At 32.9% G+C, this 72,089-nt stretch overlaps 4 protein-coding genes, 1 long non-coding RNA gene and 1 pseudogene across 7 annotated transcripts; 5 read left to right on the top strand and 1 right to left on the bottom strand.

Annotated features, from left to right (window-relative positions):
- The first annotated feature begins 7,639 nt into the window (after positions 1-7,639).
- Positions 7,640-17,186, top strand: LOC132799437 (disease resistance protein RPM1-like). The gene is made up of 5 exons (XM_060811263.1): positions 7,640-7,852; positions 10,807-11,042; positions 11,460-12,074; positions 13,222-16,004; positions 16,932-17,186. Exons 3-4 carry the CDS (start codon positions 11,993-11,995, stop codon positions 14,994-14,996), a joined length of 1,857 nt encoding a protein of 618 aa, XP_060667246.1. The 5' UTR covers positions 7,640-7,852; positions 10,807-11,042; positions 11,460-11,992; the 3' UTR covers positions 14,997-16,004; positions 16,932-17,186.
- A 2,161-nt stretch (positions 17,187-19,347) lies between these two features.
- On the top strand, positions 19,348-22,976 carry LOC125418585 (uncharacterized). Its single transcript, XR_009638196.1, has 2 exons — positions 19,348-20,170; positions 22,616-22,976. It is a non-coding gene; the product is annotated as an uncharacterized LOC125418585 (long non-coding RNA).
- Positions 22,977-24,552: 1,576 nt separating this feature from the next.
- Positions 24,553-29,942, bottom strand: LOC125418252 (protein IQ-DOMAIN 11-like; annotated as a pseudogene).
- A 706-nt stretch (positions 29,943-30,648) lies between these two features.
- Positions 30,649-33,913, top strand: LOC107416818 (disease resistance protein RPM1-like). The gene has a single exon (XM_016025358.4). The coding sequence runs from the start codon at positions 31,010-31,012 to the stop codon at positions 33,809-33,811; it is 2,802 nt and encodes a 933-aa protein (XP_015880844.4). The 5' UTR covers positions 30,649-31,009; the 3' UTR covers positions 33,812-33,913.
- Positions 33,914-56,793: 22,880 nt separating this feature from the next.
- LOC125420285 (disease resistance protein RPM1-like) lies at positions 56,794-62,758 on the top strand. Its single transcript, XM_048466829.2, has 2 exons — positions 56,794-59,829; positions 60,779-62,758. Exon 1 carries the CDS (start codon positions 56,953-56,955, stop codon positions 58,627-58,629), a length of 1,677 nt encoding a protein of 558 aa, XP_048322786.2. The 5' UTR covers positions 56,794-56,952; the 3' UTR covers positions 58,630-59,829; positions 60,779-62,758.
- Positions 62,759-64,164: 1,406 nt separating this feature from the next.
- On the top strand, positions 64,165-71,288 carry LOC132799443 (disease resistance protein RPM1-like). Of its 3 annotated transcripts, none has more exons than XM_060811274.1 (4): positions 64,165-64,326; positions 66,142-66,381; positions 66,845-70,121; positions 70,966-71,288. In XM_060811274.1, the coding sequence occupies exon 3, from the start codon at positions 67,954-67,956 to the stop codon at positions 69,709-69,711; it is 1,758 nt and encodes a 585-aa protein (XP_060667257.1). In that variant the 5' UTR covers positions 64,165-64,326; positions 66,142-66,381; positions 66,845-67,953; the 3' UTR covers positions 69,712-70,121; positions 70,966-71,288. The 3 variants fall into 3 exon arrangements, with proteins under 3 accessions (XP_060667257.1, XP_060667252.1, XP_060667261.1); XM_060811269.1 differs by having other exon boundaries at positions 66,822-70,121; XM_060811278.1 differs by lacking the exon at positions 64,165-64,326 and adding an exon at positions 65,917-66,016 and having other exon boundaries at positions 66,822-70,121.
- Positions 71,289-72,089: the final 801 nt, after the last annotated feature.

The following is a 72,089-nucleotide window of genomic DNA, read 5'->3' as shown; positions in this document are numbered from 1 at the left end:
AATGATTCATCCAAAATCTGAGAGCCAGATCTACGAGCCGGTCAATATTTTCATCCAAAATCTCCATCGATGTCAGGACCTGTCCAAGATTCCTCACTGGAATCCTAGACAAGCCCCGATCCCAAGGAGAACCCTATCGGACCCTCCAATGGAAAATCTGGCAAAACCACCCCTAAGGATTGAACTTACCACAAATTCCCTACACGGAAAACACACTTCTATATACAGCACCTTATTCCTCCCACCTTACTAGAATTCATTTCCACAATAATCAGCACTTCAATAAATTAAACAGGGAACTAATGCAGTATTTGATAAAATATATCCAATATAGTATACAGAGCATTATAGGATATGATAAAGTATGAAAGTTATACAATATAGGATAGAAAGAAATATTACAAATAGAAATAAATAGAAAGAAAGAAAACTCGTCGAAACACGACAGCAACAAAGGTCAAGCTCGCTCCGAACGAACATCTACCAATCCTTGTACCTAGGAGAACGGATTCAAAAATATGAGATGCTAGCCATCTCAGTGAGTGACCCCATCTATTATATGATGAATTAATAATAATAATAAAATATAACCAAATTGTTTAATCAATATTAAATAAGTATAAATATAATTAATAGTAATAATTCAAAATAATTTTCTCTCAAAAGCCTCACACTTCACTCCGTTGGAAAGGTTCTCCTTTTTAAAACATTTTCACAAAACTCAATATTGTAACCCCAAAATCGAGAAATAAATAATCAAGTAATTAAGTAATTGAAATACAAATAAAATACAAATAAATAAATTTAAAATACTTGCAATAGAGGAATGTAACATAAAAGTAAAATTCAATATGTAATTCAGAAAATTCAATATAAACAGTGTCAAAAGAGTAATTTAATAAATTACAAACAACCATGTAAAATAAGTGGTCAAAATGTTATAAAATTCATTTTGAAATATTAAATCAATCTATAGAATAAAAATATGGCAAGATGCATTTTAGAAACATCGATTTAAAATAATTGACATAAAATATGAATAAACACATTTTAGAAAATACTAATTGGAAATAGGTGATAAAATAAATTAAATACATTTAATTTACATACGACTTTATAACTTTAAAATTTGAAATTTATATCTGAAAAATACTTGACGCACCACACTATACCAGTAATGCCCTACGATACCCAGCGTCCCGAGCACCATCTGGCGGGAGGTTAAAGAGAGAAACTTGCATACGGTCACTTCGGTATCCCAACAAAGCCGCTGCTTAAACCGTCATCCTGGCCATGGAGGGGGGAAGCTTATGTGCACTATATAAAACTTGCATGCTCTCAGGCCCATAGCAACTCATGGGAGACATTACAACCTGTATGCTTATCCACATATATAATATAGAACACCAATACTGTATAAGTGCATCTAAAAATTAATTACTAAATTAATTATTAAAATACCAAATTTTTCAAAATTCATCGTGGGAATTATACTATTTTTCAAATCCATATTCTCTTAAATCCTCATCATAAATCCATCGATAAAATTATACAATTTTTCCAATACCATAAAATCAATCAATTAATAATTTAAGTGCATACATATATATATATATATATATATATATATCTTGGAAGCACCAACTTAAACAAATATTTTTCTTGAAATCATTAAAACTACTATGTCAAAAATAATATTAAAACCACATGGAATTCATATATTCTAAAAATCATGTAAATGCATTTATTATGCATCATAAAATCAACATTAAACTCAACAATAATTTATTAAAAACCTTAAACCATAATTCCTTTAAAATCCCAAATATATTTTTGGCAACAACACATACATTAAAACCATCATAAATTGGCATTGTAAAATTAAATAGCAATTCCATCAAATATTAAACATATATTAAAATTCACCTCAAAACATTTCTAATTACACAATATTCCAACAATAAAATTTAACAATTATTAACAAAATCTCATATCCATAAAATTCTTGAAATCAAAATATTTCTTAATGCACAAGTAATTATAATTCATTCAATTTTGACATTAAAATTCCAAATATAAATTTACTAAATATTTAGCACATGAAATATAATTCCCAAATACATAATCAACACAAAATATATATAATTTATCAACCCAAAATAATTTTGAAGATGGGTCACTCACCTCGAACAAGAAATTCAATCAAGATCCTCAATAGGATCGATTCTACAATCCTCATGTGCTCCTAAAATATCAACAATACTCAAACCGATTAAATTAATATTTTAATCGGATAAATTATACACGGTTACTCAGAGGATTTAACACAAACTTTAACCAAAATTCACAAATAATATATCAAAACGAAGCTTACAACATGAGGATTAAGGAACCTTACCTTCCGGAGATCGGACCTGTGGTGGTCGAAATCTCATCGGAAAGCTCTTGGATTTTAGGCCCTTGATTTTCGCAATCTTTTAAGAATTGGGGAAAAAGGATACCGGATTTGAGTTCAGGAGGTTGGAATTAGTGGGAGAAGATGGATGATGCGACTGGGAACTCACCAGAAATTGGTTTTCCGACGAGTCACTGTAGTCACCGGAAACTGTCAATATCGGCGGCGCGTCCGATGGCCACTGGCTGTGATTTTTGGTGGAAAGGTAAATCGGGGAACGGGTAACTCAATGAAACCGGCGATGAGACAAACAGATGTTTGGTTCGGGAGAAATTGACCAGAGAAAGATTTAGCACTGCCGTCGAAAATCACCTCGATCCGGGTGCATCGGCAATCGGTTGGCCTTGACTTTTGCTGGCCGGTCGGTTTTCAGGTGGGCCTCAAGGTGGGGTGGTGCATGTATGGAAAGGGTGGCCGGAAAATGGCAAATCGGCAATGGCCGGTGGTGGTGGTCAATCCTCCCCTCTTTCTCTCTCTTCCCCCCCGGCCCACATGTGTTTTGGCCAAAATAAAAGCCACTTGTGGGTGACACTGTTCACTCACAGGATTGGCTAAGAACACGACACGTGGCATATACTGTTCACTCAATTAAAAAATATTTAAAATATTACATTTGGAAACCTTTGCATGTCTATAACTTTTCAAGGAAATGTCCAAATTAAGCATGCCGCTAGTCTATGAACTCGTATTGATAAGTACTTTACAACCATGCATGAGTCAAAACTTAATTTTACAAAAATAAAAAGTCAACTCGGGCACCTTTGGACACTTTGGACCTCAACTTGTTTTGCTCATAACCTTCAAAATGTAGCTCTGTTTTCGATGTGCTATTAGTCTACGGACTTGGGTCAATGTGTACTCCACAAGGTGCCTTAGCCAATGCAAAATTCCATCATGAACAAAAAGTCAAAATTTTGACCCATTCGATCAACAGTCAATCTCGGTTAACGTGTAAAATTCTGATGTACTTTGGGATGGGGTGTTACAATCGACAACCGGCTTTTCCTCTGTGTTTCCACCGTTTTCCGCCACAACTCTAAACTCTCACAGATTTTGGCAATTCCGACGATATTTGTCGACTTCGGCGATATGTCTCTGCCAAGGGATTAGTGATTTTATTTTTTTACGTTTTAATTGTCTTTTAAATATTTAATGACATAAATAAAATAGCGTAAATTGAATTCTATGTCTTCGATAGGCTCTATTCATTGATAATATATATATATATATATATATAGATATATACTTGCTATATATTTTATATAAGATGAATTCATTAAAATTTCATAATTACAAATTAATAATTGATTATATAAGAATGAAAAATAGCAACGTAAAATAATAAAATGGAAATACAATATTATATAGAATTGGTATTGATAGTATTTAAATTAATTACATTAAGCAAATAAAAATAAGAAAATAAATTACACTAAACATTAAGGACAATTATATTTAATAGAGTTGACATATTAATAATAATATGAAAAATTATTAAAGAAATACAATTTTTAATAAATACGTTTTACATTTCACATCTCGAAATGAAAACGGAAAAGACATAAATAATTTTCAATTACCTAAGAGTTTTATGAGTATTGAGATAATATTTATGAAATATCAAGTAATTGTAATGATTATTTTGTCCTAATTAATAAACAATTTTATCAAATATATATATTTTTTGTATATTTTTATCAATAATAGTTTATTTATGATTGTTACTGGTTACTATAAATTAAATTGATTAAGAAAAATATAATATCTATTTAATATTTTTATAATTTTTATAATCAATTTGATAATTAATTATTTAAATAAATTAATACTAAAATTTCAACAAAAATTTTTATTTTTTAAAAATAAATGTTTATTATTTTTTATGAATTTTTATCGATATTTAATATTTTTTATTAATTTTATAAAAAAATTTATATTTTAAATTTTCAATATTTTCATCAATGCTGCAATTTTAAACGTTGATTTGTCATCGACAAATGAAGTATCCACTCACTTAATACTTCAAGACTAGTAGAATTTTTTCCCTATGGGTGGATGGAGTAGAAAGTCTCAACAAAGCAGTCGATTCTAAACCATTGAATTACAAAACAAATTTAAATGAGTGGGGTCTTTAATTCAGTATTAAAATTACCACAATACCATAAGTGGGGAAAAATATCTGAAGTAGATGTTGACAGTCGACGAATACCAAACTGGCCTGTATTTCTCCCCCGTTACAAGCCTTTCATTCACATGGCCTTGTGGTTACAAATTGCAATGACAGAGTCATCAGATCATGACCGATCGTAACGTCGTTATCCAACCACCCAAATTAAAGTATCATGTCCTGCTGCGGGACCAGCTAATACTTATCAATGGAAACATCCAAAATATTAGGTGTTTAGGTTCATCACATAATTCAATAAAGAAAAACAGCAAACGAAATAGGATCAAATATTTAATGAGCTTGATCATGTGCCATATAGTATAGAGAATTTCTTCATGATTATTTTTTTGAAAATAATTCTTCTTTGATTATTTGTTATTGCTATCTTTCAAATTAAAATTAAAAACTTATAATAATTTTTTTTTTTTTTTGAAAATAAATATGATTGATAGAAACTGACTAATATAATAACTTTTCATTAATTTGCGCACATTGGGATGAAATTAGCCTAGCTAACATCAGATTTCTGTATCTTTTCCTGTTTGGCTTACTCTGTTACCTCTGCCAGTAGTATGGTCGCTGCTTCCTTCTTTTTGTAGTCTATAAATGACCTGCCAATAGAGTTCTACTTAAATTTGTTTGTTTAGCTTTAGAAACTAATGCATGAGAAATCAATTCTTAGTTTTCAATTGTTATTGTTATTTGTTTGTATTTTTTCTTTTATTTGTTTGTTTTTCCATTTCAACATAAAGCCCCATGACTTGCATCTTACATATAAGTGAATTTCTTATTTAATGCTTGGAATTATTCTCACAAAGTCAATGAATCTTTTGAGTAAAAAAACAAAAAAAAAAAAAAATGTCTACATAAGAGGTTAGAATAGGCAACCCAAGTTCAAAAAGAAAAAGAAAAAGAAAAAAAAAGAGTCAAGAACATGCATTTTATCACACATTTTTAATGGTTAAGAAAAGCAGTTCAAACCTCTGTTCTGAAATGTTGACCAAAAAAATAAAGGAACCTCTGTTTTACTTCATCTCCTTTTTCCTTCCGGCGAAGACGAAATAGACAAATAAAACCAAAGGGCATCAAATTTCAATTATGTACAAGCTTCAGTGAATTATACACTAAAAGAGCCCGCATTGATATTGATTACAAATTAAATATTCTTATTATAATGTATATATGGTCATAATCTTATTTTATATTTTTAACTTTCTAATGGTGGAAAAGTAGCCATTAACTGTTATTTTATTTTATTTTATTTATTTATTTATTTATTTTTCATCTTTCTGTAGGACTCCAAAAATCATTGGCAAAAACTCATCGGCACGTTCAAAGTGCAATTTATTTATTTATTTATTTATTTATTTTTTGGGGTCAGGATTGCAATTGCCAGAGGAAAAAGAAGATTACAGAGAAAATAAGTTGCCAGAGAAATACAGAGAAGTTACAGACAGAGAGAAATAAAAGTGTCGAGTTGTGTATATTAGGCGCTGTGGAAACAGTAACGTAAAAACTAATTTGTGATGCTAACACTTCTCAACCAAAGAAGAAAGGAAAGTGTGAACGCACTAAAAACTAATTTGTATATATAAAGACTAGGTAAAACGTCTTTATAGTATAATGAAGTAATGAAGTTTTTTTCCTCACTTTAACTAACTCTTTATAAATATATAGAGTCAAATAGATTCTAAAATTTTGAATTTTTTTATTTATGAGTTTTATAAGGAAAGAAATTGTTTTTTTTTTTTTTTTTGGTTAAGTCAAATCTCATATTCATTATAGAAGATTCATAAGCAATGATAAAAATGTAATTAATGATCTAAAAAATTCTCTTTTGTTCTTCATTTTAAAAATTCCTTGATAATTTTGTCAAAAAGTCCATAATTTTCATTCCAAATTTCCATGAACTTTTTCAAAATTTATGTTGAAATTTTTTTAAATTTAATTTTTAAATTTTTGTACCAAAAAAAATTAATAAATATTATTGATGTTTGACTGCCTAAATATCCATTATTTTTTTTAACATGATAAATTTAATATTTCTATAAATATAAAGTACAAATATGAGTATGAAATAAATGATAAATATTATATTATAAATTTTATAAAGTAGATAAATATTCTACAACAATATATTCTCTGCAAATGTAGCTAAATAAATTAATAAAATATTTATGAAATATTATCAAGTAATAATTCGTGGATATCATATTAAATTTAAGTATTAGAGGATAACAATTTTGCATATAATCAACCGATATCATATAACAATTATCAATAAGGATAGTCATATTTAATACAACATTCATATCATAGACATATTAATAATTACATACAAAATTATCAAAGAGATACAATTTTTAATAATTACATTTTATATTTCACATCTCAAAATGAAAATGAAAAAATGATTAATAATTTTCAACCACTCAAAAATTTTATATAGTATTGAGATAATATTTTATGATATATAATATAATTGTGATTTTTTTTATATATCTTAATTAAAAAATATTTTTATCAAATACATACTTTTTTGTATTTTTTTTATTGATAATAATATATTTATGATCATTAACGTTTAATTGACTAAAATAAATATAAAATTATTTCAACATTTTTACAATTTTTATAGTCAACTTAACAACTAATTGATTAAATAAGCTAATCCTAAAATTTCATTAAAAATTTTAATCAATTTTCGTTATTGTTATGTGTTTCTATCAATATTCGATAATTTTGAATATTTATACAGATATTTTTAAATTTTAAATTTTTTTTGTTTTTATCAGTATCAATATTTTGAATCTTACTCTAAATTAAACATGAAAAGTAAGTGAATTTTTTGAAGTGTTAAATAAAACTAAGTAAAAATCAATTTTGTGTAACTTTTCTCGCATCAAATTGGTAAATAACTCATATCCATGACATTACTGACACGGAAAGAATCAATAAATGAGCCAAGAAAAAAGAACAAAGCAAAGTAGCATATAAAGCGAGATTGCTGGCACGAGACGACATAAGGCATCTCTATTTAGGAAAGAGTAAAACATGGAGACAAGAAAAGAATAAGCCAAAGTATGCAAAGTCGGAATAAAAATCCATATAGTTATTCGACCAATATACCTAACTCTCTCATTTCAATAATTTGCAACCCCAGTCTATTTCTCGTATCCTTGCTAATTTTGAATCTTCGCAAACATTGGAGAGGTGATCATACTGCTCAGGTAATCAATCTCATCGATCTTGGAGAAAGTTTTTTCTTTTATGTTTTTTTTTTTTTTTCCCGAAAATATTGGAGAAAGTTTTGCTTCTTTAATGAGTACTTTCGAATTACTTTGATTGTTTACACTTGCAATTGTTTCTTTTCCCGGCTGCACGTGGTATACATATTGCTGGTTAATTATTAATTATGAATTCCTTGGATTGTTTAGACTTGCAACAGTAAGTAAGAGGGGGGTAAATCTGTGCAATTAATGCAATATGCTACACATGTTGAAAGTTTAACAGCCTTGTACTATTGAAATGCCTATTTCCTAATTAAAAATTCTAATTAGATTCCATTCTCCCATATTTTCCTACAAGATAAGCTCAAACAAACGTGAAATTAATGATTTATAAAATAAGAAACCCAAATCTAAACAATCATATGCATGACAAAAAGAAACAAAAATAAAAATTTATTCTCAGGGTTAATTTGTAATAATTATAATGAAATGTCACTTTCATTTACTGGTTTTTTTATTATTATTATTATTTTTTTACCATTGGATGATTAAAACCCAAAGCATTATATATGAAAAAGTGTAAACATTGTCGCTATGCTGTCCTGCCAAATTCTATCAATTGTTCATCACTGCTATTTGGTACCAACAATTCTATCAATATGCCATGCAAAATTCATCAAAAATAAAATAATACACATACCATGTAAAGGAAGCTCAAAATTACATATGATCTGGTATTGTACTGTACAAAAATTGAGTCCAAACTAAAATTGAAATATTTTTATATTGAAACTCTTCTTCAACTTTGTTGTTTTTTGGGGCTAAAATTCAAATTCTTTATTTTGACCAAAACTTTAGTTCAAGCACTATATATATTAATTTGTTTTTACCAGAAAAACACCTTGTATCAATTTGAAATTAGAAAATTAACCCGCAAATACTCAGACGATAATCACAAAAGCCCATTGTTAATTGGGTTGTCCCAGTTGTCATAAGTTGAAGGCCCTTTTATTTATTTGGCATAAACACAACAGCCTCTAGTGATACGAACCTAGGACGACCTGCTCCTAAACCCGTATTATATTAGCCTGGATCTTAATTAAGTTCAAGTTCTAATGGAATGGACCTCAACCCCTAACCAACCTGTGGTTAGAAACCTTGGTATAATGAAGACGCCACAATAGGGGATGGAAAACCTATTGATAAGTCAAGCTAAAACAACCAATTCTCTAATGGTGTTTTAGGTGTTCTCAAATAACAAAGAGATAATTAATCTCACAAGTATTTTCTCAATCAAATCAAAGTTGTATTCTTATTGAAAAATAAGCCTTTAAATAGGCTACAAAGCCACGAAATAAAACCCTAAAAATAAAGAAAAACCAGCCATCACACATAAAGAAACCTAATTGGCTGAAACTATACTTCCTTTCCTAATCTAAGTTTGATTAATTAATTTCTTTATATTAAATTAGGAATTAATTAATTTACAATGGAAAGAATAAAATAAAAACCTTTCTAAAGTTATTTTTCCAGAAAATAAATAAATAAAAGCCAAAAAGTAATGGTAGTTTCCTAAAACAAAAAGTAAAAACAAATTAGGAAACTAAAAATGCTAGCCTTTTTGATCAAGTTGACTTTGATCAATCTTTGACCTCTTTGAGCTTCAAATCAGCTTCTAGATTCTTTTTAGGATGCCAAATAATCTGAATATGAAGTCCCACACGTTGCCCATGCTTGGAAAAATAAGAAAAGGCTAATACAGTAAAATACAGTAAAGCCAGCAAGCAATACAGCAAATTCGGCCAAATTGTTGATGCTGTCCGTACAAGCCCTTTTTTATTGCATTTGAGGCTTCTTTAACTTGATTCCATGACCTCTTAGGCATATTTATTGAACCCATAAAGCATTGGAACCATTTCATGCTTCCCGGACTCCAAAAATGTACCAAAACCGTCACCCGGGTCCGTATCAGCTTCCACCACTTGGATGCTTCGAATAGGCTTTGTATCTTCAAGTATGGACAAGCTCTGTTGAGATTGATTACCCTCTGTATAAATACTCCCAGGTTGCCCTTAAATCTCTTAATTTGAGCTCTTGTGATTGGCCTAGTCTTCATCCGTGTCGAGTCAGCACCCCGGCGGGTTATCGGTGGAGCGGGCTCGGGCGGAATCACATCATCTAGGCTCTAAACCGTCTAGACCGTCTTGGTACAAAGAACTGAACCTCGTGATGATTAAACCATGTAGTGTTTAATATTTAACTCTTTTTTTTATTTTCTTTTTCTTTTTCTTTACCTTTTTCTTTTTCCTTTCCTTTCCTTTCTTTTCCTTTTCTTTTTTTTTATTTTCATTTTTCTTTTTCCTTTCTTTTCCATCTTTTTCTTCTATTTTTTCCCTTTAAATTCCATTTTTATATTAAAGTGTAAGTTCATAGCTTATTATTGTTTTTTTTTTTCATAAAAGGATTTTATTTGTGACTATTAAGGACAAACATTAATAAAAATTCATATGATATATGGTAGCTTAATTGGCTGCCCAAAAATGTGTTTGTTTTTGGCATAATATAGCAGCTCCAATGAAATCATAGATTTATTTATGTGGCAAAATCTATTTAATACACGATCAATTCAAAAATATGTATTGGATGAGATTGACCCATCAGTATATACATAGTACAGATACCATGAGGTCAAGCCATTGCACCCGTCTAAATATTTGAAAAAAAATAAAAATAAAAACTAAAAAGTAAATAAAAGTCAGTTGGAGAAGTTTACAGTTTTGGTGATATTCAATAAAAGCATGAATTGGTTTAATCAATTTTATTTTCTGGGTGAGCTCTGTTTCCTTATTTTTATTTATTTGTCTTTTCTTGATTCTGTTCGTGCTAAGTCATCTTCTGCTCTGCTTAACTCGGCTAAATAACAAACAAATGATGAAAATTGTGTATCATTTCAGTGTGGAAAACTAGCCAGGGGGGGAAGATCCACTTCCGGCCACTTCCATATAACACCGAGGGAATTGTGGGTCGCACACGTTTGTTAATTTGCATGGAACAAAAATATAATCCGAAGATTTAATTGGAAGAGGGAGGACAGTGGTATGAGGTCTTCAAAATCTCTCAGGTAGATTCCATTTTCATCAATGATAAAATGCTCCTAAAAGATTTGGAATCCCGTAGATTTGAATCTTTGGTAAGTTCCTAACTTATTAATGTTTTTTTTTTTTCTTATAAAAATATTTTATTTGTCATTATTAATGTCATTAATAAAATTCATATAATATATGGTAGTTTAATTGGCTGCCTAAAATGTGTTTATTTTGTCATATTATAGCATTTCCAATGAAATCATAGATGTCAATTCAAAAATATGTATTAGATGAGATTGTCCCATTAGTGTGTACATAGCGCAGATATCATGAGGTCAAGCGTTTGCACCCGTCTAAATATTTGAAAAAAATAAAAATAAAAAAGTAAATAAAAGTCATTGGAGAAGTTTACAGTTTCGGTGATATTCAATAAAAGCAAAAGTTAGTTTAATCAATTTTATTTTCTGGATGAGCTCTGTTTCCTTATTTTTTTATTTTTTCTTGATTGTGTTCATTCTCAGTCATCTTCTGCTGCTTAACTCAGCTGAAGAACAAACAAATGATCAAAACTGAGTATCATTTCAGTGTGGAAAACTAGCTAGGGGAGATCCACTTGCGGCCACTTCCCTATATCACCGAGAGAGAGCCTCCCCATTGTGGATTGCACACGGTTGTTAATTTGCACGGAACAAAAATATAATCCGAAGATTTAATTGGAAGAGGGAGGACACTACTATGAGGAGTTCAACATCTCTCAGGCAGATTCCATTTTCATCAATGATCAAATGGTCCTGAAAGTTTTGGAATCCCGTAGATTTGAATCTTCGGAAAGTTTTGGTCTTCCTTCATGCCCGACTGGTTCTCTTATGTGTCTTCACCAAAAATAATGAGCCTCTTCAAATGCAAATGCAGCAATCTTCACATTAGCATCAAATTCTCATAGCACAAGCTGCGGAGATTACAATCTCTACTATTCTACTCCTGGTTCTCATCGACTGTTAGGTAGCAGTAGCTTTCCAAATCTCCTACAAGACAGGCGAAGAGAGAGGTTATAATGGCGGAGGCTGCAGTGGGCTTTGTTATTAACTACCTCACCCCATTGCTGAGAGAAGAGGTAAGGTTGCTTAGAAATGTTCTGATACGAACCTAGGACGACCTGCTCCTAAACCCGTATTATATTAGCCCGGATCTTTAATTAAGTTCAAGTTCTAATGGAATGGACCTCAACCCCTAACCAACCTGTGGTTAGAAACCTTGGTATAATGTAGACGCCACAATAGGGGATGGAAAACCTATTGGTAAGTCAAGCTAAAACAACCAATTCTCTAATGGTGTTTTAGGTGTTCTCAAAGAACAAAGAGATAATTAATCTCACAAGTATTTTCTCAATCAAATCAAAGTTTCAAAGTCGTATTATTAATGAAAAATAAGCCTTTAAATAGGCTTTGAAAGAAACAAAATAAACCCTAAAAACCCTAGGAAAAACCGGCCACTCAATGAAGAATTCTACCTTGGCCGAAACTTTCCTTTTCCTAATCTAATTTGGATTAATTAATTCCTTTATTTTGAATTAGGAATTAATTAATTTACAATGAAAATAATAAAATAATAACTTTCCTAATCTTATTTGTCCAGAAAATAAATAAATAGAAACTAAAAATAATGGTAGTTTCCTAAAACAAAAAGTAGAATAAAATTAGGAAACTAAAATACTAGCTTTTTTGACTACATTGACTTTGACCAATTCTTTGACCCAAGTGAGCTCCAAATCAGCTTCAAGATGCTTTGTAGGATGCCAAATAAGCTTATTGTGAAGTTCCTCACGTTGCCCTTGCTTGGAAGTAAGAGAAAAGGCTAATACAGTAAAATACAGTAAAGCCCGCGAAGAATACAGCAAATCCGGCCTTTCCTTCTCCTTGTGCGCAAACCTCCTTGTTGGTCGGCTTTGAAGCTGCTTTGGCTGGTTTCTATGACTCATCCTCCATATAAATTAAACCCATAAAGATGGGGTTCCAATTCATACAACCCGGCCTCTTTATTGTCACCAAAAACGTCACCCGACCCCGTTTTGGCTTCTATTGCTTGTATGAGTAAAACAGGCCTTTGTTCTTTAGATATGGCCAACCCCTCTTGACTATGACTTATTCCTTGTATGAAGACAGCAAGATTGTCCTTGAACTTCTTGGCTTGGGCCCTAGTGATCGGCCCCACCTTCATTTGTAATGGGTCAGCACCCCAGCGGGTTGTTGGTCGAGCTGTCTCGGGTGGATTCACATCATGTTCACTCTGAAGTTTTGGACATAAAAAATGAGCTACAGAGCATCAAATATTTCCTCAAGGGTGCAGACATGAAGGCCGAAACTGAAGATGACACTGTCAGAGAAGCTGTTAGAGCATGGGTGAAACAGCTAACCCAAGTTTCGTTTCGTATAGAAGATGTGATTGATGATTACATATTTCACTTGCCACGACATCCTCGCCGCGGTGGCTTCATTGCCTCCCTCTATAAGTTTGCTGGCTGCATCATCACACTAAAAGTACGTCATCGGATTGCATCTCATATACAACACATCAAAGTAGAAGTTCGTCAAATCAAAGATAGAAGAGAAAGTTGTGGCATTGATTCCATTGAGGAAGGATCTACAACTACTTCAGCTGCTTCATGGAACAACCCTCGACAACGGGCCCTTTATCTTGAGGAAGATGAACTTGTGGGTATTGAATCTCCACGGGCTAAATTGATTGATTGGTTGGGAGATAAACAAGTAACTCAACGAACTGTGATTTCAGTGGTCGGGATGGGGGGTTTGGGCAAGAGTACTCTTGCTAAAAAGGTCTATGATTCAGTCAAAAAAGAGTTTGAATGCCATGCTTGGGTAACAGTGTCTCAGCCATGCCAGAAGAAGCAGCTATTAAAGAACAGCATCAAGAAATTCTACGAGGAAAAGAAAGAACCTACTCCTCAGGGAATTGATGAAATGGATGAGCAGACGCTGACTACAAAATTAAGAGATTACTTGCTGAAGAAAAGGTATGTTGTGATATTCGATGATGTTTGGAAAGTAGATTTCTGGGGGGATATAGAATATGCTTTGCCTGATGATGAAAATGGAAGTAGAGCAGTGATCACAACACGAAATATGGACGTTGCAAACTTCTGCAAAATTTCACCATCTTTTCGTGTCCATGAATTACAGCATTTGCGTGATGATAACCCTTGGAAACTTTTTTGCAAAAAGGTTTTTCAGCTTGATTGTGGTGGACAATGTCCACCCCATTTAGAGCAGCTGTCTCGTAAAATTGTTGATAAATGCGAAGGGCTGCCACTTGCTATTGTAGCCATAGCTGGTCTTCTCAAAACAAAATACAAGACAACAGTTGAATGGCAAAAATTGCATGATAGCCTTAGTTCAGAGATGGATAGTAATCTTCATCTTACAAGCATAGGAAAAATCCTTTCTCTTAGTTATTTTGATCTACCTTACCATCTTAAATCTTGCTTCTTGTACTTTGGCATGTATCCGGAGGCCTATTTCATTAGATGTTCAAGGTTAATTCGACAATGGATTGCTGGAGGATTTGTGAACCAGAAAAAGGATAAAACATTAGAAGAAGTTGCACTTGAGTATTTGACAGAACTAATACATAGAAATCTGGTTCAAGTGTCCTGGGTAGACTGTAAAGGAAGAATCAGAATTTGTCGCATCCATGATCTCTTGCGTGACGTTGCTCTCAAAAAGATGGAATCAAGTTTTTTTTGTCATGTTGTGGATCGAAATGAGTCCGCTTTGAAAGGAGATATAGTAACTCGACGCCTATCAATTGTCAACAATTCATGCACTAATGTTCTTCAAGATGCATATCAAGTTTCTCAAGTTCGCATTATTTTGAATTTCAACATTGATCAGAGTCAGACACTGCTAAACTATATTTTTAATCCAGGTACATTGGCAAAGAATTTCAAGCTTCTAAAACTTTTAGATTTTGAAGATGCTCCAATAGATTCAATTCATGAAGATATTGGGAACTTATTTCATTTAAGATATTTGAGTCTTTGAAACACCAAAGTAAGGAGGCTACCAAGGTCCATAGGGAAATTGGTAAATCTTGAGACTCTGGATCTAAAGCAATCATTTGTGTCTGAGATACCTACTGAGATCAGAAGGCTTCACAAGCTGCGACATCTCTTAGGATACAATCTTGACTTTACCATGCGTTTTTGCATAGCTGGAACGAAAGGAATAAAACTAAAAGAAGGATTTGGGAGCTTAGAATCCCTTCAAAAGTTACGTGAGTTGGATGTACATGAGATGGGAGCTGAGGTAATTGAAGAGCTGGGAAAGTTGACGCAGTTGAGGAGGTTGGGCATCCGTAATCTCAGAAGTGAACATGGAAGGATTTTGGGAGGGTGTATTGAGAAGATGAGCCACCTGGAATCTTTGGAAGTAACTGCAACGAGTGAAGATGATATGATCGATTTAGAAAGCATGTCTTCTCCACCTCAATTTCTCCAATGTCTCTGCCTAAGTGGGCGTTTAATGAAGTTGCCAGAATGGATCAAGGAACTTCAAAATCTGACAGCAATATACTTTATTTGGTCAAAATTAGAAGATGATCCGATTCAGAATTTGAAAAATCTGCGAAACCTATTGGTACTCTGTATTCAGCATGATGCATATGTTGGTGATGAATTGCAGTTTGAGAAGGGGATGTTCCCAAAACTGAAGGCGCTCGATCTCAGGTATTTGAGTGGACTGGAAAGGGTGGTAATAGACGAAGGATCACTTGTGAATCTTGAAAGCCTCGACATTGGACCCATTCCACAAATGAAGGAGGTCCCCTCCGGTATCCAACATTTGAAAAACCTTCAATATCTTTGCTTTTATGATATGTCGGAGGAGTTCGAGGATAGTATGCTTCCAGAAGGAGGACAACACTATGAGATCGTTCAACATGTACCTAATGTTGGCATCACTTATACGCGCGATGGAGGAAAATTTGAAACTTTCCGTTTGTTCTGATTTTGTCAATTGGAAGAAATAAATTAAGTCCTACGTACTTGTCAGGTAATTGTGCTAATATTTAAATTCTTGAATTCTACGATAAATTACTTAAATTAGAACCATTGAAATTTTATTTAGTTTCATGTAATTAAACACTGAATATGCATCCATATGCGACCGACAATCAAACTAGTTATGTTGGATGCAGATCCGAACACATGCGTTTTCATGTTTAATTCATTTATGCATTCAATATTAAAAATAAAAATAAAAAAAAAAAAAAACTGTGCATTTTATTTAGTTTTCTGGTAATTAAACATTGAATGGGCATTCATGCGACCAACAACCAAACTAGCTGTTTTGGATGCAGATCCAAACATATATGCATTTTCATGTTTAATTCATTTATGCATTCAATATCAAAAAATTAAAATAAAATAAAAAAAAATTTGTGCATTGTTGTATTGCCTTAATTTATAGCTAGAACAGGACAGGACCCCTATTTTTCTATAAAAAAAAAAATAATAAAAATAAAAGATATTTTCTTGCTTTTTTCTTTTTTCAGCAAATATTTTCTTGCTAGTTGGAGTGGCCTTACTAGAACATGTGTCTACTATTTCCCTTAATTGAAAATGTATATTTCTGTTTTCGAAGACAATGCAAAAGGATAAGTAACGTGGCTGTTCTGAATTTGGGTTTTATATTAATTCTTCTCCCCCAAGCTTACACAAACAATATATTCTTATTCACAATATATATATTCTTATTAGGCCCTAAACCCTTAATCGTTTCTAGGAATTTTGTTTTTATTAAAAATTTATTCGAGCAGCCTTGAGGCAAATAAGTTGGCATTGCTGACCATATGTAACATGTTCTTAGATACTTGTATTGTTATTTTCAAGGCATATATTTGGTTACAATTTCTGCCGGTTGATCACCATACTGGTTCGGTCTGATTAGTTGCTTAATTATGACATGATTTTGTGATAGGTAAAATAATTGAGAGCTTTCAACTCTATATGTACAAGTGGCCTGGCAGTACCGCTACTACCTTGCTGCTTGGTGGATATCGTCTCACTTCTCCAAGCTCGTTTAATTGTTTTGCTGTGCTCAGTAATAATACAATTTCCAATATATATGTCAACTCCAAGTGTTGCCCTCCCCTTGCCCTTTAAGTTTGAAGTGATGTTTATTGACTTATGTTTAACCTTACTTTCAAACAATTTGCTATCTTTCAGTGCCTAATTTCATTCTCAGCTTAAATTGGTTGTTGTTAAATTATTCCAGATTTCTTGCTATAGTCTGTGTTATGTGATACCTAATAAAGAAAATCAGCGAACAAAATGGTACCAAAGATTTAATAAGCTTGATGTGCCCTGTAGTATAAAGATTTGAGCTTCACATCTATGATATTTGGTGCAAATCCTTCTACATGAGATATAAAATTTTAAGAGAATTTCTTCATGATTTTTTTATATAGATATATATATATATATATTTCTACTATGATTATTTGTTATTGTTTCTTTTCAAATTAAAATTAAAAACTTAACAATAATTTTTCTTGTTCTTATTTTTAAAAGAAAATTTATCGATAGTAATTAATGTATTAATTTATCAGTTATTTGATCGCATGCGGATGGAATTAGCCTAGCTAACATCAGATATCAGTTTCTTATCCTGTTTGGCCTACTCTGTTGCCTCTGCCTGTAGCATGTTCGATGCTTCCTTCTTTTTGTAGTCTATAAATGACCTGCTTGATACTTTATAACTTTGTTTGTTTAGCTCTAGAAACTAATGCATGAGAATTAAATTCTTAGTTTACAATTATTCTTTTTATTTGTTTGTTTTTCCATTTCAAAATAAAGCCCCATGACTTGTATCTTGTATATAAATTAATTTCTCACAAAGACGATAAATCTTTTGACTTTAAAAAAAAAAAAATGTTTGCATAACAGGTCAGAATAGGCAACCAAAGCTCAAAAAGAAAAAGGAAAAAAAAGGTTAAGAACATACATTTTATCACACATTTATAGTGGTTAAGAAAAGCAGTTCAAACCTCTGTTTTCCTTCTTGAAATGTTGACCAAAAAAAAGCTCTGTTTTCCTTCATCTCTCTTTTTCCTTCTTGTAAAGTAGACAAAATAGACAAATAAACCCAGATAGAATCAATTTTCATTTATGTACAATCGTTAGTGAATTGTACACTAACAAGACCGCATTGATATTGATTACAAATTATATATTCTTATTATAATGTATATATGCGCATTATCATTATTTTATACTTTTTAACTTTCTGGCAGAAAGTTCTTTTATCGGGCTTTCATGTTTAATCACATAAACTTGCACATGGTTTGATTGGTATAATTAATAATACCTCATAATCTAAACCATTCATTGGACTGACACTCCACCATATGTTACACCATTTGATTACAAGTTCAAAAAAGGAGAGCCACTTCTTCTGGGTCTTTCTCAAACAGTAGAGAAATTTCAAAAGCAGAAAAACATTCAAACCAAAACATTTCAATTTCCCAACTTTAACTCCCACCGACACCACCTTTTCCCAATACCAAAAACAAGCACATTGGTCCCACTGCCCCTCAATCAAAAGCTTCTTTTCTACTCTTTACTTAATCTAATCAACTTCCTAATTTATTTAAAAGCAAATACCATCTTCATCTTCCTTCTTCATTCATCCATTCTTTCATTTTTTTTTCTGTGGTTTTTTGTGCTTTAGCACTTCTTAAAGATGCTTCCTCTTCCACCTGCACCTCCACAAACACCTCCTTTTTCAACCCCACCACAAAGGCATGCCACGCCAGTATCTCTGAATCAGATTATCATATCAAAACCGGCAATGAATCGAGCTTACATGTTTGGTAACATAAACTAGCAACATGGTATGATTAGTATGATTAAAAATACCACACAATCTCTAACCCATTTATTGGACTGACAATTACATCATATGTTCACCATTTCATTACAGGGTCAAAGAAAAGTAGGGCCACTCCTTTTAGGTCTTTCTCAAACGGTGGATAAATTTCAAAAGCAGAAAAACATTCAAAACCAAAACATTTGCATTTTCCCTACTTCGGGTCTCACCTACACCTGCTTTTCCCAATACCAAAAACAAACAAATTGGACCTACTGCCCCTCAGTTAAAAGCTTCATTTTGTTGAAAAAATATATTGATATAATATATGTATATACATGTGGAATCATTAATAAAATAAAATACAGGAAATAAATTATATAAACTAGAAATAGAACCTGTGTGCTTTAGATTTAATGCTTTTTAGTTGAACGATCTGCTCAAGACTTGTGTGATATCACAGTGTCCTTAAGACTATTTCTGTTTCACCGGTGTAGATGTTTTCAGACGATCGTCTCCCAAAATATAACAGATTGCTTAAGTCTTGGTATCGACACCACCAAGAACTTTCTCTCAAACCTTCAGTATACTTTTGCTTACCACACTACTATGAAAATACAGAAAAAACTTTTCCACTAATTTTCAAAGAATACTCATGGTAGGGAATTGTTTTCTCTTTTTTCCTTTCAAAAACCCTTTTTTTTTCCCCTAAAAACAAAAGGTAAGGAACGAAAACCCACAAAAGAAGCCCTAACATTTTAAGATCCATTAATGCCATAAAGGCCCAATTACTCAATCATTCAAAGGGGAATTTGGGTGAATGCCCCTATCGGAAGGCCATTGAGGATACATACCCACCCATTTCTGAAACTTTTTTATTTTACCCTCTCATTTTTTGATAATCCTAAAATACCCTTCGAAATATCAAAAACAAAATTTTTTTTTCTTTCTTTCACTTCTCACCAGCTCATCTCTTCTTCTTCCTCACCTTTTCCCCTAAAAACCCTAGATTTGAGTTTTCGAGCTTCCCTCTCATCAGAGCAGAAACTTTGCTTTCTGCTTGTAGTTTCAAATTTCACAGATAGACAGAACAAAAAAAATGGCCAAGTGGTGGTGCTCCGGTGCCCACCGAATATATCTGGAAAGCCCTGGTTTACAGTCATGGGTTTGGCCACCACGGCTATTGTCCCCCAGCCGCTTTGTAGCGAAAGATCCAAGCCATCTCGAAGCAGAGTATCGGTAAAAGATAGGGCCCAGGGGAGAATCCCTGCCGTAGTGTTCAGCCAAAGCCTCCTGGACAAAAAACCTAGCAACCGATCAAGGGGTGTGAAAGTGTGATAATGGGAAAGGTAAGAGAAATCTTTCTAATTCAGTATCAGAATAATTTAGCAAGTCTTTTTCCTTTTTAATATCTTAATAAATGCATTTAGTACTTTTTAGTGATCTGTCTAGTTGTAATTTTCTTATGGTTTGTTATTTCTGGTATTACTTTTTATATCAGTTTTATGTTTCTATGGGCTTGATAAATTCTCTAATCCTAGTTCTTGATTGATTTCAAAATAGACTCGTCCAGCTGTTTTAAGTACTTTCAAAATGGTAGATTTAATTGGAAATGGTGGCATTGTTTTTGAAGTTTCTCCTGGGTTTTTCCTACAGATTTATCTATTTTATTTTGAATTTTTCAACTTTCAATTTGTTTCTTGTTATCTTGAGGTTTAATGTTTAAAATATTGATCTTATTCTCTTAACAAATACTATTGCATGTGCTATTCAGGTCTTTTATTTTTTTTATTTTTATTTCTTAAAATCGGGATTACTATAAGTTCTATTTTAAGGGCAAGGAGGAGGTGACTCAAATCCATGACATTAAAGGTGTGGGTGTGAGGCAACCTCACTTGTCAGACCTTTTATCTTTCTAAAATGGCATATTTGTAAGATGTAGATAACTTCCTCATCTTGTCTTTACTTGAAAATATTTTCTACCAAATTTTATATGTAACATTTGTCCTTTGGAAGATGTGTTAGGCAGATAGAAGAGGACTATGAAATCCACTTTTATCCAATATATTCTCTTATACTATGCATAGTGAAATACTATACTTTCTATGGAGTGAATTATAGACTGTGTTCTTAAATTGAAGTATGTCAATCCTAGTTTTAAAAGAAATTTTCACTACTTATTATCTTTTCTCTACTTGATTTCAAGGGTTGCTTGGTAATGGTAGACAAGGTCAGGAAATTAACAGAATGAATTTGGATCTAAATATCTGTAGAGAGGTAACACTCATCATATTTTATTATTCACCTGGTCTCATTGATTCATTTAACGACATGAGATTCTTGTGACTAAAGTATAGGCAATGACCTAAATTTGTTGGAGTCTGTATGTAAGCAACTTCCTTGTAATAGGGGCATTCACCCAAATTCCCCTTTTGTTAAGTTTCTATAGCTTTATTATGAGACCACACTACTATAAATCTAGATTGGCATAATGATTTATATGTTAGAGAGAGAGAGAGGGAGAGAGACAGAGAGAAAGCTTAATGATATTTGCCCCTTCATTTGCTATCATTTTTTTTCTACCGTTCTAGTTTTTGTTAATCCCAAGATACCCTTATATTCAAATTAAATATTTTTACTTTTTTTTTCTGTTATTTCTTTCTTTTCTTCACCCGTTCTCTCCTCCTTCATCATCTTTATTCAAGAAGACCCCATTATTGATAAGCTTAGAACCCATCTCCTTCATTGAATCGAAACACTGTCAGACTGTTCGTCTTCTTCTTCTTTCTCAGGGCTGCGTTTGATAAGCGTTGGGCTTCCAGGAAGAAGAAGAACAAATCAGGGGTTGATGAAAACCGTCGTGAAGCTTGGCCACAGGTGCCCACGAGCTTTTCATTATTTTTGGAAAAGAATTTGTAGAGGAAAGAGTCGATGGAATGGGTGAATATGGTGTTGGGGAAGTTGTGGAAAGTGTATAGAGGTGGGATTGAGAATTGGATAATTGGGTTGCTTCAGCCCGTCATTGAAAATTTAAAGAAGCTTGATTATGTTGAGAGGGTCGAAATTAAGCAATTCTCTTTGGGGGATGAGGCGTTATCTATTAGAAATGTTTGAGAGACAGACTTCTCATCGTGCAAATGACCTGCAATAAGTTTTAAGTTTTTGCAGCTTGAATTCAAATCCAGTCGCAATTTCTGTTTTCATTTTTTAGCTATTATTTGTTTTCCATCGCCTCTATTATGTTTTCTTTTTAAGAAATTGCTGATTATTAGACCCCTAACTATGTATTTTTCTCTTTGGTGTCTATGTTGGGGAAGTGTGGGACCTAAGAGTTAAGTAGTATGCATAGTTTGGAGACAGTAGTCTTTTATGATATACGAGTGAAACCTAGAGCTTTTTCTTTGTTTATATGTCAAACTGTGGTTTTCATTAGATGTTATCAGTAATTTAACATTGGCTGTGAAGGGATAATGAATAAATTTATATTTTTCTGGTAGTCTGGATTAATATTAATGAAGGTTGGCCATCTACTCAATGTATTGATTGAAATTGGGGTTTTTTTGCTGTTTTGGGGATTTGGGCATACTTTAGCAAATCAGTCTATGAGATTGGATTTTGGTTCTATACAATTCATAGAGAGTAAGGGATATTACTGGGTATGAGCTATTGCATCAATTGTTAGATTTGAACCTTAATACTTCTTTATGGATACTCTAGGTATTTAATTATTTTCTTTGAAACTTGTATGCTAAATATTGTAACTAACTACAGATATTTCGTTTGATTTCATCCAGGTATCAAATCAGTCTCCGTTATAGTGGAGGTGCCACGTATGCTTTTAAAGCTTTCACTAAAATTTGGCATTATACCAATTGTGGTGCCAGTTGGTGTTCGAGATTTTGACATTGATGGGGAATTTTGGGTCAAATTGGAATTGATACCAACAGAGCCTTTTGTAGAAGCTGTAATATTCTCTAGTTTTTATTCATAAAACATTTGTACATTTTTGTCTTGCTAATTCAGATTTAGTTTTTAGTTTTTCTACATGATTCTCATGTCAAGATGAAATGTAAGGATCCGATTTTATTATTAAATTCTCCATATTGTTTGAGATGTGGAAAAGCAAGAAATAAGAAGGATGAGAATTTAAATGGATGGTAATTGAGTTCTCCAATATTGACTCTCTAGTTTGGGATTATTTGAACTTGTTTGAATGGTATGCATTGAACTTTAGTTAGTTTTAGATTGAAGACTATTCCCAGCTTGAAAGCTTCTTCCAATCTTTTTTAAAATGCGGTTCCATGGCAGTATGTCCAAAAAAGAGTAGTCAGGAGGGAATTAATTATGTAATTGTGGAAAGTATTTAAATAAATGGATATGAAAGTATCGAATAAATGGAACCATATCTCATTTCTCATCTACCCTCATTTCTCATTAACTGTCGAATAAAGTAGAAAATATTTATCCACCGTCATAAAAGAATTATCACAATTCCCTGTGACAACTTCAATCGTGTGTGTTTCCACCAAGAACATGCTAAACCTAGCTTTATTAATGATAAGTGTTGACAAAGTAAGAGAAAAAATGACATTAATAAGTGAAAATATTGAATTTGTAATTGCTGGAAATATTACCGTAGGTTTCATTGGTAATTATCGAAACCCTATGGTAATCACATTGTACCAATTTTTTGGTCCCCACAAGTCCCCTAATGTGTGTTAAATACAATAACATGCAAAATATACATGCTTCAATGATCCTAATGAGAAAAAACCCCAAAAGTTCTGAAAAGGTTCTCAAATTGGCACAAAAATTTGATTACCTTAGGGCTTTCGGTAATTACCGATGAAACCTACAGTAATCAATTTGTCATTGCTTAAAAAATTACCATAGGTTTCATCGGTAATTATCGAAACCCCTATGGTAATCACATTTTACCAATTTTTTGGTCCCCACAAGACTCGTAATGTGTGTTAAATGCAACAACATGCAAAATATACATTCTTCAATGATCCTAAAGAGAAAAAAATCCCAAAAGTTCTGAAAAAATTCTCAAATTAGCATAAAAATTTGATTACAGGAGGGCCTTCAGTAACTACCGATGAAACCTATGGTAATCAATTTGTAATTGCTGGAAAATTACCATAGGTTTCATCGGTAATTACCGAAACCCCTATGGTTATCACATTTTACCAATTTTTTGGCCCCCACAAGTCCTCTAATGTGTGTTAAATGCAACAACATGCAAAATATACATTCTTCAATTATCCTAAGGAGAAAAAACCCTAAAAGTTCTAAAAAATTTCTCAAATTGGCACAAAAATTTGATTACCATAGGGCCTTCGGTAATTACCGATGAAACCTACAGTAATCAATTTGTAGTTACTGGAAAAATTACCGTAGGTTTCATCAGTAATTACCGAAACTCGAAACCCCTATGGTTATCACATTTTACCAATTTTTTGGCCCCCACAAGTCCCCTAATGTGTGTTAAATGCAACAACATGCAAAATATACATTCTTCAATGATCCTAAGGAGAAAAAACCCCAAAAGTTTGGAAAAAGTTCTCAAATTGGCAAAAAAATTTATTACCGTCAGGCCTTCGGTAATTACCAATGCAACCAACGGTAATCAATTTGTCCATGCTTGAAAAATTACCATAGGTTTCATCAGTAATTACTAAAATCCCTGTGGCAATCACGTTTTACCAATTTGATTACCATAGGGCCTTCAGTAATTACCGATACAACCTACGGTAATGTTATGTGATTTTCTTGGAACAAATATTAGAGAATCCATTCTGTGATCATGGTTTTGATAGTGGCTATGAATCTTTCTTAGCCTAAGCTGTTTTCCTCCAAATTCATCATTTTTTCTCGCAGTTGATGGAAAAGTTGTATCCAAATCTTCAAGTTCTTTGCTTTTATTGAGTTGGGTATCTACCCATTGCTCCAACCAATACCTCCATCTTCCATTTACTTTGTTTCTTTCTATTTCTGCTGATTTCTACAAGAAAAAAAATTTCATAGGTAGCTAAAGCTATTTTTATAGATGAAATTATGTAAAGACTATAGAAGAACTCGAACTTACCCAGTGGCTATACCAGTATTCTTTGATCCTTTCTCTCTTGATCAAAGCCTCTTTCTTGCTTAGAAATGAAGCATCTGCTTCGTTCTTTGATAGAAGGCTGTCATCCCATCTTCTTTGATTGTTCATGTCCACCTAGAAAATTTTGATCAAATTTAGCAACTTCAATTAATGTGCCTATGTCTCTAATAAAACAATTGTTTACACTAACAAGGGACCAAGTGTTGTATTGGCCAACCTACCCTTAATATCTGGTCTCTCAAATTTTGCAAGTGATTATTTTCATCACAGTGATAAGTACTATCACTGGTTTGGAATCTCTTTGCATAGACCTGGGACTAAATATTTTTTATGGATTGTAGGCATTTGAGGGTAGTAATTGCTTGTCGTCTCAAAGCTCGACCACGAATAATAGCTTGAAGCCTCAATATTCCCTTTAATGCCCTTAAAGTCTTTTTAGCCTACAGTACACATTCACATTATATATATATATATATATATATATATATATATATTATCAAAAGCTTGTATTGAATAAGGAATTTTGAAGTAAAAATGAGATAGATAATAATTTGTCTGTGATTAATAATTAACTTATTAACCTATAATTCTTCACTTCTTATTTGTAAGCATCATGATATTGTGTTAATAATTAAGCATGGTCATGCTAACACTCATTGCATTATGCCAAACAAAATTGACTCTTTAGATTTTCCAAAATCATTCATGCAATCCCAGTTGAAAAAAGTTCATCACTAATTGATAAAAAAATGCAAATAATAATAATAAATAAGTATAGAGGAATAGCTTGAACAAACTCACTAGGTAACCCCTGAAGGTAGTTTGGATTTTGATAGTAGTAGATTCTTGGATTTGCTTATCATATTGGCATGTTAAAGGAGCAACCTTGGTTGGAGTTGTTTCAGTGTCCAATTCTTGTTTTGTGTGTTCCTTAGCGTTATGGGTGGAGTGAGGAGTGGCTGTGAGTCGGACAACCTTAGCAGCAGCAAGAGCATGGGCTGTTGCCACAGCAGCCTCAGCAACAGCAGCAGTGACAATGGCGACATTCAAAGCATGGTTGCTCTATTCTTCCCCTGCCTCACTTGCTGTCTTCTCTTTCAATGGTGATGGTGGTGCAGTTAGAAAGGCTAATCTTTTTATCTTAATCCTGCCATATACCCATTTCCTTCTCTTCTCCTTCTGAGAAACCAGTTGTATAATTCATAAAACGAAAAAATAATAACAAAAAATATAGTTTCAGTTTATGAACAATGGAACCTAAAGATGATAGTGAGGAAAATAGTACAACTAGTGGAATGCTTACCTTTTCTTGTCTTGATTGTGCATCCCAAATGAATAACCTCTTTATCAAAATATTAAAACAATTTCCTCAGAGATAGCCATTTAAGGATGCTGAGATAAGATGAAGTTTTGTTTTTTTTGTTTTTTCTTTGTATTTTTGTTTAAGGGTGCTGAGATGAAGCTTCCTTTGTTTTTTCCACGGCAAGTTTTGTTTTTTTGTATTTTTGTGTATTCTTGTAAAAACAATTACCTGATGTACTCCCCCCCCCCCCCCCCCCCCAAAAAAAAAAAAGAAAAAGTGGATTTTTGTTCTTTGTTTGTTTAAACAAACATAAAATGACCTGATTTTTTTTTTCTCCCAAAACCAACATGGAGTGGAATGGATGGATATCCTAGTCATTTTTCATTGTTTTAAGATTAAAATGGATATTGAAGGGTAGAAAAAAAAATGATAGCAAATGAAGGAACAGATATCATTAAGCTCATCCAAAAGGGATATTGGGCCAAATTCCCTTTTTTTTTTTCTTTTTTTTTCTTTTTTTTAAAAAAAATGGATTTTTGTTCTTTGTTTGTTTAAAATAGAAAATGACCTAAGTGTTTTTTTTTTTTTCAAAACCAACGTGAAATGGAATGGATAGATATCCAAGTTATTTTTTATTGTTTTAAGGTTAAAATGGGTATTGAACGGTAGAAAAAAAATAATAGCAAATAAAGGGGTACAAATCGTTAAGCTCATCCCTATGAGAGCATGGGGCCAAATTCCCCTCATTCAAATCCAACGTTACACATTTTTCCTATTTACTTAATCTGATCAACTTCCTAGTTTACTTAAAAGCAAATACCATCTTCATCTTCCTTCTTCGTTCATTCATTCATTCCTTTTTTATTTTTTTTTTCCGATGGTTTTTTTGAGCTTTGGCACTTATGTGAAACCAGCATTTGATTGAACAAAATCAGGACCCAAACATCTTAAATGAGAAAAAAGGCAACTTTTATGTTTTATTGCATTTTCAAAAGTTACAACTTTGAAACTTATTAAAGAAGAGACACAGAATCAGCACGATACAAATCTTTAGAACATGATTGGCCGAGATAGTCATGCAATTAGCGATGGGAGCTAGAGCGAGAATGGAGGTTGAGGATGGGGAAAGAGTTTTGGATGCATGACTTGGACACCCATAATTCGTCCTTTGATGAGACGCGCTCCCGTACACAAATTTTTCACCCAAAAACAAAAAAAAAAAGAAAAAGAAAAAAAAAGGGGGTAAGAATTCAATAGGATCTTATTTGTGGAGCATATATAATTGAGAAACGGATAAAAGAGTCTTTTTAATAGATTTATCACCGCTAAAAGGTTGTAATCAAAATTTTTAAATTTTTAATAGAATATGAGTTATGTTTTTTAAAAAAAAAAAGTTTTTGAGTCAATATTAACATTTCAATTGATATTTTTGTAAAATATAACTCTCAATATTTGTTAATATGGATTTTTTTTTTCATTTAACTTTAGATGAAAAGAGTTATTTATGGTATTTGTGTATAATGTATAGTTTAATTTAATTTAATTATTGATAGTATGTTTGATTCTATTATGCTTTTTTTTTTCTTTTTTTTTTTCTGCAAGGGAGAATTTCGCTGAGACCCCCTAAAATATAGGTCCAATTCAAGTCTACTCCAAGATTTTAAAATTTCATAAAAACATTTTGTTTTTATTTTATGAAGCCGCCATAAAACCACCTACCATTAGCATCTATCATTGAACATGTATATAATGTCCAAAATACCCTTAATGACTCACTTGAAAATGTTAAACACTTTCAATTATTGTTTAAATAAAATATACAACAAATAATAATAAATGGCATTTGATGACAAATATAAATGTGAAATGGTTGGTGTTTCATCGTATACAATTTATAAAAAAGCCTCCAAAAATTCTTGTTAAAGTATTCAATTAATAAACTGAAACCGTACAAATTTTACGCAACATACTCTGACCAACACAAAGCTAGATGGATATGCTAGCCGTCCTACTCAATAGCTAAATCCCAATGCATTTACCCAAAGAAAGAAAAATAAAAAATAAAAAAATGAAAGCTAAATCCCAATGCAACCTGACCAACCGCAATCCGGTAAATATTTTACATTACAATCTGCTCAACCACTGTCCATTGTAAAGGTGACATTGTGCCAAAAAGCTGATTACCTAATTAAACTGATCAATCCAATTCAACAAGTTGGGTTGGTTATTTGATAGTAATTAGATTAATTAGGTTTTAAAAATTCAAAATTGATAACCAAATTGGTTTAGATCAATTTAAAAAAAAAAAAAAAGATGAAATTGATCCAAATCAAATCTATTAAAATATAAATAATTAAAAATATATATATCCATAAATAATTAATAAATTATTATTTTTTCTATTTAACATGTATACTAGTTTGCATTATTTAGTTAAAAAAATAGAGTATAATTAATATATTATTTTAATCAATTCTGTTTTATTTATTTTTTGTTAAAAATAAATATTTTCATTTTTCAAAATGTGAAAAAGATTTTAATAGAAAATTGGATTTTTTACATAAGTTAAAAAAATCAAAATCCAAAGTCAACTAGCTAGTGTATGAAATTCTAAAGCCCAAATATTACAAACCTAAATTTAAAATCAATTCAAAACTACCATCTAATCCAATTCAAATAAATCCTAATTAAATTGAATTGAATTAGATTTAATGTTAAAATTGATATGCATTGAAAAATCGATTAGTAATTAAATTGGTTCAAATCAATGAACACCTCTAATCCACTAAAAATCATATGTCAATACACTTTTTTACCCTTTTCTTATTAATTTTAACATAATATGCTAATGTAAAAGTGAGTTTCACGGAATATTTGAAATTAAAAAAAATAAGGTGTTTCTAAAATGAAAAAAGAAAAAAAATTCTTTTTTTTTAATTAAATACTCAAAAGGTATCTACGAATTTTACGAAAAAATTTCAAACGCTCCCAAACCAGTTTGCTCGAAATTAACGTCTTATTAAAAAGCATAGTTTTAATTTTTTTTTCTGACAGTACGTATAATTACTTCATGGAGAGTTATTTACTAAAAAATAAAAAAATAAAAATAAAAAGTTTACTTTATGGAGAGTGATACCATACGTCAGCCTATATATGAGTACACAACGATGCCGTGTTCTTCCTTTGATGTAGCCACGGTAAGATTGGTGACCCCATGTGAATGAATTATTATTGGTCGATGCGTCAGTCTTTAATTTTGGTCTCCTCTTGTCAAATGTCAAACATCGTACGACTGTTTGGGAAAAAAACTTTAGCACTTCCGGAGGGCGAGTGATTGGCTACTCTTGAAAATAGATTTACGTCGTGTGGGAATGATTTTCCACATCAGCAAACACTAGGCTGAACCACTCTCTCTCTCTCTCTCACACAAAAACCTAAAAACCCGTTATCTTCCTCTTCTACCCAGAAACCAACAACTAAACCAGAGACACTGCATTAGAAAACACAAAAAGACAACACGCAAACTCTCTCTCTCTCTCCTGTTCTGCACGGCTCTTTTTCCCTCTCTCTTCTCTTCTCTTCACGTCTCTTTTTCAACAAAATGTGAACCATTCAACTAATTGGTGGACAAAATTTACAAATAGAGGCTCTTTTCCACTCCCACTCTTTCTCTTCCACAATCTGAATTCGAACCATGTCCCAACTTCATTTATCAACAACTGTGTATCTCCAACGGTATAAATCAAACAAAGACACACAGTCTCTCGTTATTACAGAAAATACAAACTAGAATTAATTAACAATATCAAATCTCTATTAGTCAAACAAATGCCCAAATCTTGATAAGTATGAAGATTTTTCAACCATTTACAGTTCAGCTAACCCTCCTCATCAATTTAATTTAATTTGAGCCGTTCTCATGGTTTGAACCCTCATGATCTTGCAAGGAATCTATGGGTCTCTTTCTCAGAGGGAGAATCATCAATTTTTTAAAATAATTTTGCAACACATTGTTTACCCAAAAAAACTTGTAACACCATGAGAATCTAATTATTGAAAGATGTCTCTTGTTTAGTCGTTGGTTTTGGGTAGAAGAGGAAGAGAAACAAGATTTTTGGGTTTTTGATACAGAGTTGAGTTGCATTTGTGAGAGAGAAAAAGTGGTTAAGCCTAGTGTTCGCTGATGTGGAAAAATTCCACGTGGCATAAATCTATATGGAGGAGTAGTCAGTCACTCAGTACTCCTACTAAAGTTTTTTTGGTGAAATGGGAAGGAATTTTTAACAGGGTTAGTCAAAAAGTGAAATTGAACGCCCTAAATGATCCTTGTCATCAAGTCCATCTCCCCAAAATCAAATATATATTATTTGTAAATAAATATATAATTAAAATATTAAAATAAAAGAAAGTTTGCTCCTCAAAACCAAAAAAAGGAAAGCAAACAATAACTCACAATCTGCCAGTGGCTCAAATAAGAAATAGCAAGTTAAAATCATTATCCCTTTTCTGGAAACGACACCGAGCTGCCTTACAGCTAGCTATCAATAATTGTCTTTCATCTAACACTTCAAGGACGGTCACTTAATGCGGAGTTTGTATAATTCAATTTTTTTTTTTTTTTAAAGAGAGAGGGAAAAAAAAAAAATCAAGATCGAGTTGCAGCAATCATAATAATTAGATCTATTGCTGCATTTTTATGCTGGTGACTCTTCTGATTTCTTAGAACCAAATTAACTCCTCATCGATCAAGAGGCCAGGAGGTTATGACTTCTTATAATGGCAGAGACTGCAGTAGGCTTTGTTATTGACTACCTCACCCCACTGTTGACACAAGAAGCAAGCTTGCTGAGAAACGTCCACTCTGAAGTTTTGGACATCAGAGATGAGCTGCAGAGCATTAAATGTTTCCTCAAGGATGCAGACATGAAGGCTGAAACCGAAGGTGACTCTGTTAGAGATGGTGTTAAAGCATGGGTGAAGCAACTAACCCAAGTTTCGTTTCGCATAGAAGATGTGATTGATGAATACATTTTTCACATGGCACAGCATCCTCGCCGCGGAGGCTTCGTTGGCTCCTTTCGCTGCATCATCACACTAAAAGCACGTCACCGGATTGCATCTCAGGTACAAGGCATCAAACGAAAAGTTTGTCAAATCAAAGAAAGGAGTGGAAGGTATGGCTTTGATTCATCCGATATTAATCAGCAGGATGGATCTGCAGCAGCTCCATGGTACGACCCTCGAAAAGGAGCACTTTATCTTGCGGAAGCTGAAGTTGTGGGTATTGATTCTCCAAGGGCTGAATTAATTGGTTGGTTGTTAGATGAAAAACAAACCCACCGGACTGTCATTTCAGTGGTCGGGATGGGGGGTTTGGGCAAAACAACACTTGCTAAAAAGGTCTTTGATTCTGTAAAACAAAAGTTTGATTGCCATGCTTGGATAACAGTGTCTCAGTCATACAAGAAGGAGGAGCTATTAAAGAACGTCATCAAGAAATTCTATGAGGGAAACAAAGAAGCCGCTCCTGAAGGAATCAATGCAATGGATGAGGAGACGCTGACTAACAAATTGAGAGAGTATTTGCTGCAAAAGAGGTATGTTGTGATTTTCGATGATGTTTGGAAAGTAGATTTCTGGGGGGATATAGAACATGCTTTGCTTGATAATAAAAATGGTGGCAGAGTAGTGATCACAACACGGAATATGGAGGTTGCAAACTTTTGCAGAATTTCATCATTTGTTCATGTCCATAGGTTGAAACCTTTGCCTTATGAAAAAGCAATGGAACTGTTTTGCAATAAGGTTTTTAAGTTTGATTTTGAGGGACGCTGCCCCACCGACTTAGAGGAGCTATCTCATAAAATTGTTGGTAAATGTAATGGGCTTCCACTTGCTATTGTAGCCATAGCTGGTCTTCTCTCAACTAAAAACAAGACAATTGATGAATGGCAAAAATTGCACGATGGCCTTATTTCAGAGCTTGAAAGCAATCCTCATCTTGCAAGCATAATAAAAATCCTGTCTCTTAGTTATGGTGATCTGCCTTACCATCTCAAATCTTGCTTCTTGTACTTTGGCATGTATCCAGAGAACCATTCCATTAGATGCTCAAGGTTAATTCGACAATGGATTGCTGAGGGATTTGTGAACCAGAAGAAGGATAAAACATTAGAAGCAGTTGCGCATGAGTATTTGACCGAACTAATACATCGAAGTTTGGTTCAAGTGTCTTGGGTAGACTCTAATGGAAGAGTCAGAACTTGTCGCATCCATGATCTTTTGCGTGAGGTTGTTCTCAATAAAATGGAGTCGGGTTTTTGCCATATTTTGTCTGGGAATGGGTCGAATTTTAGAGAAGAAATAGCGACTCGTCGTCTATCAGTTGTCAATGGTTCAGGCAGTTCTCTTTTTCATGGTGCTGATCAAATTTCTCAAGTTCGTAGTATTTTAAATTTCAACAACAATGAGATACTACCAGACTACAATTTTATTCTAGGTACGCTGGCAAAGAATTTCAGGCTTCTAAAATTTTTAGATTTTGAAGATGCTCAAATAGATTCAATCCATGAAGATATTGGGGACTTATTTCATTTAAGATATTTAAGTCTTCGAAACACCAAAGTAAAGAAGCTGCCGAGGTCCATAGGGAAATTAATAAACCTTGAGACTTTGGACCTAAAGCAGTCATTGGTATTTGAGATGCCTGTTGAGATCAAAAGGCTTAAAAAGTTGCGACAGCTTATAGCATACAACCATGACGACACCAGGCATTTTTGTATAGCTAGAAGGAAAGGAATAAAAGTAGACAAGGGGTTTGGGAGCTTAGAATCCCTTCAAAAGTTATGCCAGTTGGACATGAATGAGATGGGAATTGAGGTAATTAAAGAGCTAAGAAAGTTGACAGAGTTGAGGAGGTTGAGCATCTCTAAACTCAGAAGTGAAGATGGGAGGATTTTGTGTGGGTGTATTGAGAATATGAACCACCTGGAATGTTTGGATGTAAGTGCAACGAGTGAAGATGATATGATTGATTTAGAAAGCATGTCATCTCCACCTCTATCTCTCCAACGTCTCTACATATATGGGCGTTTAAGGAAGTTGCCAGAATGGATCAAGAAGCTTCAAAATCTAACAGCAATAGTGATCAGTTGGTCAAAATTAGAAGATGATCAACTTGAAACTTTAAAAAATATGCCAAACCTGTTGACACTCGCCATAAATCACGATGCATATGTTGGTGCTGAATTGCAGTTTGAGAAGGGGATGTTTCCAAAACTGAAGTACCTCCACCTCATGTATTTGAGTGGACTAAAAAGTGTGGTAATAGAGGAAGGATCGCTTGTGAATCTTCAAAGACTCGACATTGGACCCAGTCCACAACTGAAGGAGGTCCCCTCCGGCATCCAGCATTTGAAAAACCTTCAATATCTATACTTTTTTGATATGTCCATGGAGTTCAAAAAGAGTATGAAACCGAAAGGAGGACAACACTATGAGATCGTTCAACATGTACCTCATGTTCGCATCAGTTATGAACGTGATGGAGGAAAATATGAAACTTTCCGTTTGTTATGATTTTGTCAAAACTGGAAGAAATAAATTAGAAGTCCTACTTATCAGGTAATTGTGCTAATATTTAATTCCTTGATTTCTATGATAATTTCGTAAATTAGAACCCTTGCAATTCTATTTAGTTTCAATAGGCATTCATATGCGACCAACAATCAAACTAGTTATTTTGGGTGCAGATCCAAACACGTTGCATTTGTATTAATTCATTTATGTGCTCAATATCAAAAAAAAAAAAAAAAAAAAAAAAATTATTATTTTGTGCATTGTTGTGTCGCCTTAATTTATGGCTAAAACAGGACAGGACCCCTATTTTTTCTAGAGGACAAAAAAAGAAAAATTAAAAGGTATTTTCTTTGTAGTTGTAGTTCCCTTATTTGAACATATATCTATTATTTCCTACGCAAATGAATAAGCAGTGTGCTGCGAATACGTTCCCAATTTGAATTATATTTGGTATCCCAAGTATTACTATTATATTAATTATTCTTCTCCAAGCTTACACGAAACAGTATATTCTCATTCATAAAATATATATATATATATATATATATATATATATATATATATATTCTTATTAGGCCTTTCTGAAACCCTCGACCCTTTCTAGGAATTTTGTTTTTATTAAAAATTTATCCGAGCAGCCTAGAGGCAAATAAGTTGGCACAAGTAATGATTGACTTTGACAAGAAATTGCTGTGCATAAGTAGTAACATGTTCTTTGATACTTATATTGTTTTTATCAAGGCATATATTTGGTTAGAATTTGATTATGACATTATTTAATTTGTGATAGGTAAAATAATTGAGAGCTCTCAACTATTTTACTTCATTTATACATCGTTTTATTATCTTAAGTGCAGAACTACTAGACCCCTGGTTATTATTACTACTTTTTTTAATGCAAGAAAATCAAAATCAAAGCAAGCATTTTCTTGCTACACTTATATGTGTATGCAAATTGCAAGCAAGAAGTCATTGGTACGTTATAAGAGTGCAATTGCCAGAGAAAAACAGAGGTTGGAGACAGAGACAAAATACTAGTGTTGACTTGTGTATTAGCAGCTACAGCAAGGTTGTTACCAAATGTGATGCTAATACTTATTTCAACCAAAGAAGAAACAACTCTGGAACAACAAAATAAGATTGCAGAGGAATCTATGAAAGTACTGATATGTATATATACTAGGTAAAAAAGGTCTTTGTATAATGTAGTGGTTGGTTGCAACTTGCATTGATCCTTGCTTTCAGGTCCGAGATACATATATACATATATTGTGTAAATAAAAATACAATTAAGGGGATAAAAAAAATAAGACAACGCACAATTTGAAGAGATAGACTTAGAAGTAGCAACTAATGACTGCAGGTATTTTTTTTTTTTTTTTTTTTTTTCATTGTTCTGTCAGCCAAAGTAAAACAGAGGAATATCAAAGAATAACAGAGAGGTTAGACAGAGAAAGGTACTTCTACAAAGTTGATACACTTGTAAACTCAATGAATATAAATATCAATACTTATATTACCTGATGGATCAGGACTTCCCAGCACATTCGTTCAAATCAACAAAATCAATGCCAACTGCAGGTGTCAATTTCCCCCCTATCACGTTTATAAGCGATGAGAATCCGTGGTACGTGTTGAATGATCAAATAATGTTGTTTTCTTTCTGGAAGCATGCTGTTTATAAACTCTAAGCAATTTTAGCTTTTTCAAATATTGGATTCCAGAGGGGACCTCCTCCAGCTGTTGACTAGGAATCATGGAAAGAACTTTGAGATTAGGAAATGCTTCTTGCTCTATTACCAGGGAATGCAATCCAGTTAAAGACCTGATATTCAGTGTCTTAAGATCTGAAAAGACTCCTTTCTCAAAGTGCAACTGCTCACCATTATATGCACCGTATTCTATCTCGAGGTCCACTATGTTGTGCAGATTTTGTAGGCATTTAACTGGACTTTCATCCAAACAATTTGTAATCGGACTAGATTTTCAAGCTTTCTGATCCATTCCGGCAACTTCTTCAATCGGCCACCAAAAAAAAGGCATCGAAGAACATGTGGGGGAGATCATGTGGATTCTATATCCATGCTCTAATCTTCATTTTGTTGCAATTACTACCTGGGATTCAGGGTGTTTCATTTTGTCAGTACACTCGCATAGAGACCTTCCATCTTTGCTTCTGAGTTTGCAGATACCTAACTTCCCCAACTGCGTCGACTTTTGCAACTCTTTCAAGAGCTCCATCCCCGTATCATTGACCTCAAGATGACATAACTTTTGTAAGGCTTTTAAGCACCTAATTTCCCTGTGGTACTTTTATCGAACTCAAGTAAGCTACACAAAAACGCATATCCGAAGCATAATAGTATACTAAAAGATACCTTAACTGGAAGAGCTTATTGATATTAGCTGGTATCTTACTCACTAAAGATTTCTTTAAATATTGCGCAGACTTAAATATCTCAAGTGGAATAAATTGCCAATACCTCCAGGAAGATAATCTAGTGGAGCATCTTCAAAATCTATAACTCTTAGAAGCTTAAAAATTGTGATGAAGGTTCTCAAAATAGATTCAGGAATTCCATCTTCGTTAACAAAACAAAATTACAAATAATGACAGCATATTTGGCACTCTCAGAACTATCAGATATGCTATTCAAAATTGAAAGCCGTCGAGTTACTCCCCTGAAACTTGATTCATTTTCTAACATAACTCTTTGCAGAAACTTTAATTCTCCATCCTTTTAATCAAGATTTCATTCAAAACATCATGGAGGGAGCAAGTTCTAGGTTTTCCATCGAGGTCTATGCTTGGCAATTGAAGTAGACTTCTATATATTAGTTCAGTATTGCATTCTGGGGCAGCTGCTTCGAATGTCTTACCATGAGTAATAAAACCTCAGCAATCCATTGCCTGGTTAACTTTGTAGATCCAGATAGAGTAGTCCACTGGGTACATGCCCAAGTACAAGAAACAAGATTTGAGAAAATGAGGTAGATCATTATGACTAAAGGATAGGATCCTTGTTACACTAGTAAGATGAGGATTACTCTCCAACTCGGAATCAACGCTATCATACAATTTTTGTCATTCACGAACAGTCTTATCTTTACTTGATAGAAGACCAGCTAGGGCTACAATTGCAAGTATTTATTGTATCATTTCTATGGCCTATGTAAATTTTATATATTATTTTGTGTGACTTTAAATATTATATATTATTGTTTCGGTTAGGTTTTAAATATATGGTGGTTTGTTAAGCACACGCACCAGTGGCAGTGAGCGCAACCAACATTGCAACCATTACAGTGGAAAAGAACTCTGGTATTTCGGGAGTAGTAAGCCGCCGGGTACCCCCTTTCTTATATCTAAATGACATGTGGACATTTAACCACGTCATTTATTTAAGCAAACCAGTAGTAAGAAAAAATTCAAAATTTCTTTTTTTTTTTTTTTATCGAAAATATTTCAACCAAAAAAACTGAGTAGACGGAGGACTCAGGGAGGAGGATTCCGGCGGTGGTTTACTGTTTTAGAGGACAAGGGAGGAGGATTTCAGCTGAAATTTTTGACGGTGGGACTATTTTCTCAGCAAGAACTCGGTTGAGCGTTGGAATCAGATGGTTAGCCATTTGGGGCTCTGAAGGTAATTTAGTGTTTCTTTATGATGTGATTTTTTTTTTTTTTTTTTTGGGGGAAAAAGTCTTTGTGATCTGAGATAGAAAATAGATGAGGTTGATTTATTAATTTATTTATTGTGGGGTGGGGGAAACTGGTAGGGAGACAAAATATCCATGTGTCATTTGGATATAGGAAAGTAATCCAAAAATAATAAAAATTCATGTAGTCACTCCGTGTAAACTTTGATAATATACGAAGGATACTTAATTCATCTAATCCAAGTGGCATGTATTCCAGACTAAAACACCCATAAATCTCAAAGACTCCAGAGGTTGGTTAGTTTAAAAAATCTTCTTAATTAATTTTTTTTTTGTTTTCCTGTCTCCTTATCCCTCCCCACCCATGACTCGAACCCGTGCAACTGTGGTGCAGGTAATGGCTTCCGACCACGCGAGCTAGCCAACTTTAGCCTTCTTAATTGTTTTAGTATATATATTATTTGGTTAATCTTATTTTCATACTTTTTAAAATGTGATTTGAAAAATCTTCTTAATTATTATTATTTTTTCCTGTCTCCTAAGCCCTCCCCGCCCGCCCATGACTCGAACCCGTGTAACTCTGGTGCAGGTACTGGCTTTCGACCACGCGAGCTAGCCAACTTCGTCCTTTTTAATTGTTTTAATGTTTTTATATATATAAAAACATAGATGACGATTTTATTTCCTTGATGGAATAGAACCATTCAAAAAATAATTGTAATTATTGGTAGTATATGGATGATGATTTTATTTCCTTTCTTCCTCATCATCATCCTTGTCCGCTTAATAGTAAAATTCTGCATTAATATTTTATAAAATAATTATTCTTTTCCCTTATATATATATATATGTAGAGTTATTCTATAGTTAGAACCGTCCGGATACAGAAGCGAGCGGACCAGAGAAAAACCAAAGCTACATAAGAAAAAAACATCGGCTTTTCACTTAGAGAAAAAGCAGATACTACACGAGGAAAAAATATCGATTTTTCTAAAAACGTCGGCTTTGCTTCTGGTCCATACGTAACTCCAGCCGAATAGTCCTGACCATAGAATCCTCCTATATATGTATATGTATATGTATATATATATATATATTAAAAATGCTATTTGTTTACTATTTGTGATGATAATCAATAAGATATATATGCCATTTACTAATTTAAATAACTCTAAAAATATTCATTTTTCTAAATTAATTTTTAAAATAAAAAATTAATATATAATTAAATGTTGTTAATTAATAATTGATATGTTGATAGTGGTCCCAATTTTCTTTTCAAATGTTTTCAAATGATGAAGTATCGAATCATTAGTCGACAAAAATAGGAACAAAAGATTCATTATGGATCCGTAGAGTATCAGTATATGGTATTTTAGAGCATTTTTAATGTCTCTGTTTATTATTAAATTTTTTTTTTGGCCACATCAGAAAATTAGATAGCCATGTACCCAAAAAAAAAAAAACAATATCTACTTCTAAAAGATTTGTTAAACATTTTAATCAAACTAATAAAATATTTAAAGTTTATGTAGCAAGAAAAAAAAAATTTTTAAAAAAAGTGATTCTTGAAAAAAAAAATCAAACTAATAAAATATTTAATTAATTAATTGCCACAAATAGTTTTTTATTTATAATTTTAAAAGTAATTGTAATTAATGATACATAGATTTAGATAATATCAATTTTCATATTACATAATTCACATGATATTCTTAGAGTCCAATTTTTAAAAAATTTATTTATTTAGTACAAGGAGATGTTAAGTAACTCTCCTAATTAAAAAAAAATCTATTTAATCTTTATTTATTGATAGTGTAAGGAGATGTTAAGTGACTCTCTTAATGAAAAATAAATAAAAAAATAAAATCTCTTTAATCTTTTTTGGGAAGCGGTGGCGCTTATATATGTTAAATGCCAAAAAACAAAAAAAAAGAAGTTTTCTACAAGAAAATCAAATTCCTTGAAACTTCAAAGCAATTTTTTTTTTTTTTTTTGGTAATTGAAACTTCAAAAGCAATTGAGACGTTGAAGATACGTATATGTCATTACACGTTTTCTTATTTTTTGTTGTCGATGTTAGAATATAGCTCAACTTCATTTGAATTTCTAGCAAATTTCAACATGAATAATGACAGATTAATTATATATATATATATATATATATATTTTTGGACAATATTTATATACCTACATTTGAAAGAAAAAATATGAAATTGCTTCCTGAAACAGATCAACATATAATATATCCCCTTCATAAAAATTCTTGTAGATTTTGATATTTCTAAATGATTTTTCTCCCATGGGGAAAATTTTATCCAGACAATGCAAGGATAAGCATGTAATTTTTTTTATTTTTTTTTACACACCTCTCTTTTCGAAGATAGATGTTGTTGAGGACACTAAATCCATGAGAGAAAAAACTATTGTAAATCATCCTCTAAATGGATATAAATTAAAATTATTTATTATACTTTTTTCGCTGCTTGAAATTAAAGAAAACTAAACCAGTTGCCACTTGGGTTACTAGCCTCTTCTACAGTGCAAATTGCAAGACCCGCCTCAATTAGTCAACCCAACATCAAGTCAAGCAAGTGGTACCATTTACTTTAGACATTTCTGACAGATGGAAAAGTAGCCAACGACTCCTTCTGTCATTGTTGGAAATGTGAAGGAAGTAACAATCGAATAAAAAAATGGTAAAAGGTCCCACACGCTTGTTGAGTCATTTCCAGGCCAACCATCAATCATTTTTCGCATTGTTTATTCAGTGACTCTTCTTGTTGAGTCATCGTATTCTTATTAATTCCTACGTTACACTTTTCTTTCTTTTTCCTTTTTTTTTTTTTTTTTTTTAAGAATTTGTGAATAAAAATTATAAATATTATTTACTTATTTAATTATTATAATATTTAAAATATTAAAATTTTATTTTAAAAAAAAAATAAATAATAAATAATACGTTTTCAGAATAAAAAAGTATTTGTTATTAAAAATAAAATAACTTTTAACATCTTGTACATTCTGAAATATTGAATTTTTTATATAGATGTAATCTTTTCTTCAATAACTTTAATCTTTCTATGATTAAAAAAATAATAACAACAGAAAAAAATAATCGTTAATTTTATTTTTTGCATCATTCATTTATAAAATAGAGAAAGTAAAACATAAAATTGTTCATTGTTTCTGAAAATTTAGAATGCTACTATTTTCAGAAAGTAATCGTTGTATCTGGAGAGACATTTGTCATCTATCAATATGTTGAACACCAATATGGGATGAAAATTATCTTAAGACCAAAGAATCAAATTTTGTCTCGACTAACAGATTTTTCTATCATCTTCTTCTTGTTTATGTGTATTTGATATTTATGTATTTAGCAGTAGAAACCCATATATAGGGGAACAATCTTAAGACAATTTTCATGTGTTTCGACTGTCAATTTTTCTTTGTTCTATAAGTTCATCCACTTGGAAATCTTCTTGTTTTTCTTGCGCAATTTTCTAATCGTGTTTGTGCATACTGTGAATTAATTCATACAGTCTTCTTTCTTTATTTATACATTTAGTCATGCAATTTATTCAATTCTTTCTTACTGTTTGCCTTTACGAATTGATTAATAAAGTGTGCTCTGTTTTCTTTTCTTTGCCGTTTGAAACGGGTTGTGTGCTCTGTTTTCTTTGAATTGCCAATTGCAACGTGTTTTAATTTCAAATTTAAACGTATTATATATCTGTATTTATCATAAACAATTATATATATAAATATTTTTAAACACATTCACGTGGACTGAGTTATTTCTTGTCTGGCTTTCTACTGTCAATGTAAACATATATATTATTCGTACCTTCTGGTTTATTTGTCTTTATATATAGTTTTAAATTGATTAATTTTTCCAGGTTTTATGCTTTCTTTCTTTCTTTAAATCAAGTCTTATTTGTATTATGCTTTCCTTTTAATTGCCATTTCAAACATATTACTCTCTGTTTCTCTTTTAATTACTGTTTTCTTTTAATTGGCACATATATATACATTCTTAAATATCTTTTTTCTCTTTCATCCGATTCACTTATTAATATATATATATATATATATATATATTTAATTAATTGGCAATTGGTTAGATATATATATATATATATATATATATATATTCTCTACTCTCTACTTGCTTTGATTTCGGTTGTACATTTATATATATTAATATTGTTTGGTAAAAATTAGTTCAGACAGTTTGGCCGAGTAGTCAATTCTTACGTTTATATATATATATATATATATATATTGATTTGGTCTCTTTTGGTCTCTGTTCGGTGCTTATATATAATAGTTTATGGTTAATCAATTGTATACGTGGACCAAAGCTTTCATACTATCAATGTGAAGTTATATGTTTAAATAGTTAGAATAATTCCTTTACTACTCTGGTTTTAATATTTTTATACATGTGTATGCCATTTATGCAATATTTCATATATATATATATATATATATATATATGTCTACTTATGCATTGACCAATATTAGTTGTGTAGTTTGTTTTATATATATAAATTTTGATTATTGAATCTTACTTTTGCTTAATATATTTTGGATATTTTATTTTGTGCAAAATTTTTAAAATATATTTTTTAAAGTAACTTGGTCTGTAACTTTTGTTAACAGACAAATGGCAAATACAAGCCAAAATTCTATTCCTGCTCATGTGAATCATGGAGAGAAGTCCGAAAAGTTCAATGGTGCAGATTTTAAAAGGTGGCAACAAAAAAACGCTCTTTTATCTTACAACCTTGAATTTGGCAAAGTTTTTGAATGAGAAGGCTTCTATCCTTATTGAGAATAAAACCGATAGGACAACTATAGCAGCTGTGGATACATGGAAACATGGAGATTTTCTATGCAAGAATTACATCCTCAATGGTTTGGACAACACACTATATAATGTGTATAGTCCAATTGAGACTTCCAAAGAACTTTGGGAATGCTTGGATAAGAAATATAAAACTGAGGATGCTGGCATGAAGAAATTTGTGGTTGGAAGGTTTTTAGATTTCAAAATGGTGGATTCTAAAACTGTTATGAACCAAGTAGAAGAACTACAATTGATTCTTCATGAAATACATGCTGAAAAGATGACTTTGGGTGAATCTTTTTAAGTTGCTGCTGTTATAGAAAATTTGCCACCTTCTTGGAAAGATTTGAAGAATTATTTGAAGTATAAACGTAAGGAAATGAGTCTTGAAGAAGTATAAACGTAAGGAAATGAGTCTTGAAGATCTAATTGTTCGTCTTAGAATTGAAGAAGAAAACCAAAGCTCTAAAAAGAAGATTAAAACTCATTACCTGGAAGCCAAAGCCAATGTGATTGAGAATGGACAGAAAAAGGGGAAAAAGAGAAAGTATTATGGGCAAAATAATAGCCAAGGGAATGCAAAGAAGTTCAAAGGGAAATGCTTTGTGTGCAACAAGCAAGGTCATCGTGCAAATGACTGTAGAAATCGGAAAGCACAAAGTAACTACAAGAAGAACAAATCTCAAGCACACATGACAGGGGAAGATAAATTGTTAAGGGATATTGGCAGCCAAGCACCTCGAACTTTATCAAGGTTGACATATTGCACCCTAAATTTTTTTTTCTGATATTTTGCACCCCAAACTTTCTTTTTGCTTGCACCGTTGGTTTGTCTATTAAAAATGCATAACGGAATGATCAGGTGCCTTATACGTGCTCATCAACCGAAGGTAAATCATGTAATTTCACTATTCTCAATTTAGAAATTAGGGTTCCATTTGAGTTTGGGATTGTTTGATGTTACTGAGAGTGATGGTTTGGAAGAAGAAGAAGAAGGGGAAAAAAAAAAAAGAAGAAGGAATTTTGGGTTTGAAAGAGCACGAGGGAGTGAAAAAGATAAGGAATGGAAGAGAACAGACATGGATGTGGAAGGATGAAGAAGAAAAAGAAGAAGAAGGGATTTTCGGAGTGAAGTTCTCTCTCTCTCTCTCCTCTTTCTCTATCTCTGTCATTTTTTTTTTTTGTGTACTCTCTCTGTCTTTCCATTTTCTTTGTATCTGTCCTCTTTATTTCTTTATTTTTATTTTTTATGTATTCTCTCTTTCTCTATAACTCTCTCTATCTTTATCTCTCTCTCCTTTTTCTTTGTCTCTGTCCTCTTTTTTTTTGGGTGTACTCTCTCATTTTCTGTAAATCTCTTTATCTGTCTTTCCTTTTTCTCTGTCTCTGTCCTCCTTTTTCTGTGTATTCTCTCTTTTTTTGTAACTTTCTCTATTTGTCTCCTCTCTATCTAGTTGATATTTTAAGAAAGCAAAACTCCATTTCAGTAATAGGGGAGCTTCTTTTTATCGATTTTTTCCAAATAACTTCAGATCTATCTATTTTTTCCATCAAACAACATTTCCTGCGTCTTTTTTTTTTTTCTTTTCTTTTCCCTTTTTTCCCCTTAATTTTTTTCCTCCACATTTTCTGAGTTCCAAACAGAGCCTAAAAGTTGTAAAATTACATGATTTACCCTTGTTTGATGAGTACCTGCAAAGCACCTGATCATTCTGTTATGCATTTTTAACAAAGAACCAATGGTGCAAGCAAAAAGGAAGTTTAGGGTGCAAAATGCTAGGAAAAAAAGTTTAGGGTGCAATGTGTCAACCTCGATAAAGTTTGGGGTGCTTGGCTGCCAATATCCTAATTGTTAATTGACGTAGAAGAAATGAACATTGCTACTATGATTTCTGAAGTGAATTTTGTTTGTAATAACAAAGAGTGGTGGGTAGACACAGGTGCTTCTAGACACATATGTTCCAATAGAAACATGTTTACTACTTACCATGGTGTGGACACAGGAGAACATCTTTATATGGGAAATTCCTCAACATCTAAAGTTGAAGGTCAAGGAAAAATAGTTCTGAAGATGACATCTGACAAGGAACTTACTCTCAACAATGTTCTTCATGTACCTGAAATAAGAAAGACTCTAGTTTCTGGGTCTTTGCTTGGTAAAATGGATTTAAGTTAGTCTTTGTGGCTGACAAATTTGTACTCATTAAAAATGGGATATATGTGGGAAATGGGTATTTGACTGATGGTCTATTTAAAATGAATGTAATGACTATTGTACCTCTTATTAATAATAATAAAGTTAAATCTTCTACTTATATTGTGGAGTCATTTAATTTATAGCATGGTAGGTTGGGACATGTAAATTATGATGCACTACACAAATTAATGAACATGGACTTTATACCTAAATTTGAGATTGACTCTAATCATAAATGTGAAGCATGTGTAGAAGCTAAATTAACTAGAACCCCATTTCAAAATGTGCAAAGGAGTACAGAACCTCTAGAATTAATCCATACTGATACATGTGATTTAAAATATATACAAACTAGAGGTGAAAAAAAGTATTTATTACTTTTATAGATGATTGTACAAGATATTGTTATGTTTATTTATTGCGAAGCAAAGATGAAGCAATTGAAATGTTTAAACATTATAAAAATGAGGTAGAAAACCAACTAAGCAAGAAAATATAAACTTTGACGAGTGATAGAGGAGGTGAGTATGAATCACCTTTTAAAGAATTATGTTTAGAGCATGGTATTATACACCAAACGACCACTCCTTATTCACCATAACAAAATGGTGTAGCTGAATGCAAAAATCGTACTTTAAAAGAAATGATAAATTCCTTATTGCTTATGTCTGGTTTACCAGAAAATTTATGGGGAGAAGCTTTATTGACTTCTAATTAAATTCTAAATAAGTTACCTCATAAGAAATTAGATAAAACATCATATGAGTTATGAAAAGGTCGAAAACCTATATATAAGTACATAAAAATGCGGGGATGTCTCGCTAAAGTTGCAGTACCTTTTCCTAAAAAGGTTAAAATAGGACCTAAAACTATTGACTGTATTTTCATTGGATATGCACAAAATAGTAGTGCATATTGATTTTTGGTGTATAAATCTGATATTCCTGACATACATGTTAACACCATCATAGAATCGAGAACTGCATCTTTCTTTGAAGATATTTTTCCTTACAAAATGGGAAAAATAGATAGTTCACTAAAAAAGTCTCATGAGGATATGATTACTAGTAATTAAACTTAAAGAGACACAAATAAAGGAAAAGAGGATGAACCAAGACGTAGTAAAAGAACTAAAATATTTAAGTCATTTGGTCCTGATTTTATGACTTATTTGTTAGAAAATGAACCTCAAACCTTCAAAGAAGCAATGTCAACTCCTGAAGCTCCATTTTGGAAGGAAGCAATTGATAATGAAATTGATTCTATAATGCAAAATCATACATGGGAGTTGGTAGATCTTCCACCTGGTACTAAACCATTGGGCTATAAGTGGATTTTCAAAAGGAAATTAAAACCAGATGGTACCATTGATAAATACAAAACTAGACTAGTGGCTAAAAGTTACAAGCAAAAGGAAGGCTTGGACTATTTTGACACTTATTCACCGGTAACTAGAATTACATCAATTCGAATTTTGATTGCAATAGCAGCTTTGTACAATCTTGAAATACATCAAATGGATGTAAAAACTACATTTTTCAATAAAGATCTAGAAGAAAAGATCTATATGGAACAACCAGAGGGTTTTATAGTTCCAGGATAAGAAAAGAAAGTGTGCAAACTAGTTAAGTCATTATATGGATTAAAACAAGCACCAAAACAATGGCATGAGAAATTTGATAATGTAATGATGACAAATGGCTTCAAAATTAATGACTGTGATAAATGTGTATATTATAAAGGAACTCAAAAAGGGTATGTCATGATTTGCTTACATGTAGATGACATGCTAATTAATGGGTAGCAATATGGAAATTATTAAAGCTACTAAAAGAATGTTGGCTAATAAATTTGATATGAAAGATCTAGGTGAAGCTGATGTAATTTTAGGTATTAAAATTATTAAGACATCAGATGGAATAGTTATGTTACAATCTCATTACATTAAAAATGTATTTGAGAAATTTGATAAGTATGATGGAGGCTCAAAATAGACTCCTGTTGACATAACTTTACACCTAACTAAAAATCATGGTCAAAGTGTATATCAATTGGAATACTCCAGAATTATAGAAAGCCTAATATATATCTCAAATTGCACACGACCAGATATAGCTTATGCTGTTAATAAGTTAAGTAGATTTACTAGTAACCCAAATAAAAATCATTGGAAAGCATTAATTAGAGTTTTGAAATACTTAGGATATACAATGACATACGGGTTACACTATACAAGATATCCCACTGTGTTAGAAGGATATTATGATGCTAACTGGATATCAGACACAAAAGACTCAAAGTCGACAAGTGTATATGTGTTTATACTTGGAGGTGCTGCTGTGTCATGGAAGTCTTCAAAACAGACTTATATTGCGAGATCAACTATGGAATCTGAATTTATAGCTTTAGATAAAACTGGAGAAGAAGCCGAATGGCTTAGAAATTTTTTAGAAGATATTCCAAATTGGTTAAAACCTGTGCCTGTTATATGTAATAGGGCACAAAATAATATGTATAATGGTAAATCTCGACATATACGTCGAAGACATAATACCGTTCGACAACTTCTCTCTAATGGAATTATAAATATTGAATATGTAAAATCAAAAAACAACCTAGCATATCCACTTACTAAAGGTTTGTCTAGAGAGCAAGTTTATAAGTCATCGAGGGAAATGGGATTAAAGCTTAAATCTAATGAATCATCATAAACGGAAACCCAACCTAGCTAAATGGAGATCCCAAGGTCTAGGTTCAATGGGACAACGTAAGTATGTATGATTCACAAGAAATAATGTGAAGTATTAAAAGAGAAAATACCTCTTCCCATTTCTAAGGTGAAACAGTATTGTCTGTAGTGTGTTATTAGGATAAACTATGCTTTTAATGATATCTATATCTTGGAAATCCAAGTGAAATATAGCAGGATTTTTTTTTTTTTTATAGATAGTCACCTATATAAGTGTAGAAGTGGGGCCGCTTTTATGAGAATTATAAAAGGCATAATTCTCTAAAGCACTGATGAAAACCAGGTTGTTCAAAGCCAAAATGAACACAACAATGAGAACAAATTTTGTGCAGAAAAGGAATTGTGTGTTGGTTATTGTCTCAGTTTACATCAAAAGTCGACAATTCAAAGCATTATGCATATTGATCGACTAGTAAACTTGATAACTATTCACTATGGAAGATTCAAGGCCAAAAGCTATCTATCCTGATGCAGTTTCTTTTCATTAAACTCTCTCAAGTGTCTGCATAGTCATCTTGCATTAATTTCTATTCATGTGAGGATTGTAGGAATTTGTGAATAGAAATTATAAATATTATTTATTTATTTGTTTGCCATAATACTTAAAATACTAGAGTTTTATTTTAAAAAATAAATAAATAATAAATAAAATAATAAGAAACAGTGTTCTAGTGAAAGAACACGTCTTCAGAATAGAAAGTTGCCTGTTATTGGAAATAAAGCAACTTTTAACGCCTCGTACATTCTGAAGCATTGGGTTTCTTCATATAGATGCAATCTTTCCTTTAATAACTTTAATCTTTCTACGATTGAAAAAATAATAACAACAGAAAGAAATAGTTTAATTTTGTTTTTTGCATCATTCATTCATAAAATAGAGAGAGAACGAAACACAAAGTTGTTCGTTGTTTCTAGGAATTTGGAGTGCTACTATTCTTAGAAAGTAGTCGTTGTATCCTGAGAGACATTCGCAGTCTATCAATCCGTTGAGCACCAGTGTGGGGTGAAAATTGTCTTAAGGCCAAAGAATCAAATTCTTACCACGACTAATAGGTTTTTCTATCATCTTCTTCTTGTGTATGTGTATTTGATATTTATGTATTTAGCAGTAGAAACCCATATCTAGGGGAACATTTTTTTCCTTCCCTTTTAATGTTAATTGTATTTTTTTTTTCTTTTTTGGCAGAGGTTTCAGAGCTACCAATCTTGTTTCTCAGCACTAACACCAACAGCAGGAAGAAAAGTGGGGGAATAATGGTAGAGACAGTAGTAGACCTTGTTATCGACCACCTCACACCATTGTTGAGTCAACAAGTAAACTTGTTGAGAGGTGTTCGTTCTAAAGTTTTGAGCATCAAACAAGAACTGGAGTTCCTTCAATGTTACCTCAAGGACGCAGATATAAAGGTTGAAATGGAAGGAGATAGTCATACAACTAGTACTAGAGGTGGTGTTAAAGCTTGGGTGAAACGACTAAAGGATGTAGCGTTTAAGATTGAAGATGTTGTTGATGACTACACGCTTCACTTGGCACATGGACGTCCTCATCATCCCCTTAGACTCATTGATTCCCTCCATAAAGTTTGCATCTGCATCGTCAAACTAAAATTGTAGCACCATATTGCCTCTTAAATTTAAAAAACCAAAGCACACGTCCACGAAATCAAGCAAACAAATGTGTGGTATGGCTTTAGTTCCATTGACCATGTATCTCCCAATGTTTGTAATTCTCAAAAAGTTTCATGTATGATCCTAAAGAAGCCCTTTATCTTCGCAAAGTTGAAGTCGTGGGGATTGAATCTCCTAGAGATGAACTGATTGGTTGGTTGTTGGATTAGAGAAGTGAAACAAACTGTGATTTTGGTGGTTGGGATGAGGGGACTTGGCAAGACAACTTTGGCTAGGAAAGTTTATGAGAGTGTTAAAAGAAACTTCGATTGTCATTTTTGGATCGTAGTATCTCAATCATACACCATAGAGGAGCTACTAAGGAACCTGATAGGGGAATTTTACGAGTCCAAGGAAGAGTTACCTCCTAGAAAAATCAACACAATGAACGAAGTGAAACTGACAGAGAAGCTAAAAGACTACTTGGAGCCAAAAAGGTACGTCGCCTTTTTCGATGATGTTTGGAAACTGGATTTCTGGGGTGAAGTAGAACATGCTTTACTTGATAATAAAAATAGTGGAAGAATAGTGATCACCACATGAAGTATGGATGTCACAAATTTTTGTAAAAAATCATCCCCTGTCTATATCCACAAGTTGAAACCATTGCCTCTAGAAATGTCCCTAAAGCTATTTTGCAAAAAGTTTTCCAATTTGAATCTAATAAGGGGCATTGTCCCACTGAATTAGAGAAGTTGTCTCGTGAAATTGTTGAAAGATGTGATGGATTACCGCTTGCAATTGTCTCCATAGCTGGTCTTCTATCAACTAGAGACAAAACTGTGAGGAATTAATCCTAAAGAGCTAAGGAAATAATGTTCAGCTATGCTTCAAGTATTCAAACCTGTGCTCACAGTTCAGGAAAGGAGAAAGGGATGAAATGACAGCGTTGCTTTGATGGGCTTAAGTTTTTCAAAAGGGAACAGCAACGTTTTGAAGTTTGCTTAATTAACTGAAACATGTGCAATGCAGGTGCAGTGGTTAGGTTGGTTATAACAGGGAGTTACAAGGCTGTTTAAGACCACCGGATTCTAACTACTATTTTCTTTTTCTTCTTCGTAGAGAGAATAACATTTTACAGAGTTGCAGAACATTTTCTGAATTGATTTTCTGGATTTGTGAGAGAAAGTTTTGATCTTTCTTTATTGTTTCAATTATTCAATGGGTTTTGTAAGGGTAATTAGTGTTTCTTTGTGAAACCTTTGTGAGTGAGCTGTGTGAGGGTGAAAAGGAGGCTAATAGGTTGGTTTTTAGGTGTTCTTTGTGTGAATCACCATTGTAGAACCTGAAAACTTGTAATTTCCTAAACAGATAATAAAATAGTAGAAGCTCAGAGAACCTGAGCACGAGGACGTAGGCAATCTTTGGCGGAACCTCGTTAAATCGTGTTGTGTGTTTTTCTTGTTTTTTGTTTCTTAGTTCTCTGAATTCCACAACAAGTGGTATCAGAGCTTGTCTTCTTGAATCTTCTGAGTGTGTTTAGAAAGATTCTAGTCTCGGAATCTTAGGTTTCTTGAAGATTTAACAATGCCTTCGAAAATAGAGGTGGAAATCTTTAATGGCAAGGGTGATTTTTTGTTATGGAGGAAGAAGATGAGGGCAATCCTCGTGTAGATGAAAGTTGCTAGAGCCATTGACGGTCATTCTCTGTTGATCGTCCAGAGGACAAGAGATTGGAGATGGACGAGATTGCTTTGAGTACAATCATCCTGCATCTCTCGGACAGTGTTCTCAAGAAGGTAGATGAGGTAACAACTACCTCTCAGATGTGGAATAAACTAGAACAGCTTTATTTGGTAAGGTCTCTTCTAGATCGAATTTTGTTACTAGAGGAATTCTTTGGCTTTAAAATGGATACTTCTAAGGATTTAGACTCTAATCTTGACATGTTTAATCGAATAATTTTGGATCTGGCTAATTGCAAAGTTACATTTAGTGATGAACATAATGCTGTAATTTTATTAAATTCTCTGCCTGAGTCTTTTAAAGATGTCAAGAATGCCATCAAGTATGGTCGCGATTCTCTGTCTTTGGATATAGTGGTCAGTTCCTTAAAGTCCAGGGACATAGAATTAAAGTCTGAGTCAAAAAGTGAAAGGCTTAGTGCTCGGGGTAGAAGTGCCACTAGGAATTCTGGAAATATTAACTTTAGGGGGAAGAGTCGAGACCACTCTAGATCTAAGTCTAGAACAAGGGGTCAAAAATGTTACTACTATAAGAAAGAAGGCTATATTATGAAGTTTTGTTATAAGAAAAAGAGAGATGATAAAAGCAAGAACCATGAAAATGGTGATCTTGCTGTTGTTTCTTCTAATGAAAATTCTGGGGAGGTACTTGTTGCTGACAGTGAGCAAAACAAGTCAGAATGGGTTCTAGACTCAGGATGCTCATTTCTTATGTGTCCTGTTCTTGATGTTTTTCAGTTTTATAAAGAGTATGAGGAAGGACAGGTCCTTTTAGAAGATGACCATTCATGCAAGGTAGTTGGTATTGGCAATGTACAGTTTAAATTGTATGATGGCACCACCAGAACTTTTAATTCAATAAGATATGTTCCTGGTTTAAGGAGAAATTTAATCTCTCTTGGTATGCTTGATGATGCTGGTTGTATTTCTAAAACTGAAAATGGAAAAATGAGAATATCAAAGGGCTCATTTGTTGCTTTTAAGGGTATTAAGAAAAGTGGCTTATATGTCTTGCTTAGTGAAGCTGTTTTTAATTCTTGCAATACTTCTGTTCATACTCCTATTGATAATACTATATTATGGCATATAGATTAGGACATATTAGTGAAAAGGGCTTGTATTATTTGAATAAACAAAATTTTTTTGGTAAAGAACAGATAAGCAAACTAGACTTCTATGAAAACTTCATCTTAGGTAAGCAACATAGACTTAGTTTCAATTTAAGTACAAATAGAGCTAAGTCTATGCTTGATTATGTACATGTTGATCTGTGGGGCCCTGTTAAAGTCTCTACTCAAAGTGGAAACAGGTACTTTATGTCCATAATTGATGATTGTTCTAGGAAGGTTTGGGTAATCTTGTTAAAAACAAAAGATGAGGCTTTTAGTAGATTTCAGCAGTGGAAGTTATTGGTTGAAAAACAGGTTAATAGGTCTGTGAAAGCCTTAAGGATTGATAATGGACTTGAGTTTTGTAATAGGGAATTTGATAATTTTTGTAAAACTCAAGGCATTTTAAGACATAGAATAGTAAGACATACTCCTCAGCAAAATGGTGTTGCTGAGAGGATGAATAAAACTTTGTTAGACAAGGTAAGGTGTATGCTAGTCTCCTCGGGTCTCCTAAAGCCGTTTTGGGGTGAAGCAGTTATGATTGCTATGCACCTTGTAAATCTGTCTCCTTCTACAGTACTCAATTTTCAATCACCTGAGTTTGTTTGGTTAGGGAAGATGCCAAACTATGACTACTTGAGTTTTTGGTTGTGCAGCATATGCACACCAATCAGAGGGAAAACTTGAACCCAGAGCTTTGAACTGTGTTTTCATAGGGTATCCTCAAGGGGTTAAGGGTTATAGACTCTGGGATAGAGAAAGTAAAGGGTTTAGAGTCATTGTTAGTAGGGATGTGATTTTTAATGAAAATATTATGCCTTGCAAGATCACTAACAGTGTTGGTATTGATGGAAAGCAACAAGTAGAGACCAGACAGATAGAACTACCTATACCTAGAGTCAATATACCAGATCATCAAGAAAGAGGCTCCTCAAAGGATAATGAATCAGATGCTCATCAAGATGAAACTCCACTGCAGACAGAATCAGATTCGGATAATGAAAGGGAAGTGCAACAGGCTTCTTCACCATCCAAAACAATTGCTTCACCTGGATATTTGTTGACTCGAGATAGAACTAAGAGAAAAGTGATACCAAACAGAAAATATAGCTATGCTGACTTCATTGCATATGCTTTGGTTGGTTTTCAAGACTTTTCAGACAATGAACCTAGGAATTATAAGGAAGCTATGGAGTCTACAGCAGCAAGGAAATGGAAACAGGCCATGGATGAAGAAATGAAGTCTCTGCATGAAAATCATATGTGGGATCTAGTTTCAGCTCCTTCAAAACAAAGGATTGTGGATTGCAAATGGATCTACAAAGTCATGGAAGGATTAACTAAGCCTGATCCAGTGAGGTTTAAGGTCAGGTTGGTAGCAAAGGGGTTCACACAGGTTGAGGGTGTGGACTACAATGAAATTTTCTCACTTGTGGTTAAATACACCACCATTCGAATCATGCTCTCTCTAGTTACACATTTTGATTGGGAATTAGAGTAGTTAGATGTAAAAACTACTTTTCTTCATGGAGACTTGGAAAAAACCATTTATATGAAGCAACCACAGGGATATGAAGTTACTAGAAAGGGTGGAGAGCTTGTATGCTTGCTAAGGAAGTCTCTTTATGGTTTAAAGCAATCCCCAAGGCAATGGTATAGGAGGTTTGATATTTTTGTGTTGAAGACTGGGTTTGCAAGGAGTAATTCTGACAGCTGTTTGTATTTTAAGGATACAATGAGTGTAAATGTTGTATATCTACTTTTTTATGTAAATGACATGTTGCTGGCAGGACCAAATGTAAAGGTGATTAATTTTGTGAAGCAACTACTCAGTTTTGAGTTTGATATGAAAGAACTTGGGCAGGTTAGGAAAATTTTGGGGATGACAATTATTAGAGACAGAAGGAATAGAAAGATGAAGCTTCAGCAAACTACTTACATTCAGAAGGTAATCTCCAAATTTAATATGAGCAAAGCAAAGCCTGCTAGTGTACCATTAGGTGGACATTACAAGTTATCTGCAAATCAATGTCCAGCTACTAAACAGGAAAAAGAAGATATGAGTGGTGTGCCATATTCTAATGCTATAGGATCAATAATGTACTTAATGGTTAGTACAAGGCCAGATCTGGCACATGCTGTAAGTATTCTCAGCAGATTGATGTCTAATCCTGGAAGAAGTCACTACGATGCTATGAAGTGGCTCATGAGATACTTGAAGTTCACTATGAATGAAGGGTTGTTGTTTAAAGGCAGTCAAGATGGAGTTGAGCTGCTTGGTTACACAGATGCAGACTATGCTGGGGATCAAGACAAGAGAAAATCAATTTCTGCTTATGCATTTACTGTTTGTGCAAATTGTGTAAATTGGAAGTCACATTTACAAGCAGTGGTGGCTTTAGCAACTACAGAGGCTGAGTATATGGCAGTAACTGAAGCTGGTAAAGAAGTTGTTTGGATCAAGGGACTGCTATTGGAACTTGGTGTGCTTAACAAAGCTATTATACTTTATTCAGATAGCCAAAGTGCTATACATCTCTGCAAAAATCCGGTGTTTCATGAGAGATCGAAACATATCCAGATTAAGTGTCACTTTATTCGTGATATGGTGGAGAGGAAAGAATTTGGGTTGGAGAAAATACCAACTGAGCTCAATCCCATAGATATGGGAACTGAAGTCCTACCTGTGAGCAGGTTTAATTCATGTAAAACCTTGCTCGGAGTTGGGGTAGGTCAATGTGGAACAAGGTGAAGTTTGCAAGGATGGTTCTTAAAGTTTCTGCTATATTTAAGCTATTGAGGATTAGGTGGAGAAATGTGAGAAATTAATCCTCAAGAGCTGAGGAAATAATGTTCAGCTGTGCTTCAAGTATTCAAACCCATGCTCACAGTTCAAGAAAGGAAAAAGGGATGAAACGATAGTGTTGCTTTGATGGGCTTAAGTTTTTCAAAAGGGAATGACAACGTTTTGAAGTTTGCTTAATTAACTGAAACACGTGCAATGGTTAGGTTGGTTATAACAGGGAGTTAAAAGGCTGTTTAAGACCTTCAGATTCTAACTATTATTTTCTTCTTCTTCTTCATAGAGTGAAAAACATTTTACAGAGTTGTAGAACATTTTCTGAATTGATTTTCTGGGTTTGTGAGAGAAAGTTTTGATCTTTCTTTGTTGTTTCAATTTTTCAATAGGTTCTGTAAGGGTAATTAGTATTTCTTTGTGAAACCTTTGTGAGTGAACTGTGTGAGGGTGAAAAGGGGGCTAACAGGTTGGTTTTTAGGTGTTCTCTGTGTGAATCACCATTGTAGAACCTGCAAACTTGTAATTTCCTCAACATATAATAAAATAGCAGAAGCTCAGAGAACCTGAGCACGAGGACGTAGGCAATCTTTGGCCGAACCTCGTTAAATCGTGTTGTGTGTTTTTCTTGTTTTTTGTTTCTTAGTTCTCTGAATTCCACAAACAAAACTATTCATGAATGGCAAAAACTGAACGATAGTCTCAGCTCAGAGTTGGAGAGTAATCCCCATCTAACAAGTATTGCAAGAATACTGTCCCTTAGTTATAATGAGCCACCTCATTACCTTAAATCTTGCTTCTTGTACTTTGGCTTGTATCCAGAGGACTATTCTATCAAATGTAAAAAGTTATTTCGACAATGGATAGCTGAAGGTTTTGTTAACTATAACAATAAGGATAAGACATTGGAAGCAACCGCACAGGAATACTTGACAGAGCTAGTGCATAGAAGTCTGGTTCAAGTGTCTAGAGTGAACTTGAATGGAAAAGTTACAACTTGTTGCATCCATGATCTTCTGTGTGAGATCATACTTAACAAGATGAAGAGTTTAAGCTTCTGTAACATTTTGCTAGAAATGATCGGTCAAGTACTGATCAAGGAATAAGTCAACGACTATCAATATTTAAGAACACCAATGCTTCTGAAAGTAGTAGTGAACATTCTGGCATTCGTTGTATTTTGACTTTCACTAAAGATGAAATTTCCACAACCATTTTGAGTACCCTCATCACTAATTTTAAGCTTTTAAAAGTACTTGATTTTGAAGATGCACTACTGGATTGTCTCCCTAAAGCCATTGGCAACTTATTCCACTTGAGATATTTAAGTGTACGAAATACAAAAGTAAAGATGCTCCCAAGTTCCATAGGCAAATTGGTAAACCTCGAGACTTTGGATTTAAAGCAATTATTGGTATATCAGATACCAATAGAGATCATGGCACTCTGCAAATTGCGATATCTTGTAGGTTACTATCATGACTACAAGATGGATTTATGTGTAGTTCGTTTAAGAGGGATCAAAGTAGAAAGGGGAATTGGGTGCTTAAAGGACTTGCGAAAGTTGTCATATCTTGGTGCCAATGAAATGGGGGTTGAGGCGAAAGTTGTCATATCAAAATCAGAATCTGATTAGTTAAACACATGAAAATAAAATAAAATAACAAATAACAAATAAAAACACCATGATTGTGCAGAAATTAATAGAGTCCTTTATTATGTAGGCTCTGTATGTTAGTGTAATTAAGTTTGTGTCAATTATTTGGTTGATCTGAAAAACTATTGTTATAATATTATGATTATGTTTATTCAATTGGTTTAGTAAATCTGTAAATCTTTTATTTATAATACCTATAAAATAATTTGCTGGATTATTTTTCTATTTTCCGACTTTCACATTTCTGAATGTAATTGGTAAAATTCGATAATGGAAGATGTAAGAATTTAGGGACTTTATTGATTCGTAAATTTTCTTCTGCATCAATCACATGAAATATCAAGACTCTTTTCCTTTTTTTTTTTTTTTAATTTTTGTCACAGGCATGATCAATATTCATGCCCGTGACAAAAATAAATAAATAAATAAATAATACGGATGTTTGTAAACCATATGTGTGATTCAGAAATAGGTAGTTAAATTATACCCGTTTGCTAGTAATTAAGAGTCAACCTGCATAGTAGCTAGCCATCAATGACTGTCTCATCTTCTGACTCAGCTTCGAGGACAATCAGTTTATGAGGAAATTGTATAATTCATTCATTCATTCAAAAACACACAACCAAAAAAAAAAAAAAAAAAAAAAAACAGAGTGGCATCTTCAAAATTAGATTCATTGACGCGTTCATATTAGTCATACTGGTATTCTTCTTATTTCTAATTCGAACCAAACTTCTCATCGATCAACAAGCCAAGAGGTTATCATGGCGGAGACTGCTGTGGGCTTTGTTGTTGAATACCTCACACCTTTGCTGATCGAAGAAGCGAAGTTGCTGAGAAACGTTCGCTCTGAAATTTTGGACATCAGAGATGAGCTGCAGAGCATCAAATGTTTCCTCAAGGATGCAGACATGAAGGCTGAAACCGAGGATGACTCTGTTAGAGATGGTGTTAAAGAATGGGTGAAACAGATAACCAAAGTTTCCTTTCGTATAGAAGATGTGATTGATGAGTACATATTTCACTTGGCAACACATCGTCACCGAGGTGGCTTTATTGGCTCCCTCTGTAGATTTGGTCACTGCTTAATCAAACTAACACCACGCCATCAGATTGCGTCTCAGATACAAGATATCAAAGTAAAAGTTCGTCAAATCAAAGAAAGAAGGGAAAGGTATGGCTTTGACCCATCCATTATTCAGCAGGATGGATCGACAACTACTACTTCTGCAGCTGCTTCATGGTATGACCCTCGAAAAGAAGCCCTTTATCTTGAGGAAGCTGAAGTTGTGGGTATTGATTCTCCAAGAGATGAATTGATTGGATGGTTGTTAGATAAACGACAAACTCATCGAACTGCAATTTCGGTGGTCGGGATGGGGGGTTCGGGCAAGACTACTCTTGCTAAAAAGGTCTATGATTCTGTGAAGCAAAAGTTTGATTGCCATGGTTGGGTAACAGTGTCTCAATCATACCAGAAGGTGGAGCTGCTAAAGGACATCATAAAGAAATTCTGCGAGGGAAACAAAGAGCCCGCTCCTGAGGGAATTAATGCAATGGATGAGGAGACACTGACTAACAAGTTGAGAGAGTATTTGCTGCAAAAGAGGTATGTTGTGATTTTCGATGATGTTTGGAAAGTAGATTTCTGGGGGGATATAGAACATGCTTTGCTTGATAATAAAAATGGTGGTAGAGTTGTGATCACAACACGGAATATGGAGGTCGCAAACTTTTGTAGAATTTCATCATTAGTTCATGTCCGTAGGTTGAAGCCTTTGCCCCATGACAAAGCATGGCAACTCTTTTGCAATAAGGTTTTTAAGTTTGATTTTGAGGGACGCTGTCCCACCTACTTAGCGGAGCTGTCTCATAAAATTGTTCATAAATGTGAAGGGCTTCCACTTGCTATTGTAGCCATAGCTGGTCTTCTCTCAACTAAAAACAAGACCATTCATGAATGGCAAAAATTGCATGATAGCCTTAGTTCAGAGCTGGAAAGCAATCCTCAGCTTGCAAGCATAAGAAAAATCCTTTCTCTTAGTTATTCTGATCTACCTCACCATCTTAAATCTTGCTTCTTGTACTTTGGCATGTACCCGGAGGACTATTCCATTAGATGTTCAAGGTTAATTCGACAATGGATTGCTGAAGGGTTCGTGAACCAGAAAAAGGATAAAACATTAGAAGAAGTTGCACTCGAGTATTTGGCTGAACTAATACATAGAAGCTTGGTTCAAGTGTCTAAGGTAGACTCTAGAGGAAGACTCAGAAATTGTCGCATCCATGATCTTTTGCGTGAGGTTGTTGTCAAAAAAATGGAGTCGAGTTTTTGTCATGTTGTTGATGGAAATGAGTCCACCTTAAAGGGAGAAATAGTAACTCGACGACTATCAATTGTCAACAATTCATGCAGTACTGTTCTTCAAGATGCAGATTAAGTTTCTCATGTCTGCAGTATTTTGAATTTCAACAATGATCAGAGTCAGACACTGCTAAACTATATTTTTAATCCAGGTACATTGGCAAAGAATTTCAAGCTTCTAAAACTTTTAGATTTTGAAGATGCTCCAATAGATTCAATTCATGAAGATATTGGGAAGTTATTTCATTTAAGATATTTGAGTCTTCGACGCACCAACGTAAAGAAGCTACCCAGGTCCATAGGGAAATTGGTAAATCTTGAGACTCTGGATCTAAAGCAATCATTTGTGTCTGAGATACCTGCTGAGATCAGAAGGCTTCACAAGTTGCGATATCTCTTAGGATACAATCGTGACTTAACCATGCATATTTGCATAGCTAGAACGAAAGGAATAAAACTAAAAGAAGGATTTGGGAGCTTTCAATCCCTTGAAAAGTTATACGAGTTAGATGTAAATGAGATGGGAGCTGAGGTAATTGAAGAGCTGGGAAAGTTGACTCAGTTGAGGAGATTGAGCATCCGTAATCTCAGAAGTGAATATGGAAGGATTTTGGGAGGGTGTATTGAGAAGATAAGCCACCTGGAATCTTTGCAAGTAATTGCAACGAGTGAAGATGATATGATCGATTTAGAAAGCATGTCTTCTCCACCTCAATTTCTCCAATGTCTCTGCTTAAGTGGGCGTTTAATGAAGTGGCCAGAATGGATCAAGAAACTTCAAAATCTGACAAGAATATCATTTAATTGGTCAAAATTAGAAGATGATCCGATTCAGAATTTGAAAAATCTGCCAAACCTATTGGATCTCGAGATAAAGCGTGATGCATACGTTGGTGATGAATTGCAGTTTGAGAAGGGGATGTTCCCAAAAATGAAGGAGCTCGATCTCAGGTATTTGAGTAGACTGGAAAGGCTGGTGATAAAGAAAGGATCCCTTGTGAATCTTGAAAGACTCTGCATTGGACCCAGTCCACAAATGAAGGAGGTCCCCTCTGGTATCCAACATTTGAAAAACCTTCAATATCTCCGCTTTTATGATATGTCGGACGAGTTCAAAAAGAGTATGAAACCAAAAGGAGGACGGCACTATGAGATCGTTCAACATGTCCCTCGTGTTAGCATCAGTTATACGCGCGATGGAGGAAAATTTGAAACTTTCCGTTTGTTTTGATTTTATCAAGTGGAAGAAATAAATTAAGTCCTACGTACTTGTCAGGTAATTGTGCTAATATTTAAATTCTTGAATTCTATGATAGTTACTTAAATTAGAACACTTGCAATTTTATTTAGTTTCAGGTAAGTAAACATTGAATATGCATTCATATGCGACCAGCAATCAAACTAGTTATTTTGGATGCAAATCCGAACACATGCGTTTTCATGTTTAATTCATTTATGCATTCAATATCAAAAAAACAAAAACAAAAAAAAAAACACTTTGTGTATTTTATTTAGTTTTCTGGTAATTAGACATTGAATGAGCATTCATGCACCAACAACCAAACTAGCTATTTTGGACGCAGATCCTAACACATGCATTTTCATGTTTAATTCATTTATGCATTCAAGATTAAAAAATTAAAGTGAAAAAAAAAATTGTGCATTGTTGTATTGCCTTAATTTATAGCTCGAACAGGACAGGATCCTGTTTTTCTGTTAAAAAATAAAAATAAAAATAAAAGGTATTTTGTTGCCTTTTTTTTTTTTTTGGTAAATATTTTCTTGCCAGTTGGAGTGGCCTTATTAAAACATGTGTCTATTATTTCCCTTAATTGAAAATGTGTATTTCTGTTTTCCAAGACTACGCAAAAGGATAAGTAACGTGGCTGTTCTGAAATTTGGGTTTTATATTAATTCTTCTCCCCCAAGCTTACACAAACAATATATTCTTATTGACAAAGTATATATATATATATATATTAGACCCTAAATCCTCGACCCTTTCTAGGAGTTTTGTTTTTATTAAAAATTTATTCGAGCAGCCTTGAGGCAAATAAGTTGGCACAAGTATTAACTGACAAGAAAATTGCTGACCATATGTAACATGTTCTTAGATACTTGTATTGTTATTTTCAAGGCATATATTTGGCTACAATTTCTGGCAGTTGATCACCGTACTGATTCGGTCTGATTAATTGCTTAATTATGACATGATTTTGTGATAGGTAAAATAATTGAGAGCTTTCAACTATATATGTGCTAGTGGCCCTGGCAGTACCGCTACTCCCTTGCTGCTTGGTGGATATCGTCTCACTGCTCCGAGCTCGTTTCATTGCTTTGTCTATTATTCTACTTTACTTGTTTTGCTGTGCTCAGAAATAATACAATTTCCAACATTTATATCAACTCCAAGTGTTTCCCTCCCTTTGCCTTTGAAGTGATGTTTATTGACTTATGTTTAACCTTATTTGCACACAATTTGCTATCTTTCAGTGCCTAATTTTATTCTCAGCTTAAATTAGTTGTTGTTAAATCATCAAGATTTCTGATTGATTGCTATAGTCTGTGTTATGTGATACCCAATAAAGAAAATCAGCAAACAAAATGGTACCAAAATTTAATAAGCTTGATGTGTCCTGTAGTATAAAGATTTGAGCTTCACATTTATGATATCTAGTGCAAATCCTTCTACATGAGATACAAAATTTTAAGAGAATTTCTTCATGATTTTTTTAAATATATAAATTTATATATTTCTACTATGATTATTTGTTATTGTTACCTTTCAAGTTAAAATTAAAAACTCATAATAATTTTTCTTTTTCTTTTTTTAAAAAAAAAAAAAAAGAAAATTGATTGATAGTAATTAATGTATTGATTTATCAGTTATTTGATTGCATGCGCATGGAATTAGCCTAGCTAAAATCAGATCTCAATTTCTTTTCCTGTTTGGCCTACTCTGTTGCCTCTGCCTGTAGCATGTTCGATGCTTCCTTCTATTTGTAGTCTATAAATGACCTGCTTGGTGCTTTATAAATTTGTTTGGTTAGCTCTAGAAACTAATGCATGAGAAATCAATTCTTAGTTTACACTTGTTCTTTTTATTTGTTTGTTTTCCCGTTTCAAAATAAAGTCCCATGACTTGTATCTTACATATCAGTTAATTTCTCACAAAGTCGATAAATCTTTTGACTGAAAAAAAAAAAATGCTTTTCTGAATTTTGTTGTGCATTGATTTACCCAAGAATTGGCCACAATGACAACTTGACATGAACAATGCTTTTCTCCATGGACATCTAAATGAAGAGGTCTAGATGGAGTAACCTTAAGGATTCATTGATTCCAATAGGCCGACCCATGTTTGCAGGCTCAAGAAAATCTACTAGTTAAAACAAGTACCATGCGCATGGTGTATAGAATTGAAGACCTTTCTACTCTCATACGGGTTTGTCAATTCTATGTCTCATACTTCTCTATTTATTTTTCATAAATCAGGCATCATTCTTTATCTAGTAGTCTATGCGGATCACCTTCTTTTGACTAGGAACAATTTATCTACTCTTTCTAAATTTGTTGATGCTCTTTCCATCACTTTCACTCTTAAAGATCTTCGTGATCTAAATTATTTTCTTGGAAATGAAGTCACATCAAGCAAAGCTGGTCTTATTCTTACATGGAGAAAATACATTCATGATCTCTTAGAAAGGACTCATATGGTAGATGCCAAGGAAGTTACCATGCCAATATCTACATTAGCAACTCTAACTCTTAAGGATGGAGCTAATCTAACTAGTGCCATCCTTGTCCCTTCATGCTTATAGTGATGCTGATTAGGTGGATAATAAAGATGACAGTACCTCAACTTCAGCTATGTCATGTATCTTGGTTCAAATCCAATTTCTTGGATGTCAAAGAAGCAATGCACCGTTTTACACTCTTCAACTGAAGTTGATTAACTACTTGATTGCTACTACTACACTAAATTATGTTAGCCTCATTCATTGTTGTTTGAGTTAAAGCCGGCATACCTTAAGTTCCAGTCATGTAGATATTAGTCATCTTATTGTTGTCTTTAACTTCATTGATCTTTTGTACATAGATTTTGGTCACTGTTATGTTGTATAGTTATCTATAACAACTATCGGTTATGTACTCTGTATAAATACTAGTTGTACTCATTCAATCAAATTAAGTTTTTTCCTTCACTTTAATTAACTCTTTATAAATATATAGAGTCAATAGATTCTAAAATTTTGAATTTTTTTATTTATGAGTTTTATAAGGAAAGAATTTTTTTTTTTTGTTAAGTCAAATCTCATATTCATTATAGATGATTCATAAGCAATGCTAATAATGTAATTAATGATCTAAAAAATTCTCTTTTGTTCTTCATTTTAAAAATTCCTTGATAATTTTGTCAAAAAGTCCACAATTTTCATTCCAAATTTCCATGAACTTTTTCAAAATTTATGTTGAAATTTTTTTAAATTTAATTTTTAATTTTTTTTACCAAAAAAAATTAATAAATATTATTGATGTTTGACTGCCTAAATATCTATTTTTTTTAACATGATAAATTTAATATTTCTATAAATATAAAGTACAAATATGCGTGTGAAATAAATGATAAACATTATATTATAAATATTATAAAGTAGATAAATATTCTACAACAATATATTCTCTGCAAATGTAGCTAAATAAATTAAATAAAATATTTATAAAATATTATCAAGTAGTAATTCGTGGATATCATCTTATACTTAAGTATTAGAGGATAATAATTTTGCATATAATCAACCGATATCATATAATAATTATCAATAAGGATAGTCATATTTAATACAACATTCATATCATAGGCATATTAATAATTACATGCAAAATTATCAAAGAGATACAATTTTTAATAATTACATTTTATATTTCACATCTCAAAATAAGAATGAAAAAATGACTAATAATTTTCAACCACTCAGAAATTTTATATGGTATTGAAATAATATTTCATGATATATAATATAATTGTGATTTTTTTTTATATATCTTAATTAAAAAATATTTTTATCAAATACGTACTTTTTTGTATTTTTTTTATTGATAATAATATATTTATAATCATTAACGTTTAATTGACTAAAATAAACATAAAATCATTTCAACATTTTTACAATTTTTATTATCAACTTAACAACTAATTGATTAAATAAGCTGATCCTAAAATTTCATTAAAAATTTCAATCAATTTTCATCATTGTTATGTGTTTCTATCAATATTCAATAATTTTGGATATTTATACAGATATTTTTAAATTTTAAACTATTTTTACTTTTATCAGTATCAATATTTTGAATCTTACTCTAAATTAAACATGAAAAGTGAATTTTTGAAGGGTTAAATAAAACTAACTAAAAATCAATTTTGTGTAACTTTTCTCGCATCAAATTGGTAAATAACTCATATCCATGACATTACTGATACGGAAAGAATCAATAAATGTGCCAAGAAAAGAGAACAAAGCAAAGTAGCATATAAAGCGAGATTGCTGGCACGAGATGACATAAGGCATCTCTATTTAGGAAAGAGTAAAACATGGAGACAAGAAAAGAATAAGCCAAAGTATGCAAAGTCGGAATAAAAATCCATATAGTTAGTTATTCGACCAATATACCTAACTCTCTCATTTCAATTATTTGCAACTCCAGTCTATTTCTCGTATCCTTGCTAATTTTCAATCTTCGCAAACATTGGAGAGGTGATCATACTGCTCAGGTAATCAATCTCATCGATCTTGGAGAAAGTTTTTTCTTTTATTTTATTTTATTTTATGTTTACCGAAAATATTGTAGAAAGTTTTGCTTCTTTAATGAGTAATTTCGAATTACTTTGATTGTTTACACTTGCAATTGTTTCTTTTCCCGGCTGCACGTGGTATACATATTGCTGGTTAATTATTAATTATGAATTCCTTGGATTGTTTAGACTTGCAATAGTAACTAAGAGGGGGGTAAATCTGTGCAATTAATGCAATATGCTACACATGTTGAAAGTTTAATAGCCTTGTACTATTGAAATGCCCATTTCCTAATTAAAAATTCTAATTAGATTCCATTCTCCCATATTTTCCTACAAGATAAGCTCAAACAAACGTGAAATTAATGATTTATAAAATAAGAAACCAAAATCTAAACAATCATATGCATGACAAAAAGAAACAAAAATAAAAATTTATTCTCAGGGTTAATTTGTAATGATTATAATGAAATGTCACTTTCATTTACTGGGTTTTTTTATTATTATTATTATTATTTTTTTACCATTGGATGATTAAAACCCAAAGCATTATATATGAAAAAGTGTAAACATGGTCGCTATGCTGTCCTGCCAAATTCTATCAATTGTTCATCACTGCTATTTGGTACCAACAATTCTATCAATATGCCATGCAAAATTCATCAAAAATAAAATAATACACATACCATGTAAAGGAAACTCAAAATTACATATGATCTGGTATTGTACTGTACAAAAATTGAGTCCAAACTAAAATTGAAATATTTTTATATTGAAACTCTTCTTCAACTTTGTTGTTTTTTGGGGCTAAAATTCATTTCTTTATTTTGACCAAAACTTTAGTTCAAGCACTGTATATATTAATTTGTTTTTACCAGAAAAACACCTTGTATCAATTTGAAATTAGAAAATTAACCCGCAAATACTCAGACGATAATCACAAAAGCCCATTGTTAATTGGGCTGTCCCAGTTGTCATAAGTTGAAGGCCCTTTTATTTATTTGGCGTAAACACAACAGCCTCTAGGCTCTAAACCGTCTAGACAGTCTTGTTACAAAGAACTGAACCTCGTGGCGGTTAAACCATGTTGTGTTTAATATTTAACTCTTTTTGTTTTATTTTGTTTTATTTTTTCTTTACCTTTTTCTTTTTCCTTTCCTTTCCTTTCTTTTCCTTTTTTTTTTCTTTTTTATTTTATTTTTTCTTTTTCCTTTATTTTCCATCTTTTTCTTCTATTTTTTCCCTTTAAATTCCATTTTTATATTAAAGTGTAAGTTCCTAGCTTATTATTGTTTTTTTTTTTTTTTCATAAAAGGATTTTATTTGTGACTATTAAGGACATACATTAATAAAAATTCATATGATATATGGTAGCTTAATTGGCTGCCCTAAAATGTGTTTGTTTTTGGCATAATATAGCAGCTCCAATGAAATAATAGATTTATTTATGTGGCAAAATCTATTTAATACACGATCAATTCAAAAATATGTATTGGATGAGATTGACCCATTAGTATAATACCATGAGGTCAAGCCATTGCACCCGTCTAAATATTTGAAAAAAATAAAAACAAAAACTAAAAAGTAAATAAAAGTCAGTTGGAGAAGTTTACAGTTTCGGTGATATTCAATAAAAGCATGAATTGGTTTAATCAATTTTATTTTCTGGGTGAGCTCTGTTTCCTTATTTTTATTTATTTGTCTTTTCTTGATTCTGTTCGTGCTAAGTCATCTTCTGCTCTGCTTAACTCGGCTAAAGAACAAACAAATGATCAAAATTGTGTATCATTTCAGTGTGGAAAACTAGCCAGGGGGGGGGGGAAGATCCACTTCCGGCCACTTCCATATAACACCGAGGGAATTGTGGGTCGCACACATTTGTTAATTTGCACGGAACAAAAATATAATCCAAAGATTTAATTGGAAGAGGGAGGACAGTGGTATGAGGTCTTCAAAATCTCTCTGGCAGATTCCATTCTCATCAATAATAAAATGCTCCTGAAAGATTTGGAATCCCGTAGATTTGAATCTTTGGTAAGTTCCTAACTTATTAATGTTTTTTTTTTTTCTTATAAAAATATTTTATTTGTCATTATTAATGACCAAACATTAATAAAATTCATATAATATATGGCAGTTTAATTGGCTGCCTAAAATGTGTTTATTTTGTCATATTATAGCATTTCCAATGAAATCATAGATATCAATTCAAAAATATGTATTAGATGAGATTGTCCCATTAGTGTGTACATAGCGCAGATATCATGAGGTCAAGCGTTTGCACCCGTCTAAATATTTGAAAAAAATAAAAATAAAAAAGTAAATAAAAGTCATTGGAGAAGTTTACAGTTTCGGTGATATTCAATAAAAGCAAAAGTTGGTTTAATCAATTTTATTTTCTGGATGAGCTCTGTTTCCTTTTTTTTATTTTTTTTTATTTTTTTTTATTTTTTCTTGATTGTGTTCGTTCTCAGTCATCTTCTGCTGCTTAACTCAGCTGAAGAACAAACAAATGATCAAAACTGAGTATCATTTCAGCTGAAGAGCCTCCCCATTGTGGATTGCACACGGTTGTTAATTTGCACGGAACAAAAATATAATCCGAAGATTTAATTGGAAGAGGGAGGACACTACTATGAGGACTTCAACATCTCTCAGGCAGATTCCATTTTCATCAATGATAAAATGCTCCTGAAAGATTTGGAATCCCGTAGATTTGAATCTTTGGAAAGTTTTGGTCTTCCTTCATGCCCGACTGGTTCTCTTATGTGTCTTCACCAAAAATAATGAGCCTCTTCAAATGCAAATGCAGCAATCTTCACATTAGCATCAGATTCTCATAGCACAAGCTGCGGAGATTACAATCTCTACTATTATACTCCTGGTTCTCATCGACTGTTAGGTAGTAATAGCTTTCCAAATCTCCTACAAGACAGGCGAAGAGAGAGGTTATAATGGCTTGCTGACAGAAGAGGTAAGGTTGCTTAGAAATGTTCACTCTGAAGTTTTGGACATAAAAAATGAGCTACAGAGCATCAAATATTTCCTCAAGGGTGCAGGCATGAAGGCCGAAACTGAAGATAACACTGTCAGAGAAGCTGTTAGAGCATGGGTGAAACAGCTAACCCAAGTTTCGTTTCGTATAGAAGATGTGATTGATGATTACATATTTCACTTGCCACGACATCCTCGCCGCGGTGGCTTCATTGCTTCCCTCTATAAGTTTGCTGGCTGCATCATCACACTAAAAGTACGTCACCGGATTGCGTCTCAGATACAACACATCAAAGTAGAAGTTCGTCAAATCAAAGATAGAAGAGAAAGTTGTGGCATTGATTCCATTGAGGAAGGATCTACAACCACTTCATCTGCTTCATGGAACAACCCTCGACAACGGGCCCTTTATCTTGAGGAAGATGAACTTGTGGGTATTGAATCTCCACGGGCTAAATTGATTGGTTGGTTGGGAGATAAACAAGTAACTCAACGAACTGTGATTTCAGTGGTCGGGATGGGGGGTTTGGGCAAGAGTACTCTTGCTAAAAAGGTCTATGATTCAGTCACAAAAGAGTTTGATTGCCATGCTTGGGTAACAGTGTCTCAGCCATGCCAGAAGAAGCAGCTATTAAAGAACATCATCAAGAAATTCTACGAGGAAAAGAAAGAACCTACTCCTCAGGAATTGATGAAATGGATGAGCAGACGCTGACTACAAAATTAAGAGATTACTTGCTGAAGAAAAGGTATGTTGTGATATTCGATGATGTTTGGAAAGTAGATTTCTGGGGGGATATACAATATGCTTTGCCTGATGATGAAAATCGAAGTAGAGTAGTGATCACAACACGAAATATGGACGTCCCAAACTTCTGCAAAATTTCACCATCTTTTCGTGTCCATGAATTACAGCGTTTGCGTGATGATAACCCTTGGAAACTTTTTTGCAAAAAGGTTTTTCAGCCAGATTGTGCTGGACAATGTCCACCCCATTTAGAGCAGCTGTCTCGTAAAATTGTTGATAAATGCGAAGGGCTGCCACTTGCTATTGTAGCCATAGCTGGTCTTCTCAAAACAAAAAACAAGACAACGGTCGAATGGCAAAAATTGCATGATAGCCTTAGTTCAGAGATGGATAGTAATCTTAATCTTACGAGCATAATGAAAATCCTTTCTCTTAGTTATTTTGATCTACCTTACCATCTTAAATCTTGCTTCTTGTACTTTGGCATGCATCCGGAGGACTATTCCATTAGATGTTCAAGGTTAATTAGACAATGGATTGCTGAAGGATTTGTGAACCAGAAAAAGGATAAAACATTAGAAGAAGTTGCACTTGAGTATTTGACAGAACAAATACATAGAAATCTGGTTCAAGTGTCCTGGGTAGACTTTAAAGGAAGAATCAGAACTTGTCGCATCCATGATCTCTTGCGTAAGGTTGTTCTCAAAAAGATGGAATCAAGTTTTTTTTGTCATGTTGTGGATGGAAATGAGTCCACTTTGAAAGGAGATATAGTAACTCGACGCCTATCAATTGTCAACAATTCATGCACTAGTGTTCTTCAAGATGCAGATCAAGTTTCTCAAGTTCGCATTATTTTGAATTTCAACATTGATCAGAGTCAAACACTGCTAAACTATATTTTTAATCCAGGTACATTGGCAAAGAATTTCAAGCTTCTAAAACTTTTAGATTTTGAAGATGCTCCAATAGATTCAATCCATGAAGATATTGGGAACTTATTTCATTTAAGATATTTGAGTCTTCGAAACACCCAAGTAAAGGAGCTACCAAGGTCCATAGGGAAATTGGTAAATCTTGAGACTCTGGATTTAAAGCAATCATTTGTGTCTGAGATACCTGCTGAGAGCAGAAGGCTTCACAAGCTGCGACATCTCTTAGGATACAATAGTGACTTAACCATGCATTTTTGCATAGCTAGAATGAAAGGAATAAAACTAAAAAAAGGATTTGGGAGCTTAAAATCCCTTCAAAATTTATACGAGTTGGATGTAAATGAGATGGGAGATGAGGTAATTGAAGAGCTGGGAAAGTTGACGCAGTTGAGGAGGTTGGGCATCCGTCATCTCAGAAGTGAATATGGAAGGATTTTGGGAGGGTGTATTGAGAAGATGAACCACCTGGAATCTTTGGAAGTAACAGCAACGAGTGAAGATGATATGATCGACTTAGAAAGCATGTCATCTCCACCTCAATTTCTCCAACGTCTCTACTTAAACGGGCGTTTAAGGAAGTTGCCAGAATGGATCAAGAAGCTTGAAAATCTGACAATAACAAGAATTTCTTGGTCAAAATTAGAAGATGATCCACTTAAAATTTTAAAAATCTGCCAAACCTATTGAGGCTTCGGATAAGGGATGATGCATATGTTGGTGATGAATTGCAGTTTGAGAAGGGGATGTTCCCAAAAGTGAAGGAGCTCGATCTCAAGTATTTGAGTGGACTGGAGAGGGTGGTGATAGAGGAAGGATCACTTGTGAATCTTGAAAGCCTCCACATTGGACCCAGTCCACAATTGAAGGAGGTCCCCTCCGGTATCCAACATTTGAAAAACCTTCAATATCTTTGCTTTTATGATATGTCGGAGGAGTTCGACGATAGTATGCTACCAGAAGGAGGACAACACTATGAGATCGTTCAACATGTCCCTCGTCTTCTCATCCGTTATACGCGCGGAGGAAAATATGAAACTTTCCGTTTGTTCTGATTTTGTCAATTGGAAGAAATAAATTAAGTCCTACGTACTTGTCAGGTAATTGTGCTAAACATTGAATATGCATCCATTTGCAACCAACAATCAAACTAGTTATGTTGGATGCAGATCCGAACACATGCGTTTTCATGTTTGATTCATTTATGCATTCAATATTTAATAAAAAATAAATATATAAATAAAATTGTGCATTTTGTTTAGTTTTCTGGTAATTAAACATTGAATGGGCATTCATGTGACCAACAACCAAAGTAGCTATTTTGGACGCAGATCCTAACACATGCATTTTCATGTTTAATTCATTTATGCATTCAATATCAAAAAATTAAAATTAAAATTAAAAAAAAAATTGTGCATTGTTGTATTGCCTTAATTTATAGCTAGAACAGGACAGGAACCCTATTTTTCTATTAAAAAAAAAATTAAAAGGTATTTTCTTGCTTCTTTTTTTTTTTCAGCAAATATTTTCTTGCTAGTTGGAGTGGCCTTATTAGAACATGTGTCTACTTTTTCCCTTAATTGAAAATGTGTATTTCTGTTTTCCAAGACAATGCAAAAGGATAAGTAACGTGGCTGTTCTGAATTTGGGTTTTATATTAATTCTTCTCCCCCAACCTTACACAAACAATATATTCATATTCACAATATATATATTCTTATTAGGCCCTAAACCCTTAATCGTTTCTAGGAATTTTGTTTTTATTAAAAATTTATTCGAGCAGCCTTGAGGCAAATAAGTTGGCATTGCTGACCATATGTAACATATTCTTAGATACTTGTATTGTTATTTTCAAGGCATATATTTGGTTACAATTTCTGGCAGTTGATCACCATACTGGTTCGGTCTGATTAATTGCTTAATTATGACATGATTTTGTGATAGGTAAAATAATTGAGAGCTTTCAACTATATATGTACAAGTGGCCGGGCAGTACCGCTACTACCTTGCTGCTTGGTGGATATGTTCTCACTTCTCCAAGCTCGTTTCATTGTTTTGTCTATTATTCTGCCATAATTGTTTTGCTGTGCTCAGTAATAATACAATTTCCAGCATATATGTCAACTCCAAGTGTTGCCCTCCTTTTGCCTTTTTAAGTTTGAAGGGATGTTTGTTGACTTATGTTTAACGTTACTTTCAAACAATTTGCTATCTTTCAGTGCCTAATTTCATTCTCAGCTTAAATTGGTTGTTGTTAAATTATTCCAGATTTCTGATTGATTGCTATAATCTGTGTTATGTGACACCCAATAAAGAAAATCAGCGAACAAAATTGTACCAAAGATTTAATAAGCTCGATGAGCCCTGTAGTATAAATATTTGAGCTTCAAATCTATGATATCTGGTGCAAATCCTTCTACATGAGATACAAAATTTTAAGAGAATTTCTTCATGATTTTTTTAAATATATATATATATTTCTACTATGATTATTTGTTATTGTTTCCTTTCAAATTGAAATTAAAAACTTAATAATAATTTTTCTTTTTCTTTTTCTTAAAAGAAAATTGATTGACAGTAATTAATGTATTAATTTTTCAGTTATTTGATCGCATGGGGATGGAATTAGCCTAGATAACATCAAATATCAGTTTCTTATCCTGTTTGGCCTACTCTGTTGCCTCTGCCTGTAGCATGTTCGATGCTTCCTTCTTTTTGTAGTCTATGAATGACCGGATTGGTGCTTTATAAATTTGTTTGTTTAGCTCTAGAAACTAATGCATGAGAAATCAATTCTTGGTTTACAATTGTTGTTTTTATTTGTTTGTTTTTCCATTTCAAAATAAAGCCCATGACTTGTATCTTACGTATAAGTTAATTTCTCACAAAGTCGATAAATCTTTTGACTAAAAAAAAAAATGTTTGCGTAACAGGTCAGAATAGGCAACCAAAGTTCAAAAAGGAAAAAAAAAAAAAGGTTAAGAACATATATTTTATCATACATTTATAGTGGTTAAGAAAAACAGTAGAAACCTCTGTTTTCCTTCTTGAAATGTTGAACAAAAAAA

This window comes from Ziziphus jujuba, chromosome 1, assembly GCF_031755915.1.
Source record: "Ziziphus jujuba cultivar Dongzao chromosome 1, ASM3175591v1".
NCBI classification, from domain to species: domain Eukaryota; kingdom Viridiplantae; phylum Streptophyta; class Magnoliopsida; order Rosales; family Rhamnaceae; genus Ziziphus; species Ziziphus jujuba.
Note: the sequence above shows the minus strand (reverse complement) of the source record. Positions and strands in the feature narration are given on the sequence as shown.

Bases quoted from the DNA above. Each gene is read 5' to 3' on its own strand.
- LOC107416818 (XM_016025358.4), top strand. From the start codon at position 31,010: ATGGCAGAGACTGCAGTAGGCTTTGTTATTGACTACCTCACCCCACTG.
- LOC125420285 (XM_048466829.2), top strand. From the start codon at position 56,953: ATGGCGGAGACTGCTGTGGGCTTTGTTGTTGAATACCTCACACCTTTG.
- LOC132799437 (XM_060811263.1), top strand. From the start codon at position 11,993: ATGGCGGAGGCTGCAGTGGGCTTTGTTATTAACTACCTCACCCCATTG. The intron at 12,075-13,221 runs TGATACGAACCT...CACATCATGTTC, and splicing joins AAGGTTGCTTAGAAATGTTC to ACTCTGAAGTTTTGGACATA.
- LOC132799443 (XM_060811274.1), top strand. From the start codon at position 67,954: ATGCCAGAAGAAGCAGCTATTAAAGAACATCATCAAGAAATTCTACGA.